This window comes from Vigna unguiculata, chromosome 1 (genome assembly GCF_037176805.1).
Source record: "Vigna unguiculata cultivar grain cowpea cultivar isolate G323 ecotype 2 chromosome 1, ASM3717680v1, whole genome shotgun sequence".
In the NCBI taxonomy this organism is placed as follows: Eukaryota; Viridiplantae; Streptophyta; class Magnoliopsida; order Fabales; family Fabaceae; genus Vigna; species Vigna unguiculata.
In genome coordinates, this window is record NC_140792.1 from 9,786,926 (window position 1) to 9,859,014 (window position 72,089).

A 72,089-nucleotide genomic window follows, 5' to 3' on the forward strand; every position below is an offset into this window, starting at 1 on the left:
CACCTAAGATTTCTGAAGAACAAGACCGAGCAAATCCATTTGTGAGGGTTGATGACTTAAATGAAGATTAGATTGACAAATGAATCAACAAGACATAGTCCAACTCCAAACAATTGTTGGAACTCATCAAGACATTATTGAACCAAGCACAATCATAAAAATCATTGGACCAGGAGGCAAAGTTGGAATTCACAAGCCAAAGAAACCATATGTTGGATTAATTGAAACTTTCGCAAATGAAAAAGAACCAAAAAATGTCAAAGAAGCAATCACAATACAATAGCGAAAATAAGCCATGGACAATGAATATAAGGCCCTAATCTCAAATAAGCCTGGCTTTTGGTACCATATCATGGTCAAGAGAACATCATTCACTCCAAATGGGTCTTTAAGACCAAGTACAAAGTAGATGACACAATTGAAGAGAAAGGCAAGATTAGTTGCGAAAGGTTTTCAACAAACAACTAGATTATACTATGAAGAAACCTTTAGTCCATTTTTCAAGGTCAGTACAATTTGAATAATACTCACAATTATAGTACATCACAGTAAAGAGGTCAAACGACTAGATATAAACAATGTTTTTCTTAATGGATACCTCAAACAAATTGTGTTTATGCGTCAAATAAAAGGGTTTGTAGACTCAACTAACTTTATCATGTACGCAAGTTATCTAAGGTAACCTAGGGATTGAAAAAAACTCCAAGAGCCTAGTTCAACAGCCTAAAAAAATGCCTTACTCAATTAGGGTTTTAAGAACACAAAAAGTGATTCTTCACTTTTCATTCTAAGAGTTACATATCACATTACCTTCTTACATATATATGTGGATGGTATAATTATCACTAGAAACAACACCAAATTTTTGGAGTCCTTCATCAAACAACTCAATATTGTGTTTTCCTTTAAGGATCTTGGTCACCTACACAACTTCTTAGGTATAGAAGTTCAAAGAGATGCAATTGGTATGCACTTGAAACAATCAAAAGTACATAAGGGATATTATTAGGAATTCAATATAGAAATTAATGTTTCTTCTTGCCCAACACTTATGGTATCTGACAAACGATTTACAGATGAATGAGAGAAATTACAAGGTCCAACCATGTTCATACAAGTTATTGGAGCACTGTAATACTTAATAAACACAAGACCTGGCATATGATTCTTAGTAAATAAGTTAGCCAATTCATGAGCTCTCCCACCATAAATCATTAGCAAGATATGAAAAGAATATTTAGGTATCTTCAAAGTGCCACTCATCATTGTTTACACATTAAACCATCCATTGACTTGGATTTAACAGGGTTCTTAGATGGAGACATGCCACAAGTGTGAATGATAGAAAATCCATGGTTGGTTAATGTGTCTTTCTTGGTGAAACAATTATCTCTTGATCCTTAAAAAAGCAAAAGGTAGTTTCCAGATCAGTACAAAGTCGAAATATAGAGTCCTGAGTAACTTAATTGTTGAAATAACATGGATTTGTTCGATTCTTAATGAGTAGAAATTCCCTATGCTAAGAAAACCAACATGGTGATGTGATAACTTGAGTGCCAAGACTCTAACTTCAAATCTAGTTGTTGATTGTCTCACAAAAGCATTAATTCTTATAGATTGAACCAACTAGGATACAAACTCTAGTAGGGATCGCAACGGGGCGGGGCGGGGACGGGTTTCGCTATCCCATACCCATCCCCGCATAAAAAATTCATCCCCATCCCCATACCCAAACCCAACGGGTATCAAACTTTTTTCCCATCCCCATCCCCACCGGGTAACGGATATAATCTCGTACCCATACCCGTACCCGTGTTCTAACTACTTCAATATTAATTTTTATAAAAGAAAAAAAATTACGGTAAAGAAAACATAATATTATAAAATATTCAATATTAGGAGGATTTTCTTTGATGCCAAATACTTTAAAATAAATTATAATTGTTTACATTTTATATTAGAATACCAAATAAAATTTCATGTGAACCAAAACATTTATTAAATTTGCAAACTACAACATTGATGAACTTAGTTGATAAAATTAAAAAATATTTCAAAAAAATATAAAAGGAAAACAAATATTCAAATTAAAATATATTTTAAATGTTTGTTTACTTCAATTTTTTAAATTCTAATGAATCTCTTTTTTATACACTAATAAAAGTTATAATATATCACTTGATCAAAATGACACAAAGAACAAATAATAAACATAATAATAAAAGGAAAACAAATATTCAAATTAAAATATATTTTAAATGTTTGTTTACTTCAATTTTTTAAATTATAATAAATCTCTTTTTTATACACTAATAAAAGTTATAATACATCACTTGATCAAAATGACACAAAGAACAAATAATAAACATAATAATAAAATTTTGACATAGATTTTGTATCTTTTGAACTTCAATATATGTTGGATAGTGACAACAAAATATTCATAGCAATTACATTAAATTTTTATATTGTAGTAAATAAAAGTTATTTGTACAATTAAAGTGAAAAAAATTACAATATGATTAATAGTGAGTTATAAAATAACAAATAATTAGATAGAATATATCGAAATATTATTCTACATGATGAAAATAAACAATAAATAAAAATATTAAAAAACTAACAAATGTGTGTTTTAGAAATAATTTGAGAGACTATCGAAAGAAATCGCACAAAGGAAATCAAATGTATAATTAAGGTATGATAAAATGAAAAATACCTTAGAGAACTAATTATTAAATTACGTTTGAAGTGGTTAAAATTAAATAGAAATATCATTAGTGACCAAAAAATTTGTCATTAAATTACAAATAAATTAGTAATTAAATTGGTCATTAAATCAAGTATCGATTCGATCATTGAATTAGTCACTAATTTAGTCATTGATTCAGACAATAAATCAACTACTACCACCAATGACAGAAAATAGTGACTGATATGGGTTACTGACTAAATCAGTCACCATTTCATGTTTTTCTTGTAGTGAATTATCATATATTATTCCTAAATATCATTATATATATATATATAATTTTAACCACTTCAAACAGAATTTAAAGTGAAAAAATTACATTATGATTAATAATGAGTTATAAAATAAAAAATAATTAGATAGAATATATCGAAATATTATTCTACATGATAAAAATAAAAACAATAAATAAAAATATTAAAAAACTAACAAATGTGTGTTTTAGAAATAATTTGAGAGACCATCGAAAAAAATCACACAAAGGAAATCAAATGTATAACTAAGGTATGATAAGACGAAAAATATCTTAGAGAACTAAGAAAAATTTTCAAATATCAACATATATACTTAATGGTTGAAAAATAACGAAAATTATTTTAATGAAACAAAGGAGTTCTTCAAATTAAACAAAAATTAATAATAATAATAATAATAATAATAAGTAAAGAATTTTTTTTATATTACCTTAAATTGAGAGTATAAACATTCTCATGCGAAAGGAAAATTTATAATAAATAAAAATATTAAAAATAATATAAATATTCAAATGTGAGGCATAATATTTTTTTTTATTAACATACATCATTTTAACATAATTACATAAAGGTTATGATAAGATAAAAAATATATTGGAGATGAGAATGAGTTTCATGACAAATGAAATAATTAAAAGAAAAAAAAAAATATATATATATATATATATATATATATATATATATATATACATATATGAGTTACTTGATTAATTGTGAATATTTTAATAATTTAAACAAGAATGGAGATATGGCGGGGACGGGTATTATGGCGGGTATATGTACATCCCCATACCCATCCCCATATCCAACTGAAAAAGTCGGGGATTCCCCATACCCATACCCATACCTAGTCAATGCGGGGATTCCCCGTCAAAACGGGGACGAGTTCGAGCAATACCCACGGGGACGGGTTTATTTGCCATCTCTAAACTCTAGTGACTTTCTCACCCATTAGTTTGAAAGAGAATTATATATAAGATCTTTGATTTGCACATATCTATACATCCAATATTACTCTTTTAATATTGTCATTGTAATTAATGTAATTGTTAATAATGATGATAAACATTAGGATCTTAATACTATTCATAATAATTGGATAATGTATTCCTACTATTTACTATATATTTAAAGTATTACCTTAATACATCATTATACCTTAAATGCTACGGTTTTCATAAAATAAAAAGATAAAATAATATATAATTTAATATACCAAAAATAATTTTTACAATAATTTACAGATAAAAAACACATTTAACAAAAGAATTAACAATTTATGAATTTTGTAGTAATTTGTTTTTTCAAAACTGGTTTGTTTGGACTCCACAAAACTCCCAAGACGAGAAAGAGGGAAACGCGCGTTTCAATAATTGGGCGGAGCGCGTTCAATTCAAGCATCGTCTTGTTGCACTGTCCATTTGTCTCTCTCTCCATTCACGAGCTGTCACTGGGTTCACCTATAAATTTCAAACTCTCCAAAATTCAATTTTCGTTGCACATGCAATTTTAGACAGATAAGTTTAAACTGTTTCTTCATTTGAGTATTTAGTTTTTGTTGGAAATTTGCGATCGGATTAGGAGGGAGATGGCGGCGCCGAATAGAATCGAACGCGCTCACCAGATGTACCGGGAAGGACGATACGAGGAGGCGTTAGGGTTCTACACAGAGGCAATCGCCATGGCCAAGACTAACCCTCAGAAGATCGCGTTGCATAGCAATCGAGCCGCGTGCTTTCTGAAGCTTCACGATTTCAAAAAGGTTACGTCTCTTCCTCGCTCTCCTTTGAATTTGTTACTGGTGCTTTGGTTTGGAAAGCGATTTTCTATGTTGTGTAAAGTGAGTGAAAGCTTCAATTTCAGTTTTTATTTTGTTTAATTTCATGAAATTCATTTAATATGAAATTGTTGAGTTTTGTAATAATTACGAGAGTGCTAAACAATCCTCGTTCGGACTCCTGTACTGGGGAGGAGGAACTGTTTGATTGATCAAAAGCGAGGGTGTATAAAAACAGGATTTGATTATGTTGTTATTTCAGTTCATACGTTTGGCCGGGGAAATTGCTTGCAAAATTTTCGCAATATTTATGGGGTGTGAATAGAAAATTGTGTAGGTGAATTTGAATATGTTTTTCCTCCTCTTATGTCTCTCTAAAGGATCTACGGTTATTTGTAATAGTAATCCATCGAATTAAAAAAAAAAGTTAAGTTTTGATTTACACTGTCTACTAATTAGAAATCATTCTAGATGTGATTTTAATGTAATTATTGTAAAAATTAATGAATTTCAACTATATGACACTTTATGATGGAATAACGGTTTGAAAAAAATTACAGCATATTCAATTAGATTCTAACAAATACTGGTTGCTTTGTTGATGTTCATTTTTTGGCCTGGGATTGTACAATCTCATTCTATAGTTGTCGTCCTTTTTGTTAGAAGTTTCATAATACATTGGTTTGTGTTTTTCTTTTTTAATCTCTGTTTAGATTCCACCTAATTGAGTCAAATGAAAACATTGGTTGTTTATTTATTTATTTTTTTGGAAACTTTTTGTTAAAAGTTTTGTAATACATTGGTTATAATTTCAACCTTCTAAAATGATGCCCTTGCTTATCATTTTTCTACCATTTCCAAGCTTATGCGCATGTATTCCTGTCTAATACTTTTTCTTTTTGGGATGCAATCAATCCTTGTTATTTCAGGCAGCAGAAGAGTGTACCTCGGTGCTTGAGCTTGATCACAAGCACAGCGGGGCATTGATGCTACGGGCTCAAACGCTTGTCACCTTGAAGGAGTATCATTCAGCTCTTTTTGATGTCAACAGACTGTTAGAGTTGAATCCATCTTCAGAGGTTTATCAAAATCTTCAAGCTCGCTTGAAGACGCAGTTGGTAGGCACTATTATCTCTTTTATATTTTTGTTGCAATTTCACTTGCATGCAATGCACACCGGTAACATGGTTTTGTGGTACCAAGAGAATTACTAATTATGGCTACGGGCATATGGTTCCAACTTTGTAATAATAATAATAGTTATGTTATATAGCTGTTATTCCTTGTCTTTTTGGATTTATATTTTTCTGGTTAGAATTTTCCAATTTTTCTACACGCCTTTTTCTACATATGCGCTGCGCACTGATAACATGATTAGGATTTTCCTATTTGGAGGGACACTCATGAAGTATATGTGCAAGTTATGATTATATTATACTTAAAAAGTGTTTGATTTTATAAATGTTGCAACAGAAAGTGGGAATAGTAGAGTAAAAAGGAGTAAGGAAAGATGAGTCAGACTAATATAGTATATTTGGCCAAGAATTTTATTGTTGTAGACTAAGTATTTTATCAGCTCGTAGTAAGAAATGTTTTTTTTCCATATATTCTTGCTCAAGGAAAGTCACTTGCTCCAATACCAGAATCAGAAGAGGAGTTTGAAGAACAGGAAGACGAGGAGCCTGAAGTGATAATTGAAGAGGAGAATGAAAAAGAAGAGATAGGAGAGAAATATTCTTCGATTTCTAATATTATGACAGAACAGAAGGATGAACTCGGTAAAGGCATTGTTATTACCGAATGTGCTGCTCATGAAGCAGAGCCCAAGTTTTCAATGAAGCAAGGGGGAAAGCAAAACCATGACTCTAAGAAGTTCATAGCAGATGCTATAGCTCCTAAAGCACCAAGCAGGGAATCCAATGAGGAACATTCAAAAGGATGGCAAACAATTCCAAAACCAAAAGGACATTCAGCTCTAGACTACGCACGGTGGGATAGTGTTGAAGATGATTCTAGTGATGATGATGGTGACAGTGAAGAAGAAGAATCTTTACCTCAATACCGGTTTCGTGTAAGAACAATTGGTGTACGTCCTGTAAAGTGAGATGTTTGTACTCTCTACTGTACATTACCTATAAACGGCTGTTTTTATCCCAAAGTGAACATAACAATGATATTTGATGGGAAAGAATCAGTGGCTTGCAATGGCTCTATCATGTTGTACGCCTTGAAGATCTATGAATGTTATAGAAGTACTGATCTGTACCGAGTTGGTTTGACTGTCCATGGTGGTGATGAGCTATTTGGACTCTGAATTTTACATGGAAAGCCTCCCTTTTGAAGCTGCTAACGTCCTACTGTGATAGCAAGTTTCAAGGTTCGTGTTTCCATATTGGACCAAAAGTATGGGGTGTTTTTCATCTGCTGAGGCTCATACAGTGAGTAAAATCCATTCCAGCCGGAGCAGGCTGATTACTTTTCCTGGTGATACTATTTCCACATCTATAAATAATATTTAAATTTCCTGATAATGAACTATTGTACTATTTCGCTATTCTGTCATTTAAAACCAAAATCAAGTCATTCTAGTGAGTAGGGGCACGAATCTGTGCTTTATGCTCTGCTCTTTGTTGTATTGTATAATATGATTCATTTGTTTCACCGATTGTTTTATATTCATGTTCTCTTACACACTAAATCTTGTGCAAATTCCATATCTCATATACATTTATTTCCTAAGATTTCTCTGTTTCCAGAATGTAACTTGGTTTTATATTCAATTATTTTGAGTTTGATGATAGAACTTGTTTAAGAACTGCTTATTTTATTTTCACCTGTTAATGGGAAGCAGTGGATTCCCAGAGAAAAAAATTTCTTACAACAGTTAAGCATTGTGCAGGAGCTTTCCAAGTTTCCACTAACCGTTGTTGAATCTAATTTGAGGTGGACTGACCCGCCATCCTCACTGTATTAAGGTATTGTAGTAAATGGACCGTTCTTATTTTATACACAATAAATAAAACTCAACTGTCTATGAAACTCTGCTTTTATCTTATATATTTGTGTTTGTCGAATTCATATTTGCATTTCACAAGTATTTGTTAGTTTCATTCCATTTTAACAGTTGTCGGTAAGTTGTTATTTTGTCGAATTCCTGTATACATATTGAAAGATTGACGCTTTCAACATGACAATTACTAAGAACCTGAGAATCATAGTACAAATATATACCCACCTAAAATTTAAACTTGAAAAGATAATAATTTGCTAAAGTATGGTCAGGAAAAATAATATATTGCATAACAAGTTAATGCTGGTTTTAGTAATCTCTGTGAAGCTTTTATCCGTTGATTGTGATGCACTTTCCCGCCACTGTATTCGATTAATAAAAGAAAAATATGGTAACATCTCAAATTATATTTAGATCCTCTATTATATACTCAATAACTTTTTATTTTCCTTTCTGTCAAGTTTATATTTAGGATAAAAAAAGGGTCATGTTCAACCTGAACCAATTCTATTCTACTCAAGTTTTAGAATATGATTAGAGTTTTATATGTATATTTGTTTTATCTTGATCAAAATTTACAAATTACCTATATACACAGAAGTTTGCAATCGTCTGAATCAATTAGATGTTCAAATCACACCCACCAAAAGATTAAGAAAGTTGTTTTTGGTGAAAGTAATTTTTTAAACTTATCTTTGGTGAATCTAATTTAGATGTTCAAATTATACCAACCTACACAAATTCAATTTCATAGTATCTCACAACTTCATTGTCTTTTATTTTAAATCCAGAGGTGGAACACGCTTTCTTCCACTGAACTTAAGCAATTCGTTTGAGTTCATCAATCACTGTTCATTAATTTGATGGAAGTTATGTTCTTATAAGACTTTGCTCTCCTCTTTCCGCTTGTGCAATGTCCACTTGGCCATTTTGAGAGCATTTTGAATCTTTCCTCACTTAATCCTTTTCCTTTTGAGCGACCCCTCACCTATAAATAAAAGCTCACCCCCTTTCCGTTCTCCTTGTTCATTTTCTAGGTTAAACAAGAGGACTAAGAGGAAAACTTCTTTTTCTTCTTCTTTTTCTCCTTTTGTAACATCATGTTCTAACTTTTGACAATAATATTAAGTTTTTTTATACAGTAGATCAAACTCTAATGTGTAATACATATATATAAAGCAAATTTTACTTAAAAATTTACAAGAAAATAAAGATAGAACTTAATTTTAGAATACATCACATAATAAGCTAAGTCCTATCAGCTACATATTACCATCTAATAAAATCAAAGGTTATAGAACCGTAACATCTCAAAATTTATGACATAACTATTCAAATAAATTTGGAATTTAACCAAACAACTTCTACAATTTTTTGTCATGAGGCATCACCGATCCATGCCAAAAATAAATCAACTTAAGCACAAAATAATTTACACCAAAAAAACATTAATTTTTCTATCATATTCATATGTTTTGAGTTTTAAGTCTAACACTTGCAATTATCAATATTAGTATAATCATATTTATATATTTTGAGTTCAACATGCGACATTTACAATTATCAATCTTTTAAGAGTTAAATATATTTTTGGTCCTTTAACTTTCAATAAAATTGAAATTAATCCATCTTTGAAACTTTGTCCTAATTTAGTCCCTCAACTTTAGAAATATGTAGATTTAGTCCTTTTAACTAAATTTTATTAAGTTTATTTGACATTTTAAATGTGTTTCATGATAACATTTGAATTACTTATACTGTTTGACACATTTTCGCTTTAATGTTAGCTAAAAAACGTATTTGAGACGTCAAATAAACTTAATAAAATTTGATTAAAATGACTAAATTCACATATTTATAAAGATGAGAGATTATTGGTTCAAAATTTTGAAGATAGAGACTATTTCAATCTTCCCCAAAAGTTAAGAAAACAATAACATATTTAACTCGTCTTTTAATATCTATATTAATATGTCGAGCTTAAAGTGTGACACTTACAATTATCCATCTTTTAATAATCATATTCGTATTTGAACTAATATTCCTAATATATATATATATATATATATATATATATATATATATATATATATATATATATATATTCATACTTTAAATACTTTTGACCTCTCGAATTATAACAATCTTACAAGAATATGGATGGTTTTAAGTATGTCATATGCTCCCATAGATGTAATGTGTGTGCTACACAAAACCATCTGACCAAAACTATAGTGGTAATCTTAGGTTGTAGATGTGATGCATTGATTTCATACGCTTATTTATTTGCATAATATTTCAATTAACATGGCATAATTTTTAAGTTAATAAAATTTTATTTTAAATGGATAAAATATAAAAATATAGATTATTTTTTTTAATTCATCGTATGCGAAGTCCATATTTTAAAACATATCACTCGTATACTTTTATCTTAATATATTTCTAAGAGAATATATATATATATATATATATATATATATATATATATATATATATTGTTTGAGGAATTTCAAACGATCAAAAAAATAAATAAATAAGAAGAAGAAGTAAACTTCTATAAAAATGGAGGAAAATTTTAAGGACAATAAACATGTTTATGAGAAAAGTTTCTTCACATTCTTTCCTTTACTTTGTTTAATTTTGTCTTAAAAAAATATGGAACTCATGTTTGTGTTGTGTTTTATAAGTTTGCTAGTATCACATTCTCTCTTTGAAGTTTCACCTTCTAAAAACATTAAGATTTACGGAAATGATATTTGAACAAAACTTTTGGACTCAATTTTAACATAGATGAGGTGGCACAGTAGTTAAGTTTTTTAAATTGATTTTCATTAAAAGGTTTTACCTTCTTGCACGTGCGGACATTTTATGGAGGGAAAAGAAAAAAAGCATTGTGTTTTGCAGAGAGAAGACAAAGACATTTTGTTTTGCTGAGAGAAGACAGAGGTGACGAAAACACATTGTTGAGAACAAGGGTTTTCATTGCCGTCATCCATGCTCACGGTCGTTTGTGAGTTTCCTCTAATTTTATCTCATGACTTTCTCACACCTTCATCATTTCTAGGTTGGTAACCCAATCATGATTTGTTTATTTCTTTAACACAGAGAACCTGCAACTCAAACATCAAAATGTTTGGTCTGTGTGAGATTCACCAGAAAAGTTGAAACATTGGGTTTATTTAAGCAAAAAGATCAAATATTTGGGTAGTAGGAGTCATTGCAAGTAAGGAATGCGGTAAGAGTGATTGCAGAATCAAGTTTTTTGAGTGTTGTTGTTGGAATCCTTCCTTCGTCGATGTTCATTCGTTGTGGGTTCTGTATGTGGGGAGTAGTGTTGGAATAAGTGAGGAGTTATTGTAAATTTTTTTATTATCAGTTGCAGTAACTCAAAATATGAAACAAAAACTGGTACTGATGACCAAAATATCCAACATAACTTTCCACTTAATTGTTCTCCACTCCTCACTTTCGAACATAGTGTGACTCAAAAATTCCAAAAAATCCTCTTGACCTAAAAATCCAATATAACTCTCCACTGAATACAACATTACTACCCACAAACTTCGTAAGAAAATGTTGGCGCTTTAATTTAACAACAGTAATGAACAAAATATCCTTCAGAACTCCCCACTTTAACCATCTGTACTACCTACTAACATTATAATTCAGTTTTGGGACATTTTAAAAAAAGGTCACCCAAGCACGTAACCTAGTTCTGTAACTTTTTTGACATGGAAATTATTTTTAACTACATTTAGGTGAGTTTGAGGATTTTGTGTTCACAATTTACTTTGTATTTCATTTAAAAATTGCAAAAAATGAACAAAATATTGATCATGACTACCCATTTATTTAATTCATACTCCCCACTTATGTAATGAGTCATTGATGAACCATTTTAAAAAATCACAACGAATATCATAATCCAATATTCTATGTTTTGGTAATTGAAATCATTTTTTAGAAAATCAGGGTCACATTGTAAGGATCATTTTCCGACACCTAATTTTTCACTTCAATGAAATACTGCGAAAAAGTCTAAAATATTTATCACCACTCCCCACTTTTTGAGTCAGTAGTCCCCACTTATGTTATTAGTTATAGATGATTACTTTTACAATAAATCCAAGTAATGAACATAACTAAAAAGTGAGTATTTAGGTAATGGAAATCAATTTGTAGTACATTAAGGTCATCATGTTTTGTGGGCAATAAACTTTGAACCCCATTTTTGAAGTGGAAATTAGACAAAAATCTTCAACAACACTCTCCACCTTTTTAGTCAGTACTCCCCACTTATGGATTCAGTTATTGATGGTTACTTTTATTAAAAAACCCAAGTAATGAAGATAACCGAATATTGAGTGTTTAGGTAGTGGAAATCAATTTCTTGTACATTAAGGTCAGTGTGGACAATAAAGTTTGTACTCCATTTTTAAAGTGGAAATTATTAGACCAAAATATTCGTCACCACTCCCCACTTTTTTAATCAATACTCCACACTTATGGATTCAGTTATTCATGGTTACTTTTATAAAAAAAACCCAATTATAGAAGATAATCGAATATTGAGTATTTAGGTAGTGAAAATCAATTTGCAGTACATTAAGGTTATCAAGTTTGAATTCCATTTTTAAAGTGGAAATTATCAGACTAAAATATTCATCTCCACTCCTCACTTTTTTAGCCAATGCTCCCCAGTTATGTTATCAGTTATTGATGATTACTTTTATAAAAGATGAACGTCATGAAGATAACCGAATATTGAGTATTTAGGTTGTGAAAATCAATTTGCAGTACATTAAAGTCATCAAGTTTGAAATCCATTTTTAAAGTGGAAATTATTAGACCAAAATATTCATCACCACTCCCCATTAATAACTTTATACTCACCACTTATGGAATAATTCATGCATGGTACATTATGTACATAAAAAAATTAGCCAGTACGACAACATTCATTATTGGATTATGTGGATGGTGGACCTTTTTGAAATTGTGCTAATACTGATATTATTCGTAAGTGGGGAGTACATATGTAGTAAGTGAGGAGTTGTGATGAATATTTTGGTCTTCATTACCCAATTTTTATATAAAAATCAAACTTCATTGTGAACATAATATCCTCACACTAACCTTAACATAATACAAATTCATTTCCATGACCATGACATTAAATACTGGGTAATGTGGCCACGAGGATTTTTTGGAATTCTTGAGTCACACTATGTTCGAAAGTGAGGAGTGGAGAACAATTAAGTGGGAAGTTATATTGGATATTTTAGTCATCAGTACTAGTTTTGTGTCATATTTTGAGTTACTGCAACAGATAATAAAAAAATTTACAATAACTCCTCACTTATTCCAACACTATTCCCCACATACAGAACCCACAACGAATGAACATCGACGAAGGAAGGATTCCAACAACAACACTCAAAAAACTTGATTCTCCCAACATTGCAATCACTCTTACCGCATTCCTTACTTGCAATGACTCCTACTACCCAAATATTTGACCTTTTTGCTTAAATAAACCCAATGTTTCAACTTTTCTGGTGAATCTCTCACATACCAAACATTTTGATGTTTGGGTTGCAGGTTCTCTGTGCCAAAGAAATAAATAAATCATGATTGGGTTACCAGCCCAGAAATGATGAAGGTGTGAGAAAGTCGTGAGATAAAATTAGAGGAAACTCACAAACGACCGTGGGCATGGATGACGACAATGGAAACCCTTGTTCTCAACGATGTGTTTTTGTCACCTCTGTCCTCTCTCAACAAAACAAAATGCCTTTGTCTTCTCTCTGCAAAACATAATGCTTTTTTTCTTTTCCCTCCAAAAAATGTCCGCACGTGAAAAAAGGTAAAACCTTTTAATGAAAATCAATTTAAAAAACTTAACTACTGTGCCACCTCATCTATGTCAAAATTGAGTCCAAAAGTTTTGTTCAAATATCATTTCCGTGGAACGGAAATGAGGATTTTTTGGAATTTTTGAGTCACACTATGTTCGAAAGTGAGGTGTGGAGAACAATTAAGTGGGAAGTTATATTGGATATTTTGGTCATCAGTACTAGTTTTGTTTCATATTTTGAGTTACTGCAACAGATAATAAAAAAATTTACAATAACTCCTCACTTATTCCAACACTACTCCCCACATACAGAACCCACAACGAATGAACATCGAAGAAGGAAGGATTCCAACAACACTCAAAAAACTTGATTCTCCCAACCTTGGAATCACTCTTACCGCATTCCTTACTTGCAATGACTCCTACTACCCAAATATTTGACCTTTTTGCTTAAATAAACCCAATGTTTCAACTTTTCTGGTGAATCTCACACATACCAAACATTTTGATGTTTGGGTTGCAGGTTCTCTGTGCCAAAGAAATAAACAAATCATGATTGGGTTACCAACCCAGAAATGATGAAGGTGTGAGAAAGTCGTGAGATAAAATTAGAGGAAACTCACAAACGACCGTGGGCATGGATGACGGCAATGGAAACCCTTGTTTTCAACGATGTGTTTTCGTCACCTCTGTCTTCTCTCAACAAAACAAAATGCCTTTGTCTTCTCTTTGCAAAACACAATGCTTTTTTCTTTTCCCTCCAAAAAATGTCCGCAAGTGAAAGAATGTAAAACCTTTTAATGAAAATCAATTTAAAAAACTTAACTACTGTGCCACCTCATCTATGTCAAAATTGAGTCCAAAAGTTTTGTTCAAATATCATTTCCGTAAGATTTAAATGATAAGAGTTGATTATGTTATTTTTAGAGGACAAAGTATTTGTGTTTATGTTGTTTAAAAAAGTCTTAAGAAGATTTCCATTGAACATTAAGATAACAATGTTACCTAGGTATAAAGGTTTACTTCATAGAAACTCCAAGAGAAAGAAGAGAAGATAGATTCAAGATAAACAAATAAAATGAACAAAATGAAAAAACATAAGCATAAACGGGTGGAAGCAATGAACATAAGAACATAAAGAAACTTGAAATAAAGAAAAAGAGGATAACAAAGGTGACACACCACTTGGAGATGAACCAACTCAAAATAAGTGGTAGTTAATGTCACTTGAGCCAAAGTTTTAGATAAAACTAAGGGATAGTTCACTCTAGTAAGAGAGGCACTCACAACAAAAAAGATTATAATAATTTTGCTTCTTCATTCAAAAAACATTTACAAGAAAGGAAAGGTCCTCTCGAATAAGCCAAGAGAGAAACCTCTTAGTAATAGTACAAAGATGAAAAAAACATTAGCAAAATCACAAAATATCTTTCTAGAAACCCTAATAATGAGGTAGATGGTAGAATATTTTCCTATCATTGAAAAATCATTAAAAAATGCAGTCACTCTCCTCCAAATGTGGATAATAGTTCCTTCTCCCAATATATTCTCCTTTTCCACTTTTGATGAGTATTCTTATAGTAAAATTAGGAATATGGTGAATATACTACCTTAGGCTAAACTCAGTGGTCCTTCATTTCTCTAAAGGGTGATAACCTTAAAAAAAAGATGTCACTAACAAACCTACAAAACATAACACACAAACATGAGTTCTACAATTTTATTGAAGACAAAACTTAACAAAGTAAAAGAAAGTGAAGAACTCCCCTCCTAATTTCCTTAAAAACTTTTCTCCATTTTCTATAGGGTTTAGAGCTCGTTAGTGGAGAAGTAATAGTTGAAAATTAAAATTAGAACTTGCTAAAAGTAACAAGAAATAATCTTTCATAAAAATTAATATGACATCACAACAGAAATTTATCTTAGCTTTTTATAATCAACCAACCTCCAAATATATTTATCATCTCAAATTTCACTTATTTTTTTTCTAAATCCTCTCTCAACTAAATTTTACATTTTTATAACGTCGATGATTTATTTGGAAATAAATACAAATTTAAAAAATATATAAACATAAGAAGAAAAATTATAATAAAACAACATAATTTGATATATCATTTAACTATAATTAGATATATCATTTAACTCTGATGATTAAGAAGAAGAAAGAAAGGAAGAATTACAATATATTCATGTTTAATTACTTTTATATATTTTTTAAACAATAAAAAGGTGAATAACTCAAATGTATCATTTGATTATTGTTCCCTCTTTCCTATTTTTTGGTAACATTAGAAAGCTTTATGGTAACACAGAACACACAATACATAAGGAATTTAGGGTTGATGGTTTACAAGATTTTCCTCCCCTCCACAAGTATTTACAGAAATATGTATCCAAACATATCCATTAACTAGCTATGCGCTGACAAAGTGCCAAATTCTTCCTGCATCTTCACACTTTTCGTCCTGCACCCCAATCAATATCAAAATTTCTGTTTTATCCTTTTCGAATTTACAAGTTCGAAATGACTTTCAAATAACTCAAAAGTTATTTTCTTCAATTTTCGAAAGTCATTTTTAGTTTTCGAATATGCAATTCGAAAGTTCTTTTTAAGAATAAAAATGACTCAAACTATGTAAACCGAAAGTAACAAATCACTTCTAAATTGATTAATCCGGAAGTTTAAAATAACTTTCGGGATTTTACAATTCAAAAACTTTTCAGAGTTGGCGATTGAGAAGTTTCCCAGATTCTGCAACTCAGAAACTTTTCGGATTGTGTAATCCAGAAGCTGTATGGATTGTTTTGTCTACAATTCATTTTTAACCTTTGGATTACCCCGACAAAAGATAAAATATTTTTAACAAAAGTTAACTTTTGAATTTCAAAATAACTGTGTCCGAGATTTCCTGAGAAAGTAAAAGGAGGGAGTAAGCAGTCCAAAATTCACTGTGGAAATAGCATTAAGTCCAAATGTTAATTTGCACAGCCTGTTTATGTGGTTTTCACACACATTTACAAGTTCTGATATTCACAACAATCAACAACAAAATGAGCAGGACCAGAAAACTACAATACAAACAATTATTGCTGGCCCTTACATGTGAATAATATATTTATAGCTAAATTTGGAGCATAATTGAGGGAACTATATATGGGAATCAGATCAAATGTGTTGATTTTCATTTAGAAGCCTTGTGGACCTGTCCTTTGTTCTGAATAGCAGCTGCAGACATCACACGCAGACGCCGAGCAATTTCTGTGAAGGATGGCCTAACTGCAGGATTGGGTGCCCAACACTGCTCCATCAGTGTTTTCCACTCAAGATCACAGTAACTGGGGATTGTAGGTCTCAATGTGTTATTCACAATACCTCCTGCATTTGTAAATTGTTGAGAAAAGTATGACAAATTTATAGAATGAGCTTTTGCCTTTTCAAAAAAGTTTCTTTGCAAGTTCCGGAGAGGCTAACAATCTTGTTAAAGGGAAAGAACTAAATAATTTTATTGATGCTACAAGCGTGCATGCATGGCAATGTAACTGATAGAATAGGAATTATTCTCCTGTAATTAATCTAATTGATTTCCTGTGATAAGGTTCAGAATCATTCTCTTATAATGAAGCTAATTGATTTCATGTAATTAGGTATTTAGTTTCCACTAATTATGTTGTGCATAAATTAGAGTTGAATGTAGTCATAATACTTGGCTATTTATACTCATTTACAATGAATAAGATGACACACTTTCAAATCATCATTCTCTCTTACAGTAACTTTTGGATACCATCTGATACTGCAACTTAGAATTTAAAAATAAATCTCAGTTGTTCATAAATTTATACTTATTAGCATAAGCCATCTGTGTTCTATAATTTTCTCATCAACAATGTGAGATGTCATTGCAAACTTATAAGAGCAACATATCTCTGGAAACTTACATTTCAAGGGAGGGGTGAGAAATGTTGAAATTTAAATATTGTAATAAATAAGATTTTTAGCTTGCCCAATGAGTTTCTGCTATCCTGATTGTTTTCCCTACAGATTGTGTGAGGTTGTTTTGTAAGGAAGTAGATATTTAAAATTGAAATGAATATCTCCATGAGTTAAGATTATATTATCAACAAGTTAAAAAAGTAAAAATTTTACAGAGGTCACTTGAGAGCTTCTACTAATTAGCTTATGTATAATCTAATTTTAACTCAGGTGGTGACATTTTGTCTTCATATTTTTCTCTCCTAAAAAGTCTTTATGGTTCCAAACATTTCCTCACTGTTCAGGTTTTGCACATTTGATCTGTTTTATAGTAGTTAAATTTTCACGGCGTAGCCTGATTACTGAGATTTTAATAGAACTATCAATTCAATGTTAGTATTCTATTGATGCAAAGGTGAAACGCTATTAGAGTCTATACAACAGTAATAAAGTTCCAAAGAGAAGAGAAAAGGACCGCACCAATAATTGCACCATAGTGCATATTAGCATATGGTTCTTCACCAGTAAGAATCTCCCATAAGACTATGCCGAAAGAAAACACATCAACCTAAAGATAGAGGTAAGGTAATAGCATTAATAATCAGTGATTCTCAAAGAATAGAGACAATAAAGGACAACATAATCCACTAAATAGTGTAATTTATTTCTTCTTTTCAGTGTTAAATTTGTGAGACAAATTGGAACAAGATGAAAAAGTCTTCATAGGGTGGCGCCAATTGAACTACAACCTTGTTGGTGACAATTTCAATATGGTTTTGGATGAAAATACAAATCAATTTGCTGGCTATTTTCATATTCCCTGTAACTAACAGTGATTCTAAATTTCTAAAGATTGTTTGAAAGTTTACCTTTTCTGAGACCTTGTTGCTGCTACCGTTTAGCAGCTCTGGTGCCATCCAAGGTAGAGTTCCACGAACACCACCAGAAACAAGGGTGTTTCGCTTAATTTTTGATAGGCCAAAATCACCAACCTTGTGGAAAGCAAGTTTCTTAGCTTTGTCACAGTGAAGAAAAAATTACAATAGAATGACTAATCCCCAACTTTAATATATACCTTGCATATTGGCCGTAAAGGATCCTTCAAGTTCACAAGCAAATTGTCACATTTCAAGTCAAAATGCACAATATTTTTTGAGTGTAAATATTCCATTCCAAAAGCTGCATCCATGGCTATTATCAACCTCTTACGGCGATCAAGATATCTGGAATAACAATAAGACCATGCAAAAATATGACCTAAGGATTATAGCAACTAGCAAAATGTCAAAACTTTCATTGGAAAATAATTGCCACTTCATAGACATTCAATAAATTAAGATCAGGGTAATGGATCCTCTGATGTTAAATTTTCATATGACCTTGTATGGAAATTATATCTCTCTCCCTTTATAAATATTCACCAATTTTGGTAAGGCACAGCATATTTAATGTTTGTAAAGAGAGAGAGATCTTTTGCAGGATTAAATGATGTGAAATTTTGATATGAGAGGATCCTTTCCAAGGATAATGGATACATTACCTATCCTTACGAAGCAAAACATTCCTGAGAGAACCATCCACCATGTACTCAGTGACAGTTGCCAATGTTGCTCCTGGTCCATCCTGAACTACACCATAAAATGCTACAACATTTGGATGGTGAAGCTTGGAAAGTATGTCAGCTTCACGCCAGAACTCTATGGTCTGTGAGTGAGAATGAATACCATCAATACAAGCCCCTTTAATATAAGAGAGTGTGAGAAATGTAGGCTGAAGGCAATAACTGTGGAATTGTTTTCCTTGAATCCAAAACAAAACAATACATGGGTATTCAAAGATAATCCTAAAACTAAATGAAATAAATTTCCTGAAATGAAGACTCTAAATTAGGAACAACTACAAAATAAACTTCTAATCTTAACCCTTTAATTTCAGAGATTACCTACAACTAAATCTATATTTATTATACAACTAGTTCACGATAATTACATCCATGTTTTCGGCACCCCTCTCAAGCTGTTGAATTGTGGAAGCTTGAGCTATTGAGTCGTTTCGTTGGCACATTAGCCACCAAAATGTATGACATGCATACTAGGCCTTCTTCTAACTTTTCTTTAAAGAATTCAATATGTTTTGTCCAGTCATGCTGAATGTGATTATGTCCAATGTTATTGCTCACTTATTATCACACTAGAGCTTCATAGGACTCTCCAAATTAATCTTCCAATTGATCTAAGATAATTTTTAGCCATAGTAATTCACGTAGTCTTTCACCAACGAACATGAATTCTCATTCAGCCAATGATCTTGCCACCACATTGTTTTTTTTGCTCCTCCATGTCACTAAGTTTCCACCTTGGAAAGTATAATATTCAGTTGTTGATCTTCTATCAAAAAGAGAACCTGCATAATCAGTATTAGTATAGGCGTCAAGATTTAGTCTTCTATTCCTTTTGAACAGTATCTTCTTTCCAAGGTGGCCTTTCAAGTACTGCAGAACCATAAAAGCAGCTTGAAGATACGATTCCTTCAATCAATGCATGAATTGGCTGATGACACTCTCTGAATTGGAATTGTCTGTCAGAGTGTGAGTAAACTATATCAATTTTCCAACCTTAGATCATCCTTTTGTCTACTGTTTGTTCCTCTTCAACTTTACATAACTATGATTAGGATCCATTGGAGTTGATACGGGTTTGCATCCAATTTTTCCAGTTTCTGCCAGCAAATCAGTTACATATTTTGGCTGAGATAAAAATTCCCTGGTTAAAGTCAGCTACTTCAATCCCCACGAAAGTCTTCTAAGCTCTTGGTGATAGTAAACTAGAGTAAATCTACCGAATAAACTCCTAATCCCACCCCTTTAATTTTAAGGATTTTATACTACCAAATCTATATTTATTATACAATAAATGTAAAATATTTACATTCATATTTTGACAGAGTGACCTGACAAAAGTACGTGACAAAGAATATAAAACATGGACAGAAGGATCATAATCACTCATAAGCAAATTACCAGTCTCTCTTGTTCTGAAGATCGACCAGCGAAGCAGCTTTTCTTTATTCTTTTAATAGCAACATCCGATCCCCTCCACTTTCCATGGTACACAGTCCCAAAGGTACCAGAACCCAGCTCTCGAAGCTCTTCAAGATCATCATTCTTTATGAACTGCCATGAGCATTGTAAATATATCTATTAAACTGAATGTTAGTAAATCTTGTGAACTCAGTCTATAATTTCAACACATAAAGCAACGAAGCCATCATCTACTACAGATGTTCTTCTGGTCCATATTACAGAAACAAATTTATGTAGGATATGCCATTGCCATCATCTCAGTAGAGAATGCATGTTACAGGGGAAAACAGATTATGAAATGGTTGTTAACACCAAGGCTGGTGAAGAGTGACATGGAACTTTTCAAGAATAATCCAAGATGTAGCGTCAAAGTAATTATGCAAGGTATTATAAATATCCAGCCAGAACATATTTTCACCAATAAAATTTCATTTTAGTTAATTTTATAAGTTTTGGATCATTTCTTGTACAACAATTCATTTGAAACAGGATGGAGATCGAACACATAATTTCTGAAGTGTGCAATGGATAGGTGGACTAATCTCTGCAGAAAAGGCAGGCAGGTATAAGACATCAACGCAAACAAAATAATACATCCAAGAATAATACCTGCACAGTACTGATGTCAAAATTCCCTGCCAAATCAACATTCCTTGCTTCATTCTGGTCATCCTAAATTCAATCCATTACAAGCAAGATTGTCACTAAAAAGAGCAAATCTGTGCAGGCTACAAATATAAAGAACCATTAATATCATACCTCCAGGTATTCAGATTCCTGTGGTCTTACGTTTTCCATTATGGCTTCCATATTCTTATTTTCATTGCCCTTTAGCTGGGAATGCTCATATTTTTGTTGAAGGAGAGTTGATTCTGTTTTAGTTGTTACAGGAACATTTTTCTGATTTTCGTCACCACCGAAATTTAGGTGAGATTCCTTGTGTCCTGCCAAAGCACCATCTGCCAGTAGTGCAGCAGAATGCTGAGATTTACTATCCCCATCTGGAACTTTCCTCACTGCAGACGAAAAATCAAGATAGTCCTGATCAATTAGAGAAACATTATCAATCCCCTCTTGGGCCAAGTTCTGAAAATATGACCAACGTTTAGGCTCATGATTGTCCATGTGTAAGCTCAAACCTGCTCTATCTGCTGCTAACGGACCAATACTTGAGGAATCTTCGGAAAGTATTGCTTTGGAGAACATATCATGAAGGATATCACGGGGAAACCTGTCCTCAATATCAATAAGAATGTCTCCCTGAGTAGTAGGTCTTGTCCTAACTTCTGGGGGAAAATTTTGAGAAACATCTTGGCCTGTGTTTCCAGTTGAAGGAAAAGCCACAGCTTGGACCTTAGTACCGTTATTCGATTCCCTGGTAGAAACTTCAGCCAAATTGAGGTCTGGAGGTTTAGACACTACATTCAGATTATGTTCAACTGGAAGAACCTGATGAAGTGCCAGATGTCCAGTACCTTTGGGTCCATCAACTAAGAGGATGTTATGGTTGTCTTTGGAACGATTGGTATCATTTTCAGAATGGAGGACCTGGTCCTCAATTCCAGTAACCTTATTATCTACCAACACTTGCTTCAACTCAGAATTCACATGCAGTGCTAACTTTGAATTCAACTTATTTGTTGTATCAGGCCACTGTTTGTATGTTGGCGGTGGGGCAAATCCATCATCAATGGTATTGCCATCTGCTTGCAAAGGCTTTGGTGCTGATCTGGACATAATGTTCTGATTTGACATATTCCCACCGTGCAATATGTCATTGGATTCTGTTTCTGAATTCTTCTGGCTGAAGTCAGAAAGCAAATCGGACATAAGTAAGTGAGAACCATAAGCGTCATCTGACTTAGTAGATCGATTCAGCAAATCTTCCTGCTCCCTTGGAATTCTCTCTGAATAGTAGACTCTGTTGGGAAGTGGAGGTGGTTCAAGGCTACCGAAATCAATCACATTGGACTCAGCATCAACCTGAGCACGGCTGAATGCATCAGTGGGTGTAGTATATAAATCATCTTCACCAGACTTAGGAGTCTGTGTGGGATTCATACTCCCGATCAATGAATAGGCATCTTCAGACTGCTGGTGCTTACCCTTGTTCTTTGATGGCACTGCATGATGAAACCCTTCTGATATAGCAGCACTAACTGGTGCCTCTGGTAAATTAGCATGCAAATTTCCCCCAAATGGCAGCGAAGCAATAGGATATGGTGCTTCCAAGGGGAAAACTTTTCCTGGATCATTGCCTGTATGAATGAAATTATCACCCTTTCTTTTTACCAACGTGTCTGGCATGGCTGAAATTTGTACCTGCAACTCGCTGGATGTTTGTCCATCATTCACGATCCCTTGGTTAACAAGACTTTGAATAGGCACAGAAACTGGAATCTCTCCAACATTGCGAGCGGAGTTGTTAGAAGGACCAATACCGTGCTGTAGTGGATATTGACTAGCATCCCCTTGGTGAATAACCGGGTCATCATAAAACAATGGATGGGTTTCAAAAGCATTAGAGGAGATTGGAAGCATTTGTTGTGAAGATTGAATAGTCAATGATGATTTAACATTGTCAGTCAAAGATGAGCCACTAACACCAAATGAGTCCATCAAAACTCTGTTGGTCTCCCTATCATTATTTTGTTCATTCAATTCATGCAAGTTATTGGTAGAGCCACCTGCGGCATGAAGAATTGAGTTGTTTCTTGAACTCATGCTCATGCCATTAACAGCAACTACATACTGGATTTCAGAGTCACCGTCAATGCTACCTATGCCAAACTGAGTATCATCCAAATCATTTATAGAGAACAGAAACATCCTAAGCTTGGTTGATCCTCGTTCACCTTGTAAATCATGACATTCCTCCATCATGTTCCGCAGATCCTCATCAGAAGATACTGAAACTAACGCATCAAGATCTTCTCCAGGGAGCTGATACTTTATCACATGAGGTTCACCATAAATTAATGATGTTTTGTGCATAAGCTCCTGCAAACGTATGTCTCTTCTTATACTTATAATACGCGTTTCACCCCCAACATATCTAAGCTTTCCATCACTGGGCCTTGGCAATATTCTTCCCCCAAAGCTGCACAGAACCTTCATCTTCATGGATGAAATTTCAGATGCACTGGAAGAGGCAGTACCATGAAGGACTCGGTAATTTTCTTGATTGGATGATGTTCTAGGAATTGATCGAGCTGAACCATAATTACTTCTGTCCTGGTGTTGAGAAGAGTTCCTTCTGTCAAACTCTTTAGGACCCTTGTCAGTCTTTGTGAGCACAGATATATCAGATCCACTCTCAGATCCTGTATGTCCCAAAATGCCTTTCAATTCCATATAGCCTGTTGAATAGTTGGGATCACCTACAACATTTGGAAAGGGAGGCTTCCTGAGATTCACCCTATCTCTCATAAACTCGAGAGCAAACTCCTCACCTGTCTGTATGGAATAGTTAAGTACAGGTTTATTTTCTGACATATTATATGCTGGAGGCCGTGCATTGATATGCATGCCATCACGAAGGTCTTGAGGGACCAATTGCGGCGCAGAATGGAATTCCTCAGTTCTAGATTCCATGGAATTGTATTGATGTTTCTGCATCCTTGGCAGTCTTGTCAGAGCCTCATCTGGGAAGTTAAATGCATGGATTTACTGTAATGCCATAGTCCTGGGAAGACACTTAACATCATGTAGAAATAATGCACCAAATACTGTAAATTCAATTTCCAAATCTCAGAAACGGGACTGCTAACAACTCCAAAAGTTTGAACTCTTGACCCGTGGCAATGGGTCAGAAAGAAGATTTACCGATGCTCAAGTTTGTCACCATAATCAACACATGAAGAAGCTTCCGCAATCTTAAGAATTCTTGATACAAGGTACTTTCTTCAAAGATCAAACTACCTTCAGAGTATGTCACCCTGTGTGCATGATGAAACTTAGAAACTGCTCAGCATGTAAGATGTAGCAAGAAACAGAAGCAAGTACATAATGGGACAAATTATACCCATCATCAAAATATCAATTAGAAAATAGATCACCAACATATTAGAATTGTCAAAAGATTCAACTGATCGTAAACCTATAGACTTAGCAATTTATTTACCTGCATACACGAGAAATAAAACTTTGTCTTGACCTCTTATAGTTGTTTGAAGAACGCAAAATCTCACAAATTATCACTCTACAATCTGAAAGTTTAGGATACTATAAGTCTAAGGTTGTTCCTTCGTTGTCTTCATTTGTTAGTAATAATATAGAAGAGTCCGGTAGTTGGTGAAGGTAAGGTAAGTTATTTATCTTCTATAAATTTCTTTCACTCCCTACTCCATTCCTTCATTACTCTTCATTACCTACACTAACTACATGAAAAAAGAAGAAAGAGAATTATAAAAGTTGTTGTAAAAATTAGACTTTGTTTTCTAATACTAATAACAGGATGTAGTGCATCAAAACCCAACAACAAGCACTAAAAAATGGGGGAAAATATATTACCCATCTTTTTTCAGCAAATCAATTGGAAAAATATGTTAAAATGATATTTAGGTCATCTAAAAGTAGACCTCTATATTAGATCACTTCTTCTCAACTCTCCCATGATCATATAATCCGCAAATTATCAAACTTGACTCTTGATTTAACCTTTCCCAGTCAAAACACAGCATGCAGGATCATAAGAACACAAATCAAGTTTGACTCAATTAACAGCAGAAGACATCACTAATCATAACAAAATCACGAGTGAATCGGAAAAGGATGGAACAGAATCAACTAAATACCTGACTGATGATTGTTTTGAGCTTGATGCAGGTATGGCTCAAGAAGGTTTCAGAGGAAGAGCCATGGCAGGTATCTGGGGGGAAACTGAAATCAAATGAAAAGGTATATATGGGAAAGAAGCGAAAAAGAATCCAGCTCTGTCTACCCCATCTTTTGATCTACCTTTTCTTCTTTTGGGTTCAAAACAAGCTGAATCTACTTCTACTTCAATGATCCTTTTGGAACAAAATGACAGCACACACTATCTCTTCTTTCTCTCTCTATTTCTCCTCAATTTTGGAATAAATTAAGTTTTTGTGTCAGAAAAACAGTCAAATGAGTGAAGAAACAGTTATGTCCAAAAACTTCCACCTTTTTTCTATTATTCTTACTGCAATAGTTCGTTAATAGTTAGCCACGTGTTGGCTTTCCATGGAGAGAAATTAACGTTATTATTATCATATTATCGTATTATTATTACTATCATATTATTATATATACTGAAAAGGATAATTAAAAAAAAGTTTTACGAACAACTTGTCGAAAAACGTTAGAATTGAGGAAGATGAACCGTCATAAAAGCATATAATAAAAACCTGTTGATGAGAAAAGAAAAATAACTGCATGAAAAACATTTTCTTAAACTGTTATCCACTAAATTAATATTATAATGCGTAAACTTACTGTAAATATTTCAAAATATGAAATATAAAATTTATTTTTAAACTCTAATTTATTTGGTCAAAATTTCAAACTTCTGTATTACACACTAGTGTATGTATTTAAAAGTTTTTGGCATTCTGTTCTTTATACGGAACTTGTTGAAAATATTGAAGTCTCTTATTTTTCTTTTACAAAATGACGAATCAAATGTCTTTTCTTCTTTATTTAAAAAGAAAAACTTATTTCCTTTATTTTGTCTTTCACCTAGAGATAAGGATATGAAGCTCTTAATTTAGAACAATAGGTAAAGTTATATCTTTAAAGTAACTATTATGTGAATCCTTATTGGTCTGATTAATCCAACCAAGATTATACAATTCGCTTTTCCTCTACCTGGATATATATATATATATATATATATATATATATATATATATATATATATATATATATATATATATATATATATATATATATGTTTTAATCAAACTAAAATGGCTCATAAACTTGAAACCAATTTATATAACGTGAATTATAATCCTTGTTATCGTTTCAATAAAACTAAACGAATCTCTACTTTTATTTTGTCATTGAACACCAAAATATGAATGAACTATCAACTCTCAGAAATGGAGAGAACTTAAATAGAAAAGAAATCAGTTGAAAAAGTAAAAAAGGGGAAAATTAAAATTGAATATTTAGTCATCTAATAAAGTAGAAATAAATGAAAAATAGAAAAAGTAGTTAGTATTTTGTATCATTAGGAACTGTATAGATCACCACTTACCCTCAAATTAACCTCACGAAAAGTATTTAATTGTGCAAAAATTTCTTATACATCCGATCATCTCACATTGTACAAAAATAAAAAACTAAAAATAATTCAAATATATATATTCTATTTTAACTTTTCGATTTTTCAAGACAAGTTTTTAAAACAAAACCGTAACAAGAAATTTAAATTCTAAACCAAACAATATCTCACATTTAAATTAATTTAAAGATGTTATCTCGACATATTTAAGATCCGTAGATGTAACAATAAAGACATATAATTAAGTTTCACCATCCTTTTACCGGTTGGTTCTATTACATTGATGCAAAAAGTGGTTGTGCACAAATTTATCAATACTTGTAGTGGTATAACTTAATGCTTCTTTTAACAGTGATTTAACTAAACTATAATAATATACAAACTTCATCTATATAAGCAGATTTTGCGGAGTTAAGTAAATCTAAATCTAATTTCTGGAATTAAGAATTGAAAAAAAAAACAAAGAGAACAAAATTAAGGAGCTAAATAGAAACTAAAATGATAAGTTTGAATTTGTACTAAGCTGGTTGACTGTACAACAATAATTTAATCAGGCAACCATCGAATCATCGAAAAAATATTAGTATACCATTCAATGAAATACAAGTTTGGAGTAGCATTCAATGAATAAATTCAGCAGTATCCATCTTAACCAAGAAAAATCATCAATGACATTGGTATAAGAGGGGGGGAACCAATCAGCATCATCTAGATGTTTTTTGACCCGATGATTTGGCAGCTGCAGACATTATGCGCAATCGACCAGCTATTTCTGTGAAGGAGGGCCTAGCCGCAGGATTGGGTGCCCAACACTGCTCCATCAGTGTTCTCCATTCAGAATCACAGTGATTTGGTATTGTTGGTCTTAATGTGTTATTCACAATCCCACCTGTTTAAGAAGAAACCAATTAGTAGCTGTATGATAAATAACTAACTACATGTAGGGAATGGTGACTTTTTTCCAGTAAAATTCCTGTAATTTAGTTCATTTTCAACATCCGGGAAAAGTCACGTAACTTTAGTTAATTTTCATATGTATTGAATGACCAACTTCAATTTTCCAAAAAACTATAAAAGAAACCAGTTAAAAATTGAACAAAGTTAACTAAAGTTGCTGAATTCATTCCCATTTTAGTATATAAACCCCTGGGATTTCTCCTCCTTTTCACCTTCTATAACTGATATTTACAACCTTAATTCTCAACTTTGATCACTTCACTGTTTTAAGAAACAACAGAAGAAGCTTTCCTAATATTTTTACTTCAATTAGAAGAAGAAACCAATTTCATGAGGATACAGCAAGAATGAAATTGCATTGAAATGAAAAAGAACATAAGAAAAAGATCATACCTATGATTGCACCATAGTGCATATTGGCATATGGCTCCTCACCGGTTAGAATCTCCCATAAGACTATGCCAAAGGAGAACACATCAACCTACAAATAAAAATTCAATTTCAGCAATCAATAACTCCAAGCGACAAGTTTTGCTGATAAAAAAATGTTGAAGTAAACAGAAACAGAGGTGATATAAAAGCATTGTAGATCTCCTATTCCCTTACGAAAAGATTTCCAAAAGTACAATATAGACAGAAAATTTTGTATGTTTAAAATGTTCAAAGTCAAATAATTTACTTAAATTTATACTCCAATGCAAAGTTATCAATATTGGATAGCAACACAGCAAGATGGCCTATCCAAACATTTTTCATACAAATTAAATAATGTATACGATATATAAATGCTCGAAAAGTAAAAACTACTCAAAAATTTCGAAGAGAGGTTATTCACAGTTCAATAATTTTTTTGTTTTGTTTTGAAGTTATAGAAAGTGATCCAGAAACTTCAACTTTGCCCCTGAAATACACCCCGAAATAATGCTATTTTGAGGGCAAAAAGATATCTTTTATCTGAAACCCCTCACTCTAGTGCTGCTAAAGGCCAAATTGTCGCATAGATTCCCTCGATAGCACTCAATCAATAACTACCGCTGAAAAATGAGAGGAAGAACACGATCCTAGATACAGTGAACTAATAAACAGAATTTCGCCACTATTTTAAAATCTAGAAGAGAGACCAATACAACGCAGCTCCTTAAATGTGAGCATAGAAGATGCATGTCATTCAAACAGATAAAAATTCCACCTTTTCTGAGACCTTGTTGCTGCTACCATTCAGAAGCTCTGGTGCCATCCAAGGAAGAGTGCCCCTCACACCACCAGAAACCAAGGTATTTCTTTTAATTTTTGACAATCCAAAATCCCCAACCTGGAAAACCAAATTTCTTAGTCTTCTCAACCTCTATTTAATGCAGAACATTTCATGTTCACAGAAAACCAAAGTAAAAGTCCCACAGGTTAGATACCTTGCATATAGGCCGCATAGGATCTTTCAAGTTCACCAACAAATTGTCACATTTTAGGTCAAAGTGTACAATATTTTTTGAGTGTAAATATTCCATTCCAAAAGCTGCGTCCATCGCAATTATCAGTCTCTTACGAAAATCAAGATACCTGCAACAAAATTCAAATCCTTTAGTAAAATACAAGAATTATCATCCATTTTGTATGGGAAAGGGACTTGAATTGTTTTATGCATGACTTTCTCTTAAAATAAGAAGCAATAATAAGCCTTGAACTGATATAACAGCACCATACTGGTTAGTTTCTTAATACAATGATCAGAATAAAAATCAACATTTTAGGCAAAATTGGTTAATAAAACTAAATAACCGAAATGTTTTTCTAGGAGTGTTACCTATCCTTGCGAAGTAACACATGCCTAAGAGAACCATCCACCATGTACTCTGTAACAGTAGCCATTGTTCCTCCGGGTCCATCCTCCACTACACCATAAAATGCCACCACATTTGGATGATGAAGCTTGGAAAGAATATCAGCTTCCCGCCAGAATTCTACAGTCTGAAAATGTAACAACGTCTGTTAGTGAGGACTTTCATGTAAATGTAGGGAAAAAAAAGAATACATGTTAGGACATAGCTAAACTGGAAAATCATAGTGCATGCATCAAACATAAATTAAATTATAACTTACCAGTCTCTCTTGCTCAGATGATCGACCAGTGAAGCAGATTTTCTTTATTCTTTTGATGGCAACATCTGTTCCTCGCCATTTTCCATGATACACGGTGCCAAAGGTACCAGAACCCAGTTCCTTCAGCTCTTCAAGATCGTCATTCATTATGACCTACAATTTGAATTCCAATAAAGGAAGAAATGAATTAAAGATTTTAAGGCCAGTGAACAAGCAAGACAATGAATCTGAAGCACATGAATATTTGTGAAGGCAAAAAAATCAGCTAGTTGGTTAGAAGCATGCACTTCACAAGGGAAAATGAAGGAAGAAAAAAAATGTCCAAGACACATTCCAAATCCTAGAAATGCATTGTTAGTCTACATGATATAAGATCATGTCAAAGAAATGTTCAACCAAATACTAGTTGAATAGAAGCTAGCAATATCAGTGGTTACAAGAACAATTTAAATTAGCTCCCCAAGTAAAGTGTTGCAAGTTTTCTTTTGGTCCGGTAAAGCACACCCCTTTTCATAGAGGAAGGACCACCCAAATTATTAACATACTGTAAATATTTTTGAAGCCTCAGTAGTGAGTACAAGCAAGTAGCACTTAACAACTAAAGAAAGACAAAGAACGCCTAACTATCTATGGTCATTAAATTCAAAAGACATATTTACACTGTATTGCATCATCAACGAAAAATATAAAGAAATCTTAGAGCTAATTCCTCTTGAGAATGGTGTAACACAAACATCAAGCAACTGCAATCCACATAAAGAAATGTCTTAGTCTCCACGCATTGTGTTAGGATATAAGGAGAAGGAGAAATTAATTAAGATAGTTAGAATATTAATGAGTTAATTCGCATTACTTATATATATATATATATATATATATAAGCGAAGAAGGATAGGAGCGGAGGATATTCATTTTGTAGATTGAGCATTAGTTCGCCGTGAAAAGAGAAAACTGTAGTGAAGCGTAGGATTTATCCTTTCACAAAGAGCTAATGCTCAATCTACAAAATGAGCATCCCCTCTCCTATCCTCCTATCCTTCTTCTCCTATTTATATCTAACTAACAACTATTCTAACTATCTTAACTGATTTCTCCTTTCTCAAGTTTAGGAATAATCCATGATATTTTATTTTATGAGATGCATTAGATTTATGTACACAAAAGCCTGCTGATAATTTTAAGAAATAGGAAAAACTTATACAATGGGACAACAAATCCCTGTGATTATGGGATTGTTTCTACATAAACAATCCTAGTATTAATAGCAAGATACTCTAATGATATAGAATAAAAATGCAGTAAGGCTAACATATAAAAATTCCTGAAATGTATCAGCAACAATCATCAATAATCATGGTTTTAACACGTTTTGAGCAGGAAATATCTAAACATCCAAAATAAGAAGGAATCAACGTCTACTGATGCAATGAAAAACTGAAAGGCAATGACCATTGGTGACTGGTTAGCTACGGAGCCCAGATACGACACGGACACGAAAATATGGCTAAATTGAAAAAACATAGGACACGGCATGTATTTTAAATTTTCAACTAACACAAAAATGAATATAATCTATCTATCTAATATCCAAAAAAGTGAAAAGTAGTGATCATATAAGATTTTTTTCCTTATTTTTATAATCATAGTAGAAACTTATGTGATAAGTTAACAAGTTTATGGAGCTTTTAGAAAAATCATTGAATTTGTGGTTATTAACATTGTATTGGACAATGTCAAAATCATGTCAAAGACAAAAATAATGTCTTTCAAATTGGACACTTTATTGATACGTGTGTCGTATAAGTATCGTACGCATACCCAATATGTGTCGGACTCACGACACACCACGGGCTTCATAGTTAGTCAAGGGTTTGAATATAAAATCAACCTTATGACATATACAAGGGTAGGGCTGCATAAACAATTCTCCCCCCATACCATCACCTAGTAAGGAACCTTCTGGTACCAATGTACATTAGTATTTTATACAAGCTGTAAGGAATTTAAATGCCATTTTTCTAAATATAGGAGATTGGAAGTAGAAAGAAGCATTGGGGGATTTTGTTATTATTGCAATTTCTGTGACACTGAGAATTGAAATGGAAATACGACAATATGAGTGGATCAACATGATCAGGTCATGTTCATCACTAAAATACAAGTCTCCTAATCTACTGCAAAATGCAAACTAAAAATTTTAACCACAACCTAATCAACCCTTGATATAGTTAAATGAATAATAATTAAGAACCACACCAGGAAAATATGCATTCTCAATGTTATTCTAATTAGCATCTATTTATACACTACAGATGTCTGATAACTAGTGATGAACTTTCTTCAGCAAAATCCTCTTTAATTTCCGTACCACAATTGCAAACACAAGAATATCGCACACTCATGAATAAGCATCTTACCTGCAAAGAACTCGTATCAATCTCTTCCAAAGAAGAATCAAGAGGATGTAGATTGTTATTCCTTTTTTCAAACATCCCAACCTAAGTGATAAGAACTTTAGTAAGCATATACACATATTTATAACTAGTCCAAAACCAAAAATAGTTAAAATCATACCTCGCCTTCGGACTCTTGAGCTCTTATGTTTTCCATCATGGCATCAAATTGCATGCTTTCAGTGTCGTTCACTTGGGAGTGATCATAGTTAGACTTTCTTTGTGCTCCAATTCTTCCTAGCAAATTTTCTTCAACAAAATCGAGGTGGGACTCTGCATGGTTCAGAGAAACTTCATCAGTTGTTAAAGGTGTAACATGTTGAGCTCTATCATCTCCAACCACTTTTCCTGTCGCAGGTGCAAAACCAAGATGATCTTGGTCAATAAGGGACACATTATCAATGCCCGCTTGAGCCAATTTTTGAAAATACGACCATCGTTTAGGATCACAGTTTTCCATGTTTACGCTTAAGCCCACTCCATTTGAATTTAATTGATGGAAACTAGAGGGGTCTTCTTCAAGTACTGCTTTAGAGAATATATCAGTGAAAAATTCACGGGGAAACCGATCATTAATATCAATAAGGATGTCACCATGTGCTTGTTTTGTAATGACATCAGAAGGAAATTCTTCAGAGTCATCATCAATATTCCCATTTAGAGATACCGGTAAGGCTTGCACATCATTAGACTCCTTCACAGAGGTATCACCCCAATCAACCTCTGGAAGAGTGGATGCAGGATCATCAAGATTCTTACCAGAAGAAACCTGGTGCAAATTCTGCAAGTCAGGTTTACTGGCTTTTGTCTCATCAATCAGGGGTTTGTTATAGCTATTGTTACCATTAATTTTCATTTCCAACCCAACAACATTTTCTTTATTTAACACATCTGTGTGTCCTTCATTGTCTGATAATACTTGCCTCTGCTCAGGATTCACATGCTCAGTTAGCTTTGATTTTATCTGAGTGTTTGTATCAGGCGGCTGTTTGTATATTTGATTATTGACAATCCCATTATCAACTGCAAATACATTTGCATGCAATGGATTTTCTGTGATGCTTAATTCCCCATTTCGATCAGACAGATTTCCATCACGCAACTTGTCAACAGATTCTGTAACTAAATCTGGTGGGTTGATATCAGAGAGTAAATCTGGAACATGAAACTGAGAGCTGTGTGTATCATCAGATTTTGATGACCGGTTCAGCAACTCTACTTGTTCCCGTGGAATTCTCTCTGAATAGTAAACTCTCTTGGGAAGAGGAGGGGGATGAAGGGAACTCAAGTCAGAAGCATTGGAGTGTGAATCAACACAAGTAGGACCAAATGCACTGCTACTTGTAGAAGAAGTCTCTTCATAATCTTGGCGCTTGTCCACGCTTGGTGGATGCAATGAAAACCCCTCTGGTGCAGCAACTACAACAGATGCTTCAGGAAAATTATTTTTCATGTAACCATTAAGCAGTTGAGTAGGGGCAGGTGATGGTAATTCTGAGGCCAAAACTTTCCCAGGGTCACTTACTTGTGGAATTGAACTAGTAACCATCTTGTTTGCCAATGTTGTTGGTATTTCTGAATGTTGTACTTGTATTCCTCGAGGTGGAAGGCCTTCATTCAAAATCCCTTGTTGATTGACAAGCATATGGGGAGGCATAATCATCGGGGTCTCTCCAATAACAGGTTTATGAGAAGGATCAAGGCCGTGATTAATAAAGTAGTGATCACTAAGTTCCCCATGGCACATCATTTGATCACCATAAAACAGTGGATACTTTTCATAAGAATTTGAGGAAGTTGGTAGCACCGATGGTGAAAATTGAGAAGCCAATGATGAGTCAAAATTGTTAGTTGGGGGAGGATTTCCTTGTACAATAGATTCTATACCAACTCTATTATTAGTCTCCCTGTCAATACTTTGCCTGTCCAATTCATTTATGTCATTTGCAGAAACGCTGACACCAATCATTGTAGTGCTTTTTCTTGATCCCAAGTCCATGCCATTAACAGCAACAACATACTGAATCTCAGAATCATCACCCATACTGCTGAGACCAAATTGAGCATCCTCCAAATCACTCATTGAGAACAAAAACATCCTAGGTTTTTGTGATCCTTCCCTATCTTGTAGATGACTACATTCCTCCATCATATTCTGCAAATCTTCATCAGATGACACAGATACCAAAGCATCAAGATCTTCCCCAGGAAGCTGATACTTGATTGCATAAACCTGACTATAGATTTGTAACGCTGTCTGCATGAGCTCCAGCCAAGATATGTCCTTTCTTAGTCGAAGAATACGTGTTTGGCCTCCAACATACCTTAGATTTCCATCACATGGTCGTGGCAATATTCTACCGCCAAAGCTGCAAAGAAACTTCATAATCATTGATCTATCATAAGCTCCAAAAGAGCCATACCCAGGCACAAATTGTCTATTATCCTGATTCAATGAAGTTCTTGGCATTGATCGAATTGACCCATAGTTTATTCTGTCTCCAGGTAAAGATGTACTCGTTCTATCAAATTCTTTTGGATATTTCTCAGCCATTGAAAGCATAGAGATATCAGATCCACTTTCAGATCCTGCATGGCTGATGCCTAAAATGCCTTTCAGTTCCATATAACCTGGGTTATAATTAGAATCACTGACATTTGATAATACAGGCTTCCTCATATTCACCTTATCTCTCATAAACTCAAGAGCAAATTCTTCACCTGTCTGTATAGAGTAATTAAGTACAGGTTTAACTTCTGATGTATTAAAGTCAACCGGTCTTCTGTGGGTATGTGTGCCATCCAAATGGTCCTGCGTCACTGGCTGTGATCGAGACTGGTGCCATTCATCAAGTCTAGATTCCATGTTACTGTATGAAATCGTGTTATCAAATCTTGATTGTTCAAATCACGCCATTTTTTTCCTCTTTATACTAGAAAAATGCACTAAAAAATTGGTGAAAACTGAGGCACTACAGTTTTAGTAACTGAGCTGTTTTAATCACCGTATAAATATTTGAAGCATCTGCAATCTTGAAAACTGTTAAGAACTGTTGTACTTTTTTCTCCCAAATCGCAGATTAAATATAAAGCAAACTCCCTGCAAACAAAATTGAATCAAGACAAGTTCCAGAAATTAATTGACATGAAAATAGTCACAATATATGGAAACAAATACATGACCTGCCTGCAGACAATATATGCTAAGCAACAAAACAGAATAACCATAACAAAGGGTCAGCACATTGGCCGTACCTTTTGCTAAATGAACATTAACAAATTCCAATGCAAAAAATAACTTTGGTACTAAATGATGAATTTAGGTTAACGAAAAGAAAATGTATTTAGTGGACAACTTTAACTGCATTTCCATAGCTGAAAGCTGTTATGTCATTGGAGCATGACTTCAATGACTACAAATTAGACCAGGCAAGCTCGCAAATGTCAAAGTAAGTTCTCAAATATACTGCAAACGTGAGCACTAACATTGACATCTTATATAAGCTCTTCAGTCAACTAGTCTAAAATGTTTAGGTACCGAATTCCCCTAAGCTTTTCGTCATTTTGTAGGCATACAAACTGGCAAAACAATTGCATTCAGAGCGTAAAGCATCCAGTATTCAAGCACAGTTGCATGTAGCAGATAAGCCAGAGACCATCACCGTCACCAATAAAAGAAATGAAACACTAATTAACAAAAACATAAATTTTTTTGTTTCAATCTAGACTACACCCGGGAACACAGTCAGAAACCTTCAACTGCATCTCAATTCCCAAACCCAAGTTAACCAATCTAGGGTTCTGCCTACAATACTTGAGCTTCACAATGAGGCACCAAAAAACAACTAAAAAAAGAAAAAACAACAAAACAAAGAGAACCCCAAACACAGCAAAATACTGACAGAATATGAAACTGAATCTAGACACCCAATGAGGCAAAAAAAATAATAGAAAACAAAACTTTGTCTTACCCATTGCTCTCAGCTCAAAAGATGCAGCTACGACCCAGAAGAGATCACAGGAAAGACCAAAATTTTCATTCAAAAACAGAGCTTTGGGAGGAAAATGAGATAAACCCACGTGTATTTTTCTCTTCTGAGTGTCACGCAATAACTTCGGTTTCACACTACAGCGTGAACCAACTTGTACTTCAAGTTGTTGAACTCCTTTCTGCTGAAAAAGACGTTCTTTTCTCTCTCTACCAGTTGCACCCACCGTCCTTTCCGTTTTCGTTTATACCGAAATTAGTTTAATAATTATTTTTTATTTATTTCTGCATTTAGTCAAACGAGAAATAATCAATCTAGCTCCTTCCTTACAGATAAATACAGAAGGGACAACGTGACCAATTCTCTGCAACCACCAACTTCTTTTTGTTCAATCATGTGTATTGATGTTCTAAACAAAATTAGGCATATTTAATGATGAATATATGATTCAAAATTGATTGATTTTTATATATAATAATTAGTGGTAGACATTCTCTATGATAGTGTATATAATAAAAAATTTATTAATATAACATATTAATAAAAAAGATAATATCAAAATTTATAACATTATATAATAGAAGCATTTGTAATTTTTATTAAAATAATAAATAAAATTATAATATATATACAAAATTTTATTAATTCTTATAATTATATAATAAAAACACTTTCTATTTACCATCACAATTTCACTTCTCAACGTAAATTAATAAATATAGAGATAAAATAATGTGTAAGAAAATAGTTATAAAATTTGAACTTTATTAGTAATGGCTATAAATAATTCTTTAAATTGTACTTTATTATTATTTTGGTGTTGGTGTTGACTTAAACTAAAAAAAAGAAATACTGAATAGAAAAAGACATATTTATAAAATTCTTTTAAACTTAAGATTTATATTATCATCAAATTTAACTTTCTTTGAAGTGAATATTATAAGGAAATTTTTAGACAAAAGAAAAAGGATGTACCTTAGCTTATATATGAACATAGAGTTATTTATTGTAAAGTTATTTAACTTTATAAATTTTGTTTTTTCTTTTCTTTACCAAACTCTTATTAAATTATATGTAATATTTTATTATTTAAGATTTTTCTTATATTATTTTGGTATAATTTTTTATTTGGTCCCACCATTTTTTGAGTTGATTCAATTTGGTCCCCCAATTTTGTTATTGTTCAATTTAATCCTCTTATTTTTTAAAGTGGTTTAGTTTAGTCCCTTTGTTATATTCCGGATAACCTGCCTATACAGTGATGACCTGCCATTATTGAACAGGTTGGCCCACTTTGTAGGTGCAGGTTATGGGGGCAGTAAAGGGCAAGTCTACTTATTGTGGCTAAGTTGTTGACATATGCCACATTTTTTTCATGCACCAGATTTCTTTACAGATAACACATGTTTGTCTTCTTCTTCAACTCTCAAGCTTCAAAACGTCTTTTCTTTTTTGGTCTTCTTGGTAGGATTCTATTAAGTGGAGGCAAAACATCAGGAAATTATGTAACATCTCACTGGTGTTGTCCATTGGTAGGGTATATGATTGATTGGTAAGTCTCTTCATATGTTAACTGTAACACCCCAACTAGAATTCGGTGCTACTAGATGTTCTTTACTTGTCTAATGTATCATTTACTTAAGGAAAAATTTATTTGTATTCAATTAATAAATACCAAACAAAAAAAATAATAATAATACATCACTCGAATGTATCATCTGTTAAACATACATGATATTTATGCGAATAAAATGTTAACATACATATAAGTGTTTGTAACATATGTTTGTTTATACTTTTACAACCAACTAAAGGTACTTTTAGTTTGAAATACATCACAAACAAGTTACACCATATCAGTTGTAGCTTTAACATAATCCAAGGTTACAAGAAAAGTTAGGCTAAACAATCTCATTGTTACATGTTAGGTCTCCAATTTCTTCCTCTGAAAAATAAAGAAAGTAAGGGTGAGTCTTTCCCTTAACTCCAAAACTTCATCATAACATTTCAAAGTATGGTCATTTGAATAAACTTTCAATTGAATGAAACATTTTCACAAAAGTTAAAATCTCCATAATGTCATAACTAACCATGCCAAAAATATCAAAATCAAATTAATCAATAAAATAATCATTTCCGTATGTTTTAAATTTAGGATATCAAAATCCTCATTATCAATCTTTTAATAATCATATTTGTATAATTCTGAGTTTCAACTCATCAGTATATTCATCTCATATTCTTTCTTTATATACTTTGGGTCCCAAACACTGCCATTAGATTTTTTTCCGAATCATAATGGTCTTATGCCAATATGGATAGTGCCAGCAGGCTAAACGTTCTCACGGATACAACGTGAACGTTATTCCACCTTCCTGGTCTTAAAGTATAGTCAAGAGGACGGTCGAGAATAGAGTGTGAGGCCTGTGAATTTTCAAATACCCGGCTAATTGTATACGTCAATCCAGGGTATCTATATCACCACCCTCGATTCTCCTAGGTCTATCAGACCTTTCTCTGGACTCTATACCCAGTGTATCTCTGTACTATCCATACAGTCCTTTTTATTCTTTATTTCTGTACTTTAATTTACAATCATCCTTTCGCATTATCTTTATAATTCTTGAGACTTTCACAAAATTTTGGCAGCATAACAACTGCATTTTTAATTTGTCACAATTTTCAAAATAGTAAAAACAACCAAGTTAAAAAGAATTTAAAATAAACAACCAAGCATAAATCATTCTTTCACAATAACTTTACAGAAAATTAATCAAAACAGTAATCATAATTAAAGCATAATTTCCGTATAAAATTTTATAAGTAAAATAGCAAACTTGTTTTATTTGTAACTTTTTGTGTAAAACTCCAAATAAGATGATTCTTGAACCTAACCCTAGGTTTTCATACCCAAGGAATCCATTTTTCAACTCAAAATTTCAAGATAATGTATAAAAATTTCAGAATCAAGAAGATAGATTGTATACTTAAAGAAAACTTGCTAAGATAAAGACTTAGAGATTTGAGATAGACCCCCCATACCTTGAAGATACTAAATATACTCTAAGATGAAAATGAAGACCTCAAGATTCTGGATTTTCCTCTCCTACTTCAATTTTCTCCCAAGAGTTTATACCTTTCCTTCTCTATTGTTTTGGATTTTGTGAAGAAGATGTGTAAAGTGAAGTCCTATTTATAGGAAAAATCTTGGACAAAGGGATAAGGATGTATTGATGGTAAATTTATGAGATTCCTTAGTGAGGATAAGTTTATCTTGACCATATAGAGAAGCTTGGTCGAAATTCTCATTGTAGGAGACTTCATGGTAGTTGCAAGAAGACTTGTTGACTTTCTAGAAGACTTGTTTTCACTCCAAAGTGTAAAATTCATATCTCTTAACACACAACTCTATTTGTGAATCCCAACGGTGAAACTAAATACTTATGTCTCTAGAACCGGTCGAACAAATTGGAACTCCATCCAACGGTTAATAAAACTGCAATCAAATTTTTACTAAAATAACCCAAAAGAGGACGTAACTGACGCTAGTTCAAACTGCAAGAATTATTTCTATCACCACAGACCTCTAAATACAAATCCAAACGGTCAACATTTAGTGCTATGTCTTAATAACTCTGTATAAAAATTTCATCTTGATCCAACGGCTAAAGAAGCAGGAATAAAATATTTACTAAGGTAACTCAGAACTGGACAGCAGCTGGAGACCTTACTTTTACACTAAAGTGCGGAAGTAACTGCTCTTTGCATACACCTCCAATTCAAAATCTAACCGTTCATATTGAAGAACTATATTTTAAGAATGCTCTATAAAAATTTCAGCCTAATCCAATGGTTAATGAAGCCTTAATCACAATTTTACTTACACAACTCAAAATAAGAAGTAGTTAGCACCCACAAGATAACATCTTTTACATTGTATAAAGCCCTTTGCCAATTTACTTATGAAATCATAAAATTACTTAACTCTATATATTTAAACAAGAAAGTTAAATATAATTAATATAAAATAGAGGGTGTTACATTAACATTCTAAAGCATAGTGGGATGAAGTCTTCTTCATCTAAATTTAGAAATTTGATTGCAAGCCAATGAGTGATAGTAAGGCAGACCTGTGATACTCCATCTTCTGCAGCTACAGACCTTGTTATCTAAGTTGACAACAAATTTCTCTCCATTGAATGTGTGCCTAACCTCAAAATGTTTTTTGCTAACCATTTGTCATAATAAACGCAAACTTGATTAGAACATAACCTATGTAGTACACTTACTTGGGTATAAGCAAAGACTGACAAGAAGAAATGCTTTTCTCAAGTGTTTGCACTCAATATGCCTTTTCTCACAATAGCTCCACCTTCAAGAGAGGAATCACCTACAAAGGCTGCTAATACAATGAGTTTCAAGCACAAAGTATGGTAAAGTCAAGTTGCTTCCACCACTTGAGTAGAAAAATTATAAAAACAAGAAAAGCTCAAATTTGAGTCAAGACAACATCAAATGAAAGATTAAGTGATAAACTCAGGGGATTATCAAAGAAGACAAACAAGAAAAATAAGGTAAAAAATAAAGAAGGCACTCAAAATAAAACCTAGTGCATGTGTCTAGAATAAAATGAATAAAACCAAAATAAACAAGACACAAAAGTAAGTTGAATCATGAAATAGAACATATGTAAACATAGTTGAAATTGAAAGTAAAACAAATACCACTGTGAATTATCCACTTTTCTTTTCTTCTTTTTTTTAACTCAAAGCACATGATTCAATAATCAATTTCTCTTTTCCAGATGTTGTTTCATCTATCAATTCTTTTCACTGATTTTTCTTTTCAATTCAAGGTCACGTAGGGTACTCTTTCTTTAGCAAACAATACACAACTATATTTCCAAATCAACTCAAGCAAATACATATGACTATGGAAAGCAAATGATTCAACTCAAAAAGTTTTTAAAAGACACAACAATGCAACCAGAATATGCTCGGTGTAACATCCCAGTAGGATATTACTTAAAATAAATAAATAAATAAACAAGACAAAAATAAATACCTCATTTATTATTAAACCACTTCCCTAGACCTCGGGAAATTTTAAAACCTTTAAAGGTGAATAATCACTATAAATAGTCATATTACTCACAATTCACTTTTACAGTTCATAAATCCAAAGTAAAGAAAACTGTAATCAAATTACATGGAAGTTAAATGAAAGCAATTATAAAAATCCCCTTGTACTCAGTGCCCACACTCTGCCATTAAGCATCTCCGGGCTCACCTGAAACATCGTCTGCTCCTGGATAACAAGTTATCTGATCATCGCCACACACAACAGATAGGGTGAGCTATGCACATAAACATAAATAAATATGAAATAACCCCCAACCCATTCATAAATATTTATTTGTTTACAAAAACACCCATTTCCCCACACTCATAACCAATGTGAGTTCATGCATGTACTCTAAATTTGGGATTTCATGTGCTTCCACGACCCTCCTCGCTCGTGGTCCAACCTACAAGCCTATCCCGCTTGTAGTTCTGCTTCACGGACTCTCACGCCCGTTCATCCGAACTTCTCGCTCGGACCTGGATACGCATACCCGTCTTTCCTACTATGAACTACCTCGCTCATAGCATTCTCAAGTTGAGCATGAGATGAACTCCCTCGCTCACTCATCCCAACGAGAGTACCTCCGGTGAACTAATCTGTTCACATTCCGCATGCGATCCACCCATCACAAACTCCTCACTCGCGACTCAATCCAAACGCATCCCAATTCCTATGAACTTAGTCCTTCAAGCCCAAACACCACCAAACATGTATGTACTTCCCATAGATTAGGAAACATCAAACAAAATAGCTCAAACAGCACACATAAGCATGGAATCATTCTCGCCTAAGCCAAGGGTCTTCACCCAGACTAGTCCATCAGCCTTGCTTAAGCTAACCCACCTCGCTTGAGCGAGTGTGAAACAGTGGCTTCCCCACGCACTCTCGCTCAGGCGAGAAGGACTCGCCTGAGCGAGACTCTCCTTCGCTCAAGCACATCACCCTTCGCCTGAACGAGGATTTAACGTAAAATCCCCCCTTGTTTCGTTGCGACCTCGCTTGGGCGAGCCATTCTCGCCTGAGCAAGAGAACAGGTCGCTCAAACCAGGCAGGTCGCCTGGGAGAGATGTTTGACCCCTAAACCAGTAACGAATTTCTATAACTCTTGCTTAGGCGAGAGTGACTCGCTTGGGTGAGAATTGCAGTATTTCACCCCTGTTTATGCGTGAAATCAACCAACAAGACCATACCAATACAATACAATTCGTACTAAACAACCATATAAGCACTGACAACCTAAGTAGACATATTATAATCACATTTGAACCACAATCTTGGGACTCATCCATGATCCCTCATTCTGAACCAAAACCCTTACCCCTTTCATCCCAAAAACAGAAAAATAACCTTAGCACAGTAAACTAATAACCACAAGTATTCATACACATCAAGTATATCACAATTCTAGAGCATACAAGAATCAATTTGATAAGAGAAACGCATAACCACCAGCATGATTTATACACATACAAAGCAGCTTCCCCTAACTTGGAATCCTTGCTCAAAATGGTAACCTTTGAGGGTTCTTCTCCAATTTCCCAGTTAGCCTAATCCTTTCTCTCAAGTCTTCTCCCAATAGCACTCATTTATCTTCCTACACTCTCAAAATTTGTTCTCCTCTCAAAAGCCAAATCAAACAATTGCAGAAACCTTCATTCTCACCTAGAATTTGCCTTTTATAGGTGTCTTGATAATGGGTTTAAAAACTGAAATGAAATTGGGCTTAATTATGGGTTTAATTCCTATTCAATGATAATTTTATTGTGGTTTTCCAGCCCCTCTGCTTCTTATAAAAAAAATACGTTTTAATTCATGTTTATCAAGGATTTGAACCCGTGACCATCCACTCATAAGGCCAAAGCACAACCATTATGTTAATTCATATTTTGTGATAATTATTACAATCCTATGATTATACTATCACTTAACAAGCCCAAACATATTATCAAAATAATAATAAACCAAATAACACATAAAAGGCATATATAGGACTTGAACCCAAGTCCTCACACTCAATTAAGTACTCAACCATTTGAGCTAGTACTTTCCACGTCATACCAATTAAAATTTAATGATATCAAGGTTCCCACTACCCGCATTTATTAATTAATTAATTTCCACGGGTCTTACATTTCCCCTACCTCAAAAGAATTTTCGTCCTCGAAAATGAGACTTACCAGAAAACAAGTAAGGATAAGACCTTCTCATGAGGTCCTCTATCTCCCACGTCATCTCCTGTGTCGTCTCGTCCCAAAGTACCTTCATTGTATTTATCTCTTTGCCCCTTAGTCGCTTGACCTAAGTATCCAATATACGAATCGGTCCGACCGGCATGGTCAGATCCTCTCGCACTTGCACCTCATCTGATTCTAACACATGGTCTGGAGTTGCAATGTATTTCCTCAATTGCGAGACATGGAACACATTATGCAAGTTGGCTAGGTGCAGTGGTAAAGCAATCTCATATGTCGTTGTTCCAATCCTCCGTGTAATCTGATACGGTCCTATAAATCTCGGAGTCAACTTCATTGATTTAAGGACTCTTCCAATACCCGTGGTTGGAGTAACCCAGAGGAATACGTGATCTCCTTCCTCAAACTCCAAGGGTCGTATCCTCTTATCAACATATGACTTATGTCTACTCTGGGTGGCTCGCATCTGCTCTTGGATTAATCTGACCTCACTAGTCGTCTGCTACAGAAACTCAGGCCTAAGTACAAAAGTCGCACCATCCTAATACCAGCATAACGGAGTTTTACACCTCCTTCCATATAACGCTTCATATGGCGCCACACCAATGCTAGAGTGGTAACTATCATTGTACGTGAATTCCACCAAGGGTAATACATCAGAGGTGATAAGTGGTCTAGCACACATGACTTCAATAAATCTTCTAGAGATTGAATGGTCCGCTCAGACTAACAATTCGTCTGAGGGTGATAAGCTGAGCTCATTCTCAACTGTGTACCCAATGCAGCTTACAAGGATTGCCAAAACCGTGAGGTGAATCTAGGATCCCAGTTTGACACTATGCTCTCAGGTACTCCATGTAATCTCACCACTTCTCGGACATACAATTTTGCTAACTTGTCCATCGACCACTTCTGATTCATAGGCAAGAAATTTGCACACTTTGTCAGTCTGTCTACTATCACCCAAACTGAATCATGGCCCTTTGTCAACCTAGGAAGATGTGTCACAAAATCCATAGAGATATTGTCCCACTTCCACTGAGGTACGTCCAGTGGTTGTAATGTACCTCCCGACCTTTGGTGTTCAATTTTGGCCTTTTGACATACCAAACATTGAGCCACAAAGTCTGCAACATTCGTCTTCATTCCATTCCACTAGAAAGACTCCTTCAAATCCTTATACATCTTAGTCATACTTGTATGTATGCTAAGACGGCTCTGATGGCCCTCCTTCAGAATCTGCCTCATGAGTAAAGGTCCTCCAGGCACGCACACTCTACCTTTAAAGCGTAGAATGTCGTCTGCTCCATATGGTAGTCCTTCCCCTTATTTGTACCCAACCATCCGACAAATTGTTGTAATTCCATATCATGTCATTGAGCCACACGGATTTCATTCAAAAACTCATTGGTGACTTTCAACAGGCTACACTGTATGAAGTCTTGTCCAAACTGCATTCCCAGATTCATATCACGGAGTTTTTCAATCAACTCCAACTCCTTTATCATCATGCAAGACATGTGCATCTTCTTTCGACTCAAAGCATCGGCTACAACATTTGCCTTGCCCGGGTGATAGAGCAATTCAAAGTCGTAGTCCTTCAGATACTCCATCCACCTGCGCTGCCTCATATTTAACTCCTTATGATCAAACAAGTATTTCAGACTTTTGTGATCGCTGAATACTTGAAATTGGGAGTCGTACAAATAGTGCCTCCATGACTTAAGTGCAAACACAATAGCTGCTAGTTTCATGAGTCAAGAAATTTTTCTCGTGTATCTTTAATTGCTGTGAGGCATATGCCATTGGCCTCCCTTCTTCCATCAACACACACCCCAGTCTTAGGTAAGAGGTGTCATAGTACACTTCAAACTTCTTCTCAGTATCAGGAATTACCAACACTGGAACGGTAGTCAAACACCTTTTCATCTCCTCAAAGCATTCTTCACACTTCTCAGTCCAAGAGAATGTCTGATCCTTCCTCGTGAGTTGTGTCAAAGGATTCACCTTCTTTCAAAAACCCTGTACAAACCTCCTATAATAACCTGCCAAGCCTAAGAAACTCCTCACATTTGTTACTGTCTTAGGCCTTTCCCACTTCAGCACAGTTACTATTTTGGCTGGATCCACTGCGATACCTTTAGCTGAGATTACATGTCCGAGAAATTACACTTCTTTCAGCCAAAATTCGCACTTAGACAACTTGCCATACAACTGGTGCTCTCTGAGTACCCCTAGTACCACTCGCAGGTGATCAGCATGTTCTTCCCGAGTCCTCGAGTAGATAAGAATGTCATCAAAGAAGACGACAACAAACTTATCCAACCAAGGTCGGAAAATCCTATTCATGTAATCCATGAATATCGTCGGTGCATTCATCATTCCAAATGGCATAACCACATATTTATAGTGGTCGTATCGTGACCTGAATGTTATCTTTTGCACGTCCTCCGGCCGCACTAGAATCTGGTGATATCCCGACCTCAAGTCGATTTTGGAGAACACCCCTACGCCCTTCAACTGATCTAGTAAGTCATTGATCCCTGGCAATGGATACTTGTTCTTAATTGTCAACTTATTTAGCTGTCTGTAATCCACGTAAAGTCGCGAACTCCCATCCTTCTTTTTCACCAATAAGACTGGAGCTCCCCATGGTGATGTGCTTGGTCAGATAAACTCCTTTTTCCAATAGCTCCCCAATTTGCTTCTTGAGTTTTGCGAGCTCTGCAGGTCCCATTCTGTATGGAGCTATAGACACTGGACCTGCACCAGGAATTAGATCAATGGTGAAGTCGATGTCTCGACTCGGCGACAATCCTGGCACTTCATCAGGAAAAACATTTGCATATTCACTAGCAAAAGGAATACTCTGAAGGAACTCGACTGCACTTTTCTTTTCTGGTTGAGCCACCACCATGAAACACTTGGCCCCTTCTTGCAATGCTTTCAGAGCTTCTCGAGTTGAGATCAACTCCAATCCTTCATGTTCTGGGAATACCAAACTGCGCCGTCCACAATCAATTATGATGTGATTGTTAGACAACCAGTTCATCCCCAATATCACGTTCAGTCCCTCCAAAGACAAGCACACCAAGTTCACCTTGAATCTGCGACTTGCCACTTCCATTGAACACCCAACGCAGACTGAACTGGTAGCTACCTGACTCGAGGAAGGAGTTAAAACAAGCAACTCACACCCCAAGTCACGTTTCTCCAAGCTCAATCTCCCGACACATGCATTAGAAATAAAAGAATGCGTTGCTCCAAAGTCAAATAATACAAGCATATTTTGTCCCCCAAGTAAACAAGATTGCATGATGAGGTTACTTGACTGTGTAGCTTCTGTAGATGTCATAGCAAAGACCCTCCCAACAGCTTTAGCTCTCTCTGCTCCAGAGACTGATGGTTTCTTCGTCGTACTGGTCTTCTTTTCTGGGCATTGGTTAGCAAAATGTCCGAGCTGATCACATATGAAACATTTGCGACTACTCCCTTGTTCGTTGGTCGAACTCTTCAACTATGGGCAATTCCTCTTCAAGTGTGTGCCCCCACATTGGAAACATTTAAAGTCTCCAGAGGTGGTAGGGGGACGGTTGTAAGGCTTATTCATCTGTCTAGCCTCTACGACATTCCTCTGATGTTTGACAACTGGACCAGGGCCCTTCTCTAGGTGCTCAGCACTCTTGGCCTGTTCCACCAAGACTGAGAATCTTTCCTCCCTCAAAGGTGTCACCACCTTTTTCAGCTCATGTTTGAGTCCTCGCTCAAACTTCAGGCACCTTCATTCCTCTGTAATGTCCTGTGAGTAGTACCACACCAAATGCTCAAACTTGTTCACATACTCCTGCATTGTCATATCTCCTTGTTACAGTGCGAGGAACTCAGCTTCCCTGTCCTGCCTGGTCGTGTCAGGAAAGTATTTCTCCAGGAACTGAGTCCTGAAGCTAGTCCACTCCACCTGTTCTTGTCGGGTCTGCATCTGTTGTTGCATTTCGGCCCACCAATACTCAGCATCATCATTCAGCAAATAGGTGGCAAACAGAAGCTTATGCTCATCAGCGCAGTTCATTACTTTGAAGATCTTCTCACATTTGCGGAGCCATGCATCCGGTTCATCAGGAGAGGCTTTGCTAGTGAACTCTGCTGGCTTGTGATGCAGAAAGTTTTCCACAGTTGGCACCCTTACTGGCACAATCGTTGTCCTAGGCTGTACTGCTATAGGCGGTTGCATCGCATCCACCATCCGATGAATGTCCTCCGCGGTGTCATCAACTTCATTTCCATTCCTTCTCCTCCTATTAACAGTCATAGGCTAAATACGCCAGATTTCAACTATTAACAATCAGTCACTTAGTTAAACAAAGCCACTCATATCTTTCCAACATTCAACTCAATCAAACAAACAATCAAACGATAAGCTCACTCCTCAAAAGCCCCGAAATATTTAAAATATTTTCAAAACTTTTGCTCTGATACCAACTGTAACATCCCGGTAGGATATTACTTAAAATAAATAAATAAATAAACAAGACAAAAATAAATACCTCATTTATTATTAAACCATTTCCCTAAAACTCGGGAAATTTTAAAACCTTTAAGGTGAATAATCACTATAAATAGTCACATTACTCACAATTCACTTTTACAGTTCGTAAATCCAAAGTAAAGAAAATTGTAATCAAATTACATGGAAGTTAAATGAAAGCAGTTATAAAAATCCTCTCATACTCAGCGCGCACACTCTGCCATTAAGCATCTCTTGGCTCACCTGAAACATCGTCTGCTCCCGGATAACAAGTTATCTGATCATCGCCACACACAACAGATAGGGTGAGCTATGCACATAAACATAAATAAATATGAAATAACCCCCGACCCATTCATAAATATTTATTTGTTTACAAAAACACCCATTTCCCCACACTCATAACCAATGTGAGTTCATGCATGTACTCTAAATTTGGGATTTCATGTGCTTCCACGACCCTCCTCGCTCGTGGTCCAACCTACAAGCCTATCCCGCATGTAGTTCTACTTTACGGACTCTCACGCCCATTCATTTGAACTCCTCGCTCAGACCTGGACACGCATACCCGCCTTTCCTACTATGAACTCCCTCGCTCATAGCATTCTCAAGTTGAGCATGAGATGAACTCCCTTGTAACACCCCGTTAGAATATTACGAATATTAATAAAATAAAGAAAAGTAATTAATTACACTGCATTTAATAATACATCATTTCCCAAAAACACGGGAAATTAAATCTTTTTATTAATTCCAAATATAACCAAAGTTCATAAACCATAAAAGTTGTACATAATTAAAAAGCCTCTCATCAGAGTTTACAAAATATTTCAAAGCCGAATAATATAAAACTCCCAAGCTTTTCACCCACTCAGCGACTAAGCCTCACCAGCTCCACCTGCAATATCATCTGCTCACGTGTACCGCGTACACGATCATCGTCAATCACAAGCAAATAGGGTAAGCTAAAAGATAAAACATAAAAGTACACCAAACACACACACACACACATATATATATATATATATATATATATATATATATATATATATATATATGTATAAACAAATAAATACACCAATAACACAAACTCTTCTCTTATCCCGCATGGCCACAACCATATATGATATCATTTCATTTCCCAAAGAACTTTCCCCTTTTCTATCACATGGCCACAACCATGCATATCGTTGCACCTCACGGAAGACTCGTTACCTTCCTTCCACATGGCCACAACCATGTATATCAATGTACATCAAGGAGACTTGTTCCAGCTCTTCCACATGGCCACAACCATGCTAGCAGTGTTCTACATCTTCTATTAAGTATCTCAAGGCGTCTTGTTGCCACACCTATTGGCCACAACTGATAGAGCACGTGCGGGGACCATGCTACGGATCACACACCGTAACGCCAGGTGGAGTTCCCAAATATGAACATAGTCCGTAACGTCTCAGGACTACCAAACTCGTCAGTGAATCACTGAGGAGGACAATCCATCTGGACCCATCCGTACTGGCCACAACCAGCACACTCACATCGGCAACACTCGCCAACCCGAGCCACAACTCAAAGGTTCCTCGTGTTCATCCGCTATCCCGAGCCACAACTCAAGGGAAGTCATTTCGGGCCACAACCCATAGAATGCCACGTGCTTAACCCCCATCCTGGCCCACAACCCAAGGATACGTTCCGGGCCACAACCCAAGGAACATCAGCAATCCCACCATTGAGATATCTTAGAAGCCTTATAGACCATGCCTTACAATTTCCATCTCATTCGTTTAATACAACCATAATACATGCCTTGATCGCACAACAACACCCTCGCTCACTTAGGCTAAAAGCCTTTGTTCAACCAGTCCAGCCTATCTCGCTTAAGCTAGACCCACTAGCTTGGGCAAGCCTCCAGAACCTCTGCAACCTACGAAGTCTCGCCTAAGCGAGTTCCTTCTCGCTTGGGCGAGACCCTCACTTGCCCAGAACTACTTACCTCGCCTAGGCGGCGAGTTACACAAACCACCAATCAAACCTCGATTTCTCGCTTAGGCGAGGAATTCTCGCTCGAGCGAGACAAGCATTCGCCCAAATAAACTAAAGTTTCGTGCTTGAGCGGAACATGCAAACAAGCACCCAAACTTTCGAGTTCTCGCTTGGGCGAGGGACGCTCGCCTAAGCGAGACCGCCAGTCGCCCAAAACTGTCACTCTCTACCCGAGCGAGATGAGCGAGCAGTATCAGTCCCACTTCTCTATTAATCTCGCCTAGGCGAGCCTAGCTCGCCTGAGCGAGAATTGCAGAGTTCTACACAGAGTTACGCATGCAACCACTGCAACACAGAATTGCATGGTTTCTGGTTTGTGAAACATTTTTTAATATGTGAAATTGAACATTTCTGGAAATTTTCCAGGAACCGCCTAGCGGGCCTTTAAAACCAGCAGACGACTCATGTGAATTACACTGCATTCCTGCAAGGAACTGCCTAGCAGCATGAACTGACCGTCAGGCAACACAAAGCCTCTCACCTAGTTTTTGGGTTTATGGATGATCCACCTGGCGATGATGAACATCTGTCAGGCGACGCGAGCATATTTGGCTCGGTTTTGATGTTTTTGGGGTTCTGGGTTGATTTTGATCGGTGGAAAAGGGTGTTATTAATTAGGGGTGCTTGGGGAAAAGGATTATTGTGAGATTATAGTGTGGTGCGAAAGAATTGAATGAAATGTTCAAATATGAATATTAGGGTTTGAGAATTTGGGGATTTTAGATTTTTTATCAATTTAAGTGAAGAAGGTTAATAGAATTATGTGTGTTGGAAGCTTTATGAAGGAACTATGAACTTAATCACGTGAGTGCAACCTATTAAGTTGAAAATTGAGAGAATTTGGAAATTTGGGACCGGTCAAGGTTCGTAGATGCAAGAAGGAAAATTCTAGGTTTAGGGACAACATGAACTGCCTAGTGACACCCTAATTGCCGCCAGGCGCTTAACCAGAGCAGTGGGCATTGTGTGGTTGGCGTATATTGTGGGTTGGGGAGTTTAATGTAGGACATTTGGAATACCAAAAAGGGGATTTGGATATGCTAGATATGGAGTTAACATGATAAATAATCCATGAGGTGGGACTATATGAGAATGCTAAGTTATAACTTATAATTTGGTTTTAACAGGTTTAGATGCCATGATAGTACATTACATGTTAATTAAACCAGAGTTTTGTTTGATGGTGAGGCAGAATATAATTCTAGGAGTTGGAAATGTTAAGTGGATTTACCTAAGTTGAAAATGTAGTGTAAATATTGGTTAAGGCATAATTGTTATGTTAAGTGAAATTGGGTGGAGATTGAGGTAATCTTTGGGGTCAATGATGGGGTATAAGTGGTATGAAGTGGACAGTGGATTACTATGAATTAGCAAGGGTGATCTTTAAATAAATCAAATGGTTGGTATACTTTGGGGTGGTGAGCCTATATAGAAATGGAAATATTGGTAATAAATTAAGAACTGTGGGAATAAAGATGGTAGGATATGATGTCTATAACTTGGTGAAATTTGCAGTATGTTTCTATGCCTGGATTAGGGAAGTAATCTACTATGTTGGGCTGAAAACCAGTAAATTCGCATTACTGGTGTAGCGCCTGGTGGTGAGGGCAAACCGTCAGGCGGTAGCTACAATTCCAGAAGGTCACAGGAGCTTGGGACGTTTAGCGGCAAAGTTGGTTCCGTTAGGCGATACGTGAGAAACCAGAGACTTCAGAGACGTGTGGTCCTTGGCGACAAAAGGGCTCTGCCAAGCGGTCTGGAACTGGATTTCGTTGGGCGGCTCTGAAGCAGCGACAGACGATAATGCAAAGCAAGAGGATGTTTGTTTGGATGTGCGTGGTCTACAATGCTTTGGTGATACCTTAAAGATCGTTTTGCTGGAGTGTTCCTTAAGTTGTGGCTCGGGATAGAGGGAAAACACGTGACATTCCTTGAGTTGTGGCTTGAAATGACATCTCTGGAGTTGTGTCTCGAGATGGTGGATGAACACGAGGAATCCTTGAGTTGTGACTCGAATTGGCGAGTGTTGCCAGTGTAAGTGTGCGAGTTATGGCTCTTACAGATGGTTCCAAAACCTTGTCATCTTCGGTATTTAGCCAACGAGTTTGGTAGTCTTGGGACATTACAAACTATGTTTCGTATTGGAAACTCTACTTAGCTTTACAGAGTGTGGTCTATAGCAGGTTTCTCACACGTGTTCTACTATAGCTATCAAAACAGGTCACCCGACCCAACCTGGCTCGGCCCACGACGGGTTGGCCACTTAGTGGGTCAACCCAACCCGGCTCACTTATTAGCGAGCCAACAAAATTAGAACCCGACCCGACCCACCACGGGTTGACGGGTTAAACAGGTTGGTTCACTGGCTCACTTAATTAAAAAAAAAAACACACAATTTTTTTTCTTCAATTCCAAGAAAACTAAATTATAATTCCGATTAAAATTTAAATAAAGTTCAATACAATCCAAATAAAATCCCAAATTATGTTAAACTCCAAATACAAACCAAAATCACAAAAACATAAATTACTATCTAACATCAAATCATTATTGTCACTTATCAAACTATAGTATTAGAGTCTTTAATGGATAAATCCACAACATTTTCATCTCTTGAAGCATCTTCTTTATCCCCATCTACAATAAAACAAGAAAAAAATAATGTTAAATAATAATATTAAAAGATTAAGTATTAAATAATTAAATTAATTTTACAATACTAACAATAATGTTACCTGTTAATTCTAAACCATGCAACCAATTTTATGTTAAAATGAGTGCCTCAACATTCTCTGGAAGAATGGAAGAACGATGGTTAGCACACGAGAACCAAGAATAAAAGCAGACTCACTAGCAACGATAGTGATTGGAATGCTAAGCACGTCACAAGCCATCTTAGACAAGTTTGGATAACGATCTCGACGATCCCTCCAATAGCTCAATACATCCAACTTATCAAAAAAGTTTGGATCAAGATTCCCTTCATCTAAATAAAGATCCAATTCAGACCTTCCAGTGTCATTAACATGTTGGCTAAAATAGTCAACATATTCCTAAGACAATATGAAAAGCATTCTATAAATGCAATTTTTCTTGCCTCTGATCCTCTTACATACTTGATACTCTCTCTAATCTTATGTAAAGCATCAGAAGCCACCCTTAATCCCTCTTGCACAATAATATTCAAGACATGTGCACTACACCTTACATGAAAGTAATCTCCATTACATATCAAACTATTTTGCAAACTCAATTGCTCACGCAAAATTTTTTGTAACACCTCATTGGAACTAGCATTGTCTAATGTGATAGAAAAAATCTTCCTATCTATTTCCCATTCAAGCAACAAAGCAAAAAAAATTTGTGCCAAATCATGACCCGTATGTGGAGATTCCATTTTACAAAAGGCAATAATCTTACTCTTCAACCTCCAACTCAGATCAACAAAATGAGCAGTCAAACAAATAAACCCTTCTTGATTTATAGAAGTCCAACAATCAGATGTTAAACAAATTCGACTATGAGATTTACGCATTGCGAGTTTCACCCTCTCTTTGTGTTCATAAAATTTCTTTGAAATATTAGACACAGTTGTATTCCTACTTGGAACTCTTACTTCTGGATTTAGATATACAAGCAATTCTTTAATCCACTTATATTCAACAAAATTATATGGAAGCCCATGTTGAATAATAGTCATTGAAATAAGGTCATCTAAAACTTTTTGGTCAATTTCCCTAGATCTTAATTTTCCAATATGATCAATTATCATTTTTCCCACGTCATTGTCTTTTAATTTCTTTAGGACCGTACACTTTGACAAATGACGTAACATTGTTGAGATCCCTATATTTGAACCACCAGAAACATACTCTGCACCACATGCATTACATTTTTCCTTTTCTTTACCTTCTTTAATACCAATCTTTGTAAAATGACCCCAAACCTTAGAAGTAGTTTCCCTAGGTCTATTACTTTCTCTACCAAAATTTGTAGCCTCATTATCAATCTCTTCTATAGTTGATAGCAAAGAATCATTCAAATTATCATTAACACGTTGATCATCTACTGTTTCAGAATTCATTTTGTTCTGTAATCACCACAAACATTAACTATATCAACAAACAACCAAAAATGTCAAGTAGCATAACTTTAAAACAAAATAAAATATAAAGTAAAAGTGAAAGAAAAAAATAAAAAATAGAAATTAGAACCATGAAAAAGATGAACAATCAAATAATATAAAATCCGAAAATAACAAATTCAAAACATAACAAACTAAAATATACAATGGTGAATTAAAGAAAATAACAATTTAAGTTTGAGTTTTATTTTCTTAATATTATATATATATATATATAACATAGTATATACATATAATATATATACATATAATATATATATATATATAATATAATATATACATATAATATATATAATATAAATATATATAACATAGTATACATAATATATATATATATATATATACATATATAATATACATATATAATCTATATATATATAATAAATAATATATATATATATAAATATAATAAATAATATATATATATAATATATAATATATATACATATATAATAAATAATATATATAAATATAATAAATAATATATATAATATATATATATATATATATTATATAATATATAATATACATATATATAATATATCAATATATAATATAATATAATATACATATATTATATATATAATATATACATACATCTCTATATATACATATAATATATATATAATATAATATAATATATACATATATATATATATATAATCTATATCTATATTTACATATATTATATGTATATATAAAATCTATGATATATATACATATATATAATATATATATATATATATATATATATATATTATTCTAATATTTAAAATTTATTGGCAGGTTGGTAAGCTAACCTGGTTCATCACGGGTTCAATCCGAATGACCCGGGATTTTAATGGATTGGGTTCAATTTTAATCCGTACTGAAATTTGTAATTTCTTTTTAACCCAACCCAACCTGAACCCGTGATGAGCCAAGTTGGCTCACGGGTCATAACCCATTTTGATGGCTTTATGTTCTACAAGTTGTGGTTTATAGGTGTGCCAACAAAAGCATCTTGAGGTATTCATCTAAAGATGTTGAACATGAATAACATGGTGGTGATCATGTGGTATGAAATCAAATGATAGAGTTCCTTTGATGTGTATGTGCTTATATATCTGAAATATATACATATATATATATATATATAATTCTTATATTGTTAGCTCATCCTATTTGCTTGTGTTTGGCGATGATCGTGTAATGCTTTACATGGGAGCGAATGATGTTGCAGCTGGTTCTAGTGAGACATAGAGCTAGAGCAAGGCTAGTGTGAGAAAGCTTTTACAGAATTTTTATTATTTATAGATTTTGGACATTTTGTAAACATTTATTTTTACTTGATGTGGAACTTGTAGTTGATATACCTAACGATTTTCCGCAAAGTGGCGACGAAGGGTATAACTTCTACAAATCTTTCCATTTTCCAATTCGATACGATCCATTCGTTCGTGGAGCTATTTACTCGATCGCAGACATTTCTGGAACACCTCTAACAGAGGGACAAATAGTCCATTTTGAAAAAACTTATTGTCAACCTCTTTCAGATATGAATATACCTGATTCAGAAGGGAAGAACTTGTATCAGTATCTCAATTTCAATTCAAACATGGGTTGGATTCACACTCCATGTTCTAAGAAATATTTACCATCCGAAAAAAGGAAAAAACGGAGTTCTTGTCTACAAAAATGCCTTGAGAAAGGTCAGATGTATAGAACCTTTCAACAAGATAGTGTTTTTTCAACTCTCTCAAAATGGAATCTATTCCAAACATATATACCATGGTTCCTTACCTCGACGGGGTACAAATATCTAAATTTCATATTTTTAGATACTTTTTCAGACCTATTGCCGATACTAAGTAGCAGCCAAAAATTTGTATCCATTTTTCATGATATTATGCATGGGTCAGATATATTATGGCGAATTCGTCAGATTCCATTGTGTCTTCCACAATGGAATCTGATAAGTGAGATTCCGGGTAATTGTTTTCATAATCTTCTTCTGTCCGAAGAAATGACTCATCGAAATAATGAGTTACTATTGATATCGACACATCTGAGATCGCTAAATGTTCAGGAGTTCTTCTATTCAATCCTTTTCCTTCTCCTTGTTGCTGGATATCTCGTTCGTACACATCTTCTCTTTGTTTCTCGAGTCTATAGTGAGTTACAGACAGAGTTCGAAAAGGTAAAATCTTTGATGATTCCATCATACATGATTGAGTTGCGAAAACTTCTGGATAGGTATCCTACATCTGAACTGAATTATTTCTGGTTAAAGAATATCTTTCTAGTTGCTCTGGAACAATTAGTATGTATTGTGAATTTTTTTTAAATAATGGAGATTTTAATAGAGGTTTTCATTTTCCCTCGCTTTTGGGATCATTTTTCCTTGTTTTTGGGAAATGGCAGAATAAATTAATGTGTAATTTATTATCTTTTATTTTTTTATTTATTTAAAATTAGTAATATCCAACTGGGATGTTACATAGTGTACCACATCAACATGCAACAGATTTCACACACATCTATCAAGCAGAAACTTCTAGGCAAAGTTTGGCCAAGAACTAATCAACAACAGAATATGCATAAACTCTTCCTGCACATAGTTCAGTCAAACATCAAAGAACACTACTGAATTAACACAACTAGCATTGGTAGAAAACATAAACGAAATGATGTTGATTCAAGGAAAATGATATGGCAAAAAAAATTGACCTCACTCAACAATGAAGGCCAAATATGATTCAACAAAACAGAATGCACAAGAATTAACTATGCATCATTAAATATAGCCACAAGGCCAAATGATATTGGTACATAAATATGAACTAGCGCCCATAAGTTGCATTAAAACTGTAAACAATCAACATTGCAGCAAAACTTTAGGCTAAAACACAATGCATACAACAATGAAATGGTTTTCAAGAGCAGAAAATGTTTATGACATAGAACTAATGAATCAAACAACAAATTGAATCAATTTCAATGACAAGAATCTGAGAAAATAGAAGCTGCAAAGCAAAGCTAGGCCAGGCAGAATACTGCACTCGAGATATGAATCAACATTCAAAGACAGATAAGACTCTAGGCTAACCATTGAAACAACAAAATGTGATTTAGCGTGCAATTAAATACATACAAATTAGGCACACTTTTATGGAATCAATGAACATATAAACGTATTACACAAAATCGACGACAAAACATGAGATTATAAGACTTCAAATCTAGGTAAAAAAATAACAATAAGCCTACGACATGCATTGAACGAAAGATTATGAAACCTAGACATTTTCAACAAAGCATTGATTCAAGGCAATCAGCACAATTTTAATGAATCAATTTTAGAGAAGAAAAATATTGAGCACAAATTCAAACATAGAGAATTAAAGCGAAACTCCAGAGAAGCAAACTCAAGGAATGTGAACAAGACTAGAATCAAACATAAGAAAGAAGAAACTAAGATAAATGAAGAAACTTATCTTTGAAGACCTCTAACTCGTAACCTGAGCTCTGAATACCACATGATGACAGGTTTTTTGCTGAAACTCGTCGGAATCATGTTCAAATTGGTGGAAATTGGACAAAACTTCCGATGATGCCTCCAAACCTCAATCCAACGAAAAGGATCGAATAATACGCAGCGGAATAGACGAGTAACTCTCTTGCAAGGAGTTCTAGTAGAGAACTCACACACTCTCACTGGTTCGAAAACCCTAGGAGGAGAAATCCTCAACTAGAAGGTGAGTTGTTTGATATAGAGGGAAAAATCCACTATCATTCTTCAAAAGCTAACATTACAGTGGTGGTTATGCCTCTTTATAAAGATAAAGGCAAACAAAGAAAATGTGAACCCAAGGACTTGGTTGTCTTGATGAACCCTAACACTAACAAAGGTGGAACGCGTGAAGAGGGGAGGAAAACCCTAGCAAAGAAATCAGATCTGGAACCCTAGGATGAAGTGCTCTCCACTAAGCTGCGGGATGTAAACATTGGGTTGCACATTGAAGTCTCAGCCCAAAAGTTGTGCTTCTCTTGAAGAACGCGTGTTCGGTTCCTACGTGTGTTGACCATGACCCAAGGCTTGATGTGTCTGGCTTCAAACATATGAGATGCTTTTGTTGGTAGATTGGGTCTTTGGCCCACGACGCATAAGTGAGAAAGAACTCCTACGCTGGAATGGTTGCTGAACGCATGGAGAAGGCTGTAGCAATGGGTTGTATTTCATGATATAGCCCAAAACGAATTACATGGAAAAATTGAGAACATCAATTAAAACTTGGCCCAAAATACAAGGCCAATGACAATGCTAATTACACCAACAAAAATACTAAACCTATACATTTATTTCACTAATTAAAAAGCATGTAAACTCTTTGGGCCTGTTCATTGACCCATGCTGAAAGCCCTTTAGAATGATCTTCATCACTAGTTTTCAAAAAATAAAACTCGTATTAGTTCACCTTCCCAATGCTTCGCAAGTTACTGCCCATTATTCCGTAATCGTTCATTTCTCTCTAAGTATCTCTATATTTTCAATGTTCTTTACATACCAGAACTCAAATTCAATTTGTTTTATGTGCAACACATGATACATTCTTTTAATTATAAACTAATATTTTTTGCATGAGATTTAGATACAAGATATCATTTCTCGGAAGATGATTGGGAAAGTTGAATGGTATTTATTACTTGCAAGAGAATAAACATAAGTGCCTCATTAATTTGATTTAAAATAACAGATTGTTTAATGATCGAGGGAACAAAAGACAAATCATGGTGGATATAAGAAAGTAAATTCAAAAATAAAAATAAAGACTTAATCAGAAATTTTCACAATGGAAACAATGAACTTGATTTCAGAAGGTATAAGATAAAAGCTTCATCGGGATTAGGTTTCATGATTCCATTCAAAATAAGAACAAAAAAATATATATTTCTATTTACGACTCTCACACTCACATCTTTTGTAACTCGCCTCGATTTTGTCGCAGACAAGCCTAAACTTGAATAATAAAAAACTCTATGTCTAGCAATTTTTATTATTAAGTTTACATTAATGACCAATAGGTGGATGTTTAAGAATGACCAATGACCACATCTATGTCTAGCATGTGAAATCAATTAGTTGTTTTATCATACTTAGGTTTCCCAGACTATCTTTTGGATCAGTTGGTACTCCCAAATATGCACCATATTTAGAGCATGCTAGTTGGAGATCATAATTAGGTTTCCTAAACTATCTTTTAGATCTGTTGGTACTCCCGCATGTGCAAAATTCATAGGCTATGTAGTTAAAACAAGAATAAAACATAAGAGATGATGGAAAAGAATTATATTGAATGAAGATTTCACAGAGAATTAAGAATACATTACACCCAGTCCCATGAATGAATGAGCGAGGTAGTTACTCCTAAACATACTGAAGACTAGATTGATGATAAAATTGAATGTATTCAGCCTTCATATTGTCCTTCTACCGTCAACTATATAGATATCAAGTTTCTTTCCCTACAAGTGTATTTGCCTTTCTCCCCCAAATGGGTTTTCCCCATAAGGTTTGTCCTTTTGATCTCTGTCAAGCCCCTTATTTATAGATTTTTTGAATTGGACTAAGCCTACAGTTTTGTACTTGATTTTGTATTTGAAAATCTTGGATTTATCTTTTAATCTTCTGAGGCTTCATATCTGATGTAGGATTATCTTGTTCCACAAATTTTGTCCCCAACAGCGATACGAATGCCTTTCAATCCAATTTCGTCCCCAGCAGCGATCCCTCCCAAAATTTTCTCTCAGTAGTGAACCCTTACCCTAATTCCAATTTCTTCTAATTCGTTAACCTAATCCCCCTTTCAATTAAACACCATACCATTCTGTTATAGTAAATAAACGGTCACGTCATTGTACAGTGCACCACATTAGTGGAAGAGTGACACATATACATTATTTTGTTAATGATTTTAACATAATTAAGTAAAAGGAAATACTTGAATGATATTTTCGAAATTTATGACCAAATTGAACAAAATTTCTAAAATATGACTAAATTGAGAAAATTTAACCAAAACTAAATATTTAAGCCTAAGTAATAATATATAATGAATATGGTCTAATTATTTGTAATAACATATAATATTAAAATTCTTACCACAATACTCTTTTATCATTTATGTGGGCAATACTACGATTTATTTACTTTGTTAAATATAATGATCACTATATACTATATCACTATACATAAAATTAAACCATGTGGAGTGGACACGGTAGCATAAATATTATTTTAAATTTTATCTTTTAAAACTTCAATCAATTTAATCCTTTATTTTACAAGATTAAAAAGTGGCACTAAACTATTGCATAATTGTGAAAGATTAAAGACTTAGATTTTTAAAGATAAGGCTAAATTGAATCTGATTAAAAATGTTGAAAAGAAGTTAAAGGTATAATTTAGTAAATATTATTAAAAATGGAGAAGAAATGTATCTAATATTAGATTTATTTAAGTTTTAAGTTCACGGTTAATTTGTGTATGATTAAATAAGTTTATAATAAAATTTCCTGATCCATTGATTGTTCAAAATTTTTATATCATATTTAATAGAGTCTTTGTAATTTAATTAAATTTGTTGGTTAATTATGTGACTAGATTATTATCGTGTCCAATCACCTTGTTTAGTTGTCACTCATGTGGTTTTTTAATTGATTATTTTATAATTGGTTTAATTATATTTTTATCCTCATTTTTGTTCCAAAATCTCAATTTGATCCCTCTTTTTTTAGAAGTCTCAATCAGGTTCCTATTTTGTTAGAATGTATCATAAATGCCCTTTCTGTTAAGTTGTGGTAAACGTCGTTTGTGAACAATAACTTGACATGGTTGGACAGTGTTGAAACAGTGACAATGACCATCAACATGAAAGTTATTAGTGATGTGGCAGAGAAATAAAAATCTAATTTAATATTCAAAATTCATTTTTGAAATTGGGGTTTATGTTCAAAAAAAAACAAATTGGGGATTTTGATCATTTCTCTTATTTGAAATTTTATTGGGATTACATAAAGGTTGACGGTGATTACGATGTTAGGTTTAAGTATCTTTTGATTGAGTTAGACATCATTTAAGTATGTTTTGATTGAACTCCTAATGTTGTGGGATTGACCTCAGTTTTGTAGGGATTGAAATAGATATATAAAGATAAACTTGTCTAACAAAATACAAGTACATTCCTGATTTTGGATTGAAATTGTGAGTGTCAATTAATATAGTCCTTGAGTTTGCAAAATCACTTTTGCCTTTTATGACTTAGCCCTAACCATTTTCTCATATGTTGCTACCTTCTTACTCATGCCTATATTTTTATCTATATCCTCCACTGGCCCAACCAAAACCTTCATGTTAACATTCCTCTCATGTAGGCTTCTAGTTATTTGAAGACAATGTTTACCATTGATTCTCTTAAATATCTTCCTATATATTCCTTAGACCATAAGGGAGTTTTGTCAGTCTTGCATCAGGAAGATATGATAACCAGTAAATGAGATATGGCAGTAACTTTTAACAAACTATTTTGGTTAAAATTTATTAAAGAAAACAACTTTTTTAGGTCCCTTTTTTTCCAAAAAATAAGTGAGTCACACCATAATTTTGTAGTTTTCATAAATTTTAACCAATAATTGAGTGTCTTGTTACACTCCTCTTAGTAAATTATTACTTGACATTGACCGGTATTGAGAAAGAGAAAGAAATGGAAGAAAATAGATGTGAGTCTGATTGATTAAATTGTTGAATAACATTGAAAGCACATCTCAAGCTGCTTGAATAAGTTTTTTAATGATTTCATTGTTAGTGTCGCAGGATAGGAAGGATAGGAGAATCCTTGAGCTATCACTTAAGTTGTACAATGAAAGGCAAAGGTGCAAACAACATTGTGCTGCATATGAAGAGCAATTAAATATAATTCTGAATGATTTAGAGAAGCACACCGAACATATTTTTTGAAAAAGTTGTTGTTGTGATACGAAGTATTAGAGAGATTGAGGAGGAAAAATCATATTCAGATGGTGGGTAATTAGTGCTATTATAGCTTGTTTCTTCATTGGAGACATCTTGGTTGAGATTATCAAAGAGTCTTCTAGACATTGAAGCCTAACAATATTTTGTCGACTTTTAGATGCGATTTTGCTTGAAGTAGTGTGTTGTATCATGTACCTTTCAAGTTAAACTTCAGCCACCATATAGTTTACTCAAAAATTCATTCTCTAGTGTTTACCATTTTGTGGATTATGTTGGTTCTCAAAGTATAATTCATACATGATTTATTATTCTTGCTCAAAAGCAGTGAGTATAACTTAGTCATTTCATTCTTCCATTTGACTAAAACTATTTCGATATTTGGTCATCACATAACCTTTTTCAAAGCATCTAACTAAAGCTATGTCATCTTATTTTATGTGAATTTATCCCAAATCAACGTTGTACTTGATTAAAAAAAAGGTGTTCAAAATTCAACAGAATCATCTAGCACAATTTTGTAGAGTAAAAAAATAGGATTAATCATTTTTGCCTAAAAACTTCAACTAACACAACACGTTGTAACAACAACAGTAGTTCCCTGATTTCATTATCCTTCATCCAAAGTCATTAAAAAAAATTAAGTCTATCATTACCAAGACAACAAGGCTCATCTCATTTACGCTTATCAAATTAGGTGTTAACCCTCCATAAAAGTCCGTTGCAAAAAATAACACCATTGGTATGCATATTGTGGCAATCACCATCAACGATCAAAATCCCCAATCTATTTTTTAACATAAACCCTAATTTCAAAAATGAATTTTGAATATTAAATTAGATTTTTATTTCTCTGCCACGTCACTAATAACTTTGATTGTTATAATCCTTGTCACTGTTTCAGCCCTACCCAACCATGTCAGCTCATTGTTCACAAACAATGTTTACCACAACTTAACAAAAAGGGCATCTATGATACATTTTAACAAAATTGGGGATCTAATTAAGACTTCTAAAAAAAGAGGGAGCAAATTGAGATTTTGGAACAAAAATGGGACCAAAGACATAATTAAACCTTTATAATTTAAGTATCACTTATGTGACATTTTGATCCCCATTTCTACCGGTATAATTTTTCATTTTATTACAACTCAACATTAGTAAATCCAACTTTATCACAATGTCTTCACTAAAAAATTTTCAACCACCTCTTTTTGGATTTTTTTTTTTCAAAAAGGTAAGGGACTTTCATTGATGTTGTTGTGCGTGTCAACCATAAGAAAAATCACATGTGAATAATGTCTCTTTAACATTCAAAACCTCCAAAATGTCATCATTACATTCCCCATTTTGTGGCACGAAAATGTGAATGAATTGACCCATGTTTCACGCTTTGCAAGTGCGCATTGTAAAACAGGGTAACAGTGCCAAATTGAAAAGTTCGTTACGTAAACAAAAACATTTGAAACTTCAACATGATTTCCAAGGTGGAAGGAAGAAGTTCGGTGAGAGCAATAATCTCTATGACGCACTTGAGAGGGATAATTCGTAATAGTCGAAGGTAGAGTTTTGTGAATGTGGTTGGAGTTCAACAAAAGATGTTGTACCATTCCCACAGAATGAAGTATTCTTGCATCGAAATTGTTGTAGAAGAGATTGATGAGATGAAATTGAGATTTGGACAAATTTTTTGATAAAATGTCAAGAAAATGACGGAAACATCTAGAAAACATAAAAGAGAAAAGAAAGTAGTAAAGATTTTTTTTATTTTTCTATTGAAAATATCATAGACAAATTATAAAAAAAAAATCCGTAGTAGTTAAGATTAGTAATTAAAATTATGAAATAAATAAAGAAAAATTATAAAAAAACAAATAACAACAAATAAGAAAAATAAAAAATATATATAATAATTACATCAACCAATTAATATTGAAATTAATTAATAAAAATTTAATTAAATATATATATATATATATATTTAATTAATAAATTACAAAAATTATTAAAAATTTAATTAAAAATATCTAATTCATCATTTCATTCAAAATTTAATAAGCCTTATGCAACAAAACACCATTGTATATGGGTTTTTCTAACTCCATGATATTATAGTATTCCTAGCAGATGTTGTCTCTCAGGCGTTGGTTCTTTTCTTTAGCCACTCATAGCGACCTTTCATCTTCTCCCCAAAGAACCTTGGTTTTTGTTCCTCCTCTGATACTCAAGAACACCCTATCCAAAAACAATCTTAGTTGCTCCTGTGTGGAACCTAATAAGAAAAATGGATTTTTCTCAGTGGCCAGTGATCTCCAATCTTCTTCTTCCTACCACAAAGATTCTCCCTTTTCAGGTACTATTTCCCTTTTGTTACCCTAAAAATTGTTGTCTTTGTGGCAGTAGCATGAACCCGTGTGCATAATCTATTACCAATTTTGAAATGCCTTTTCCTTGTTTTCCAGGTTTGGAGGATGCTTTGATGAGTTATATCTTTGGAAAGAAGAGGGCAACTGACATTGCTCACATGTATGTACTACTGGTTTATCATATTATGTCCTGAAAATTGAAATGTTTCTGTTTCCAAGATTTTTACTTTTTTTCCACTAGTATTCAAAGGATAAGTTAGTTTTTCTGCAGAATTTGTGTTCTTAATACCTCAGTTACTGAATCTTTTACTTTTGATTCTCCACAAAAAAAATACTCTCATGATTAGGGTCTTTAATTCTTCAATTTTGAGTTGCTATTGTTTCTTCTTGTGAAATGACAGATTAAAATTTTAAAATTCTGTTTTTTCTCTCAACCATGCTGACATTCTAACCTGGAACTCTTTTGTCAACTTTATTTGTTGCCTCCAATAGTAACAGAGACAGTTGTTGTCTAAGGTACGCATAGGCGGATATTTTATGAGTACGACCCTAGAAAATTACATTGCATGTGATATATACTATTAGAATGGATGTTGCACTTGGAATTTGATCTCAAGCTACACTTGTTTCACAGAGACGGGCTAAGCTTTTAATTTTTTTGGGAAGTCCTAAACCCTAATAATTTGAGTCAAAACTCTCTGATTCTTTGTCATATAATTTGGGGAGCTTCTCTTACATATTTATTTCAGTTTCCAAGCTTCTAAAAGGGTTTTGATTGAGTTAAAAGTGGACATGTTTCATGCTTGTTACAGAACACTATATGGGACCCTTCTCTGCTTTGAAGTTCACCACATATATTTTGCTACTTGTTATTATTCTCATATTTATCTATATATGCTATGTTTGGACAGACTTCTTCGTAGACACTTCAAATATAGAAAAATAGGGTAAAAATGAAATGAACTTGTAGATCAACTAAATTTAGCTTATGCATAATTTAAAAATATTATACTAGAAAATTTCTATACATTATGCATAAGTAAATTTTGGTTTATGGAGAAACTCATTTCATTTTTTTCCTTAGAAATGCTTTTGGAGAAACTTGTCCTAGTACACCATATATAAATTGTTATGGTAGTAAAGTCTTGATAATAAATAAGTATACTTCTTATACTTACCAGGGTGTGGAAACAGGTTGTCCGAAAAGGAGACACTGTCATTGATGCTACTTGTGGCAATGGTTTTGACACCTTAGCAATGCTTAATTTAGTTGCTGATGATTCTCATGATGGTTATGTATATGCATTAGACATTCAAGAAGATGCTTTGAATAACACTTCCCTCTTGCTGGAAAAGTCACTTAGTTCTAATGAGGTTAGCACTATATATGAGCAAATAGTTACAACCTTGAATTGGTTGGCCAAAAATATTGCATAAAACAGTCAATGTTATATAGCCATTGAAAAAAGTTCTATATCCTGCTATAGACTGAGAAGTTGAACTGGCCTCGATCCTTTTAGTTTTGGTGTGTAGTTAATTTGACAACAGTTTAGAACTTTCATGTCACCAACTACACTTTCAAAATAAATGCAGAGACAACTTGTCAAGCTCTTCAATATCTGCCATAGTAAAATGGAGAATGTTGTTCCAAGGAATGCCTCAGTTAGGTACTTGTTTCATGTTCCCCTGTTCCTACTTCTTGTTTAGAAGCTAATGATAATAAAGACCAGGGATCGGTAAACCCTTATCTTTGAAATTGTAACCATTTATCACTTGAGTTTATAAAAAAATTATTGCTGTAGTTCCTAACTTTTCAAAGCATCATTCCCTTTACATCTTTCTTTATATGAAATAAAAGTTGAAAGCAAATGCGGGAAAAGGACTCAAATAATGACCTTTTGTGATTGATTGACACCGATAACGTTGGAGACTAGGATTGAGGTATAATTTAATTATATCCACTGAAATGAAATCTGTTATGTTCTTTATTTTTATAGATTTCTTGAAAAAAGAATTATAATTTCACTCTTTTATTGCAACTTGGTCTCATTGCATGAATCTTTTATGAGGCTAAACAGAAATTTCTCTAAATTTCAAAACAATATATTGAGATGCCATTCCCTATGCACAGTCAGGCACTAAAGGCTGATTTGATTATAGACTTGGCACTTCTAGGCTCAAGTCCACTAAAATAGCATGTGCCGTGCCACAGTTTTCCCTTAAAATATTGTCTGGTTTGAAATTCCTAATGCTTTCATCAAGGTTTTGTCATTAAAATGTGTCAGATAGAGTTAAGGAAAGAAAGAAAGTAAACAAAAGTTACCATTTACTTCAACTCTTTAATCATGAGATTTTTGGATGTATACTATCAAAACTATTTTCAAATAAGATAGCCTAAGGTTACTAATTTTGAATGTAGATTTCATAAACTTTGATACAACCATCATTTTAAAGATAATCAATATTAGCTGCAACCCTGAATAATGATTGCATTAATGCATTTCTTATTATAAAACTACATGTCATGGTGAGTTGCTTCCTATGGATACAATTCATTGAAACATGCTTATCTATCTTAATACTCTGCATAGGCTTGTTGCATTCAACTTGGGTTATCTTCCTGGAGGTGACAAAGATATAATAACAGTATCAGAAACAACATCACTGGCATTGGAAGCTGCCAAGAGAATTCTGATGCCAGGTGGTCTCATCAGTATAGTGGTGTATGTGGGGCACCCTGGTGGACGGTGATATTTCTGACCCTTTACTTTGTGTCATTAAGAGATCTTTGAACCGCCAAATATGCTAATTTTAAGACTGGATTCTGTGTTGGAATTTTATTCTGGTTCCTTTGCCGAACTTTCAAAATATACTATACTGATGTTATCATCAAGTCAGTGTCCATCAATATATTTTGAAGACATGATACACGGCTTAGGATCAACACAAAAATCTAAATTCGCTAATTTTCCATCGATTTTTTGAATGTTCTGACTTTTTGAAGCTTCACTTGCTTCAGTGAAGACTTCAGTATTCCAATTATTCCTTCCATATGTAATGGTAAGACTGTTTTGAAACTATAGTCCCTTGTTATTAGACTTTGTTCTAAATGTGTGCTGTAATAATTATTTTTGACCAAAATACCCTTAATTATTTTAGTATAAAATAATGAATACTGTCAATTGCTTACTTCTCATTTCATGAAAAATGAAGAAGTTCAATAAGCCACTATTATTACTCTCTAATTAATTATAAAGGTGAAAAATATTTAAGTTAAAAAAATTATATGAATAATCCCAAAACTCTTAACAATTTTTTTTTATGTGTGAAGTAGTTAAAATATTTCAATTACTTCCCTAATTATAAGACATATTCTCGTGAAAAAAAAAATAGTGTTCATCTACATGTCTAATTATTTAATATTTATGGTTTATTTCCAGTGAAGAATTGGAAGCTGTTGAATCTTTTGCTACTAAATTGTGTGTTGAGAATTGGATCTGCTGCAAACTCCAGATGTTAAACCGTCCATTTGGTCCAATACCAATTTTCTTATACAGAAGATGATGCAAATTAATTTAATACTGCTCGTGTTTGTAAGTTGTATTCGCCATGTGAGAAGTATTATGAGGATTATGCTAATTATTTCTGGTTGAATTAATGTTTTTTTGGTATTCCTAGTTAGAAATTTATCTATTACTTATTATCCAAATAAATTATTTGTTATGGAAAATAATGTGTCTCTTGGATTTGTTTGTTTATTTTCTTAAGAAAAAATATTTAAATTTGTTTGTAATAATGGTTATCTATGTTCTCTCATTTCAGAAAAAGATCAATTTATTTTTAAAATGTTTCAATATTTTTCACAAGAGGTTACAAGTAGTTTCTTTTGTTTATAACACTGTATATAAAGAAAAAACGTTTTAAATTTAAGAGAACGTTAGCAAGATTATTTTATTATTTTTTAATTATAAAGTTTGATAGGCTTTTGTTAGAATCGGGCCAAGGCCCAAATCTTCTATTTTTTGGGGCTTCTTCTTGTATCCCCAAACCTTCTCTTGTATCCCCAATAATTACCCTTTTGACCCTAATCAAAAGTATGAAACGGATTCTGAAATCCGTTTCATAAATTTTCATATTTTTTTATGAAACGGATTTCGGAATTCGTTTCAGAAAAGTATGAAACGGACTTCAAAATCCGTTTCTAGAAAAAAAAATTAAAATTTGTGAAACGGATTTCGGAATTCGTTTCAAAAAAGTATGAAATGGATTCCAAAATCTGTTTCATAAAAAAAAATTAAAATTTATGAAACGGATTTTGGAATCCATTTCAGAAAAGTATGAAACAGATTTCGAAATTCGATTCTAGAAAAAAAATTAAAATTTGTGAAACGGATTTCGGAATCCGTTTCAGAAAAGTATGAAACGAATTTCAAATTCCGTTTCAGAAAAGTATGAAACGGATTCCGAAATTCGTTTCTAGAAAAAAAATTAAAATTTGTGAAACGGATTTCGGAATCCGCTTCATACTTTTCTGAAACGGATTCCGAAATCCGTTTCACAAAAAAAAATTAAAATTTATGAAACGGATATCGGAATCCGTTTCAGAAAAGTATGAAACAGATTCTGAAATCCGTTTCTAGAAAAAAAAAATTAAAATTAAAAACGTGGTTGTCGTTGATGTTGCTAAGGGAGGGGTCGAACTCGACGGCAAAGGAGGTTGAGCTGGGGGAGGGTTGGGGGAGGCCCATGGAGAGGGCAGGGAAGTGGGTGGAGGAGGTGATGAGGAAGGCGAGGCCTTCGTCGGAGGGGCAGGAGGGAGAGGAGAGGATGGAGAAGGAGAAGCGGGAGGAGAAGGAGGCGGTGGAGTTGGTTTGGGGGTCAAGAAAACAGAGGGTCAAAAGGGTAATTATTGGGGGTACATGAGAAGGTTTTGGGGTGCAGGGAGAAGCCCCCTATTTTTTTTCCTTTCTTTTTCCAGTTCCTTCTTTTGGATCATTGTTTTTTGCACCCCATCTTTTCTCGCAACACTCCTATAGTCTCTGAAATACTAGTTATATCTCTACTGAAATAAATAAATATCGTGTTTTTTGTTGTACAATATGTAGATCTTTTGGATCGTATAATCCGGAATAAAAAGATGTTATTTTTTTCTATTTGTATTTCAGATTATATACACCCGAGTACAAATTCAGAATAGAAAATTATACTGATTTTACATTACGATTCATATTGCAAAATTCAAAGTACAACATTTTGCAAAATATACAATGGTTCTAGCGGTGTCTTTCACATATCAATAATGGAGGTGAAGAAGTGCACGATTGGATATAGAGTGTAACATAGAATAGATTCTATAAATGAAACATCACATATAATATAATATAAAAGAGCACACTCTGATTCAAATATATAGTCAATGAAGTAATTAACAAAATCCAACTTACTCCTAAGGTCAAGCAGAATAACAATAAATAATAAGATATTAATTCCAGTGGGATTTCCCCAATATTTGTCAAACTTATCTTTCATCCTCATTGCCATCGATCTTATGCTCACATCACTACTCTCATAATATTGTCGAATTTTTTTACCAATTTCAAACACCTCCTTTATATACATATGACTAGTGACATAAGAAGAACCAGAAATGCCATGGTAGAATGGTAGAACAGACCTCGCATATTCTCAATCTTCTTCTAATGGCACACCACTACTTTTGGTCATTTCAGCACCAAATTTCTTATCTTGCATATCTAGCAAGACAAAGGCATCTTTGTACTTCAAGCTTGCCTCTAACATTAGATAAGTTGAATTCCATCTAGTTTCAACATCAAGGCAAGCAAGACCTTTATAAGAAATTCCCTCTTGTTCAACACAAGCCTTGAATCTAGCAAATCTAGCTGGAGAAGATTTCACATATTTAATTGCACTCCGAATTTTTGAAATTGAATCTTTTATCTCTTTTAACCCATCCTTCACAATCAAACTTAATATATGTGCACAACAACGCATATGGACATATTCTCCCTTTAAGACAAGACAATTCCATGATAACATCCTTCTTTTGAGGTATTGGACCCCAACATCATTTGTTGTAGCATTATCCACACTGACACTAAGGACTCACTTCAACTCCCAATTATTCAAACAAGCCTCAACATATTTAGCAATGAACTCCCCTGAATGACCTGTTGTTTGAGAAAAATTCAAAATTTTCTTATGAAGCTTCCAATCATCATCAATAAAGTGAGTTGTTAAACTCATGTAGTTTAGGTTTTGGATTGAAGTCTATGTGTCTGTAGTTAAGCAAACCCTCCCACACTGCTTTGATAGAAAAATTTTCAACTTTGTTTTTTCCTCTTCATAGAGTTCCCACATTTCACGCCTCAATGTAGTGCGGGATGGGACCTTAAATCGTGGTTGCAAGGACCGTACAAAGTCACGGAAGACCTCATCTTCCACAAATCGAAAAGGAAGCTCGGACTTCACAAACATCTTCACCAACTTCATTCGAGATGCATTTTGGTCAAATTTAGAAATAGTTGGTGAAGCGCCAACACTAACCCCTTCTGTAGTTGATGATGAGAGTTTTTGCCTTTTGATTGCTTCTCTATTAGGATTTTCTTTGCATCTCATCAAATGATTCCTCATCCCACTTGTTCCAGCCAAATATTTAATCAAATCACCACAATAAGTACACTTAGCCTTCTTTTCAGAATAAGGTTTTTGTTTAGTAAAATGCCTCCACACATATGACCGACCTTTACTGTGCTCAATTGACGATGTAGCCATACAAGGAGGTAAAGGATCAATCCCAAAAGTAGTTGGTGTGAGAGTTTCGACGATTTTTGGCAATGTAAAATCCATGTGATCCATCTGCTACAAATAAAAAACAATGCAGGAAGGAAAACAATAAATGGAATAAAACAGTGGATGATATTTTAGTTTAATGCGTTTTGAGTTCCTTAGACTAGTCTAATATAGTGTTTCTTTAATTCTAATTTTGATTAAATCTTCTTAAACTTGACTAACTTGAATTTTAGTCGTGATTTTTCAACAATCTTGAGATAAAAATTTAAAAATTTGTTGAAGTCTACAAGTTGGCCAAAAGCATAACGAAAGTTGCCAAGTTAAAAGCTTAAGCATCAACATCACTAATCCTACGCTAGGTGGCATCAAATGTGTAAGGCAACCAACATTGCAAGCAAGAGGGAAGCCTCAAATGAA

At 34.0% G+C, this 72,089-nt stretch overlaps 5 protein-coding genes and 1 long non-coding RNA gene across 9 annotated transcripts; 2 read left to right on the forward strand and 4 right to left on the reverse strand.

Annotated features, from left to right (window-relative positions):
- The first annotated feature begins 4,374 nt into the window (after nucleotides 1–4,374).
- Nucleotides 4,375–7,481, forward strand: LOC114185421 (Tetratricopeptide repeat (TPR)-like superfamily protein). Its single transcript, XM_028073138.2, has 3 exons — nucleotides 4,375–4,768; nucleotides 5,713–5,901; nucleotides 6,408–7,481. Exons 1-3 carry the CDS (start codon nucleotides 4,595–4,597, stop codon nucleotides 6,885–6,887), a joined length of 843 nt encoding a protein of 280 aa, XP_027928939.1. The 5' UTR covers nucleotides 4,375–4,594; the 3' UTR covers nucleotides 6,888–7,481.
- Nucleotides 7,482–16,587: 9,106 nt separating this feature from the next.
- LOC114194833 (RAF-like serine/threonine-protein kinase 20) lies at nucleotides 16,588–25,811 on the reverse strand. 3 transcript variants are annotated; one of them, XM_085669952.1, is made up of 10 exons: nucleotides 25,508–25,811; nucleotides 21,851–24,649; nucleotides 21,471–21,727; nucleotides 21,321–21,383; nucleotides 20,649–20,825; nucleotides 19,170–19,333; nucleotides 18,705–18,852; nucleotides 18,499–18,621; nucleotides 18,110–18,197; nucleotides 16,588–17,032 (listed from the first exon to the last, which is right to left on the reverse strand). In XM_085669952.1, the coding sequence occupies exons 2-10, from the start codon at nucleotides 24,327–24,329 to the stop codon at nucleotides 16,839–16,841; spliced, it is 3,693 nt and encodes a 1,230-aa protein (XP_085526078.1). In that variant the 5' UTR covers nucleotides 24,330–24,649; nucleotides 25,508–25,811; the 3' UTR covers nucleotides 16,588–16,838. The 3 variants fall into 3 exon arrangements, with proteins under 3 accessions (XP_085526078.1, XP_085526072.1, XP_027941049.1); XM_085669946.1 differs by having other exon boundaries at nucleotides 21,471–24,649; XM_028085248.2 differs by having other exon boundaries at nucleotides 20,649–20,801; nucleotides 21,471–24,649; nucleotides 25,508–25,809.
- Nucleotides 25,812–27,451: 1,640 nt separating this feature from the next.
- LOC114194847 (RAF-like serine/threonine-protein kinase 20) lies at nucleotides 27,452–36,700 on the reverse strand. The gene is made up of 9 exons (XM_028085258.2): nucleotides 36,443–36,700; nucleotides 32,593–35,571; nucleotides 32,436–32,516; nucleotides 30,019–30,171; nucleotides 29,723–29,886; nucleotides 29,331–29,478; nucleotides 29,111–29,233; nucleotides 28,315–28,402; nucleotides 27,452–27,853 (listed from the first exon to the last, which is right to left on the reverse strand). Exons 2-9 carry the CDS (start codon nucleotides 35,335–35,337, stop codon nucleotides 27,669–27,671), a joined length of 3,687 nt encoding a protein of 1,228 aa, XP_027941059.1. The 5' UTR covers nucleotides 35,338–35,571; nucleotides 36,443–36,700; the 3' UTR covers nucleotides 27,452–27,668.
- Nucleotides 36,701–38,228: 1,528 nt separating this feature from the next.
- LOC146888688 (uncharacterized) lies at nucleotides 38,229–39,835 on the reverse strand. The gene is made up of 2 exons (XR_014984050.1): nucleotides 39,503–39,835; nucleotides 38,229–38,405 (listed from the first exon to the last, which is right to left on the reverse strand). It is a non-coding gene; the product is annotated as an uncharacterized LOC146888688 (long non-coding RNA).
- Nucleotides 39,836–46,351: 6,516 nt separating this feature from the next.
- LOC114188022 (uncharacterized) lies at nucleotides 46,352–48,085 on the reverse strand. The gene is made up of 3 exons (XM_028076508.1): nucleotides 47,646–48,085; nucleotides 47,323–47,555; nucleotides 46,352–47,208 (listed from the first exon to the last, which is right to left on the reverse strand). The coding sequence occupies exons 1-3, from the start codon at nucleotides 48,083–48,085 to the stop codon at nucleotides 46,352–46,354; spliced, it is 1,530 nt and encodes a 509-aa protein (XP_027932309.1).
- Nucleotides 48,086–64,588: 16,503 nt separating this feature from the next.
- LOC114167809 (S-adenosyl-L-methionine-dependent methyltransferases superfamily protein) lies at nucleotides 64,589–68,547 on the forward strand. Of its 2 annotated transcripts, none has more exons than XR_003600565.2 (6): nucleotides 64,589–64,849; nucleotides 64,959–65,022; nucleotides 66,044–66,236; nucleotides 66,456–66,529; nucleotides 67,454–67,922; nucleotides 68,303–68,547. XR_003600565.2 is itself a non-coding variant. In XM_028052819.2 (6 exons), exons 1-6 carry the CDS (start codon nucleotides 64,624–64,626, stop codon nucleotides 68,424–68,426), a joined length of 837 nt encoding a protein of 278 aa, XP_027908620.1. In that variant the 5' UTR covers nucleotides 64,590–64,623; the 3' UTR covers nucleotides 68,427–68,547. The 2 variants fall into 2 exon arrangements, 1 of the variants encoding a protein (XP_027908620.1); XM_028052819.2 differs by having other exon boundaries at nucleotides 64,590–64,849; nucleotides 67,454–67,609.
- Nucleotides 68,548–72,089: the final 3,542 nt, after the last annotated feature.

Coding starts and splice junctions, on each gene's coding strand:
- LOC114185421 (XM_028073138.2), top strand. CDS start 4,595: ATGGCGGCGCCGAATAGAATCGAACGCGCTCACCAGATGTACCGGGAA. Junction 4,769..5,712: donor AGCTTCACGATTTCAAAAAG/GTTACGTCTCTT, acceptor TTGTTATTTCAG/GCAGCAGAAGAGTGTACCTC. Junction 5,902..6,407: donor CTCGCTTGAAGACGCAGTTG/GTAGGCACTATT, acceptor GCTCAAGGAAAG/TCACTTGCTCCAATACCAGA.
- LOC114194833 (XM_085669946.1), bottom strand. CDS start 24,329: ATGCAGAAACATCAATACAATTCCATGGAATCTAGAACTGAGGAATTC. Junction 18,853..19,169: donor GTTTTGCTTCGTAAGGATAG/GTAATGTATCCA, acceptor TTGTTATTCCAG/ATATCTTGATCGCCGTAAGA. Junction 18,198..18,498: donor GCAACAAGGTCTCAGAAAAG/GTAAACTTTCAA, acceptor CTCTATCTTTAG/GTTGATGTGTTTTCTTTCGG.
- LOC114194847 (XM_028085258.2), bottom strand. CDS start 35,337: ATGGAATCTAGACTTGATGAATGGCACCAGTCTCGATCACAGCCAGTG. Junction 30,172..32,435: donor TTGATACGAGTTCTTTGCAG/GTAAGATGCTTA, acceptor TTCAAATTGTAG/GTCATAATGAATGACGATCT. Junction 27,854..28,314: donor GCACTATGGTGCAATCATAG/GTATGATCTTTT, acceptor CTTCTTAAACAG/GTGGGATTGTGAATAACACA.
- LOC114188022 (XM_028076508.1), bottom strand. CDS start 48,085: ATGACTGTTAATAGGAGGAGAAGGAATGGAAATGAAGTTGATGACACC. Junction 47,556..47,645: donor GAAGCTGAGTTCCTCGCACT/GTAACAAGGAGA, acceptor AGAGGAATGAAG/GTGCCTGAAGTTTGAGCGAG. Junction 47,209..47,322: donor TAAATGTTTCCAATGTGGGG/GCACACACTTGA, acceptor ACCAATGCCCAG/AAAAGAAGACCAGTACGACG.
- LOC114167809 (XM_028052819.2), top strand. CDS start 64,624: ATGTTGTCTCTCAGGCGTTGGTTCTTTTCTTTAGCCACTCATAGCGAC. Junction 64,850..64,958: donor CAAAGATTCTCCCTTTTCAG/GTACTATTTCCC, acceptor CTTGTTTTCCAG/GTTTGGAGGATGCTTTGATG. Junction 66,530..67,453: donor CCAAGGAATGCCTCAGTTAG/GTACTTGTTTCA, acceptor TACTCTGCATAG/GCTTGTTGCATTCAACTTGG.